The sequence below is a fragment of the Meriones unguiculatus genome, chromosome 8 (assembly GCF_030254825.1).
Source record: "Meriones unguiculatus strain TT.TT164.6M chromosome 8, Bangor_MerUng_6.1, whole genome shotgun sequence".
Taxonomy (NCBI): Eukaryota; Metazoa; Chordata; class Mammalia; order Rodentia; family Muridae; genus Meriones; species Meriones unguiculatus.
This window is the reverse complement of record NC_083356.1, coordinates 48,451,014-48,523,102: the sequence shown is the minus strand read 5'-3', so window position 1 is coordinate 48,523,102 and position 72,089 is coordinate 48,451,014. Positions and strand designations below refer to the sequence as shown.

General features: G+C 40.2%; 1 protein-coding gene and 2 pseudogenes across 1 annotated transcript; 2 read left to right on the top strand and 1 right to left on the bottom strand.

Annotated features, from left to right (window-relative positions):
* The first annotated feature begins 33,492 nt into the window (after window positions 1-33,492).
* On the top strand, window positions 33,493-39,360 carry Aard (alanine and arginine rich domain containing protein). The gene is made up of 2 exons (XM_021653903.2): window positions 33,493-34,052; window positions 38,451-39,360. Exons 1-2 carry the CDS (start codon window positions 33,711-33,713, stop codon window positions 38,604-38,606), a joined length of 498 nt encoding a protein of 165 aa, XP_021509578.1. The 5' UTR covers window positions 33,493-33,710; the 3' UTR covers window positions 38,607-39,360.
* Window positions 38,697-58,294, top strand: LOC110558791 (large ribosomal subunit protein eL34-like; annotated as a pseudogene).
* Window positions 58,295-69,094: 10,800 nt separating this feature from the next.
* Window positions 69,095-69,226, bottom strand: LOC132656118 (small nucleolar RNA SNORA48; annotated as a pseudogene).
* Between the last annotated feature and the right edge of the window lie 2,863 nt (window positions 69,227-72,089).

Here is a 72,089-nt window from a genome sequence, read left to right as displayed (position 1 = left end):
ACCACATGGAAAAAGAAAAGAGATCATCTTGGTGTCACTGAAGAAATAATCTTGGACTGAAGAGCTCCACCTGCTCTTGTATAGACAAGAGTTAGGAACATTGAGTCAAAGCCCCTCATTCATCTGTAACCATTTGTGAAAGCACAGATGAGGCCCCAGGTTTTGTGTAATAGTTAGAAGCCTTTCCTCCAACAGAATTTCTTATACAAAGCAGCATGATAGACGGAGCAGTGCTGGCACATGCCTTTTATCCCAGCACTCAGGAGGCTGAGGCAGAGGCAGGGGGACCTCTGAGTTCTGAGTTCGAGGCCAGCGTGGTCTACAGAGCGAGTTCCAGGAGAGCTAAGGCTACACAGAGAAAGTCTGTCTCAAAAAACCACCCCCCAAGAAGTATAAGGGTAACAGGTTAATTCTTATCAATTCGGCTATGTTGTAGAACAGTTTATTACATAGCACTATTTCCATAATGGAAATTGGACCCATTACATTACAAAAATTAGAAAAAATTTAAATATTATTTTTCACTATGACAACAGTAACAATAATGCTCTTAATAATGACAATGAGACCAAAGAACATATTGAGAATCTAGGAAGTCTATGGTTCTTTTACTACTAAATTCAATGTTTTTATATGTTTCAATCTCGCATGTTAATACACATAAATCCGTACATTTTCATATGGTTGTTGAACTCATCCAACCCAAATTCATTTTCTCCACCACCTTTTTCTAGTACTAACACGTTTGAAGGTCCTGCATAGACGGTCAAGAATAATGGACTTTTCTGATAAATTCAATAAGATGCCACTGAAGGAAGTCTGCTGCTGTGATCAGATCTGAGATGTGGTCATTTTGGCTTCTGTGGGAGAAATATAGTGGCCTGATGGCCTTTTTGTAATGGTCTTCACACTACATGAGGAGAAAATGGGGATGCACTAAAGGAAAAGGGCTGGCTGACTCAACAAAGGTGGACAAGTATTGCAAAGCTTTTCCTTAGTACAGTTTGGTAGATGGGATTTTTCTCTAATTTTTAATTTATATAGTTACAGAAAAGCATCATGGGTTGTTACGTATGATAAGGATGACCTGTTCCATTGTGTAAAATTTTATTTACCCCACTGTCATTAATTACAATTTTATTTGGATAAGGAAAAGAGATGACACTTGATGTTTTTGCGTTTATCCAACAGCATGGCTTTACTAGTTGTGGGGAAGGGAGGGAGACAAGGAGCCTGTTCCCAGGTTCTTGCTTTGTTGGATGCTTGGTGACAGATATGATTTTGTCTTACCTTTGTAAAAGTAAGGTTTTTTTTTTCCTATGTCCTCCCTAGCTCCTGAATAATAAGACAAAGACCGATTTATTAAAAGCTTTAGGCCTATATCTGGGCAAATACTAAGCTATTCTAACCCGACTATGCTGGCCTGGCCTACTTCCCAGCCATATGGCCAGTTACCTGCTATCTTGTTCACACCCTGGCTGCTCCTTCTCCACCTGTGTCCTCATGGTAACTTCCTTTCCCTCTCTGGTCCCCACCTGAGACCCTCCCTCCTCTCTCTGGGATCAGAAGTCCCACCTTATCCTCTCCTGCATAAATATTGGCTGTTTAGTTCTCTATTAACCTATCAGAATGTGATGGAGAACAATGTTTACAACATATGAAGACAGGCTATGTCTTCATAATGATTACAGTGCCAAAGTCTGGACTTCAATCAGATCTCTGGGTACAGAAAAATTAACAATTGTATACACAACATCTTCCAACACTTGTTGACACAGAAAAATTAAGGTGAGACTGTCTCCATCACCTATTGAAATCAGGAGGCTGGAGGGGGAAGCTGGTTGAGACTTTGGGTTGTTTTGAGGGAACTGTGACCATAAACTTGGCTTGAGGTGGCTGGAAGCTCTATTCCTCATATCACCATACCATTTTTATCTGTTGTACGACAAAAGGCCAGGATTAATAACCTTCATGAGATACTTTCAAGTTACGACCTCCCTAGAAAATAAAACTGTGAGAGTTTTTCTTGTCTGGCTCACAGGCATGCAAACTAATTTGTATTTGATCTTGAATTTTTCTAACTTGATATTATGGCTCACTACTTTTACATAGTGCTTTCTGTGTGCTGGACACTTATCTAAGTATGCTCTTCATACTAATTCATCTACTTAGGAAAACCATATGAGTTAAATTTCTGGATTCAACTATATGAATGCAGGCACTGATAATATATCTTGATGAAAATATAGGGAGCTACTGCTGGTGTCCTCCACCTCCAATTTAGAAATTGAAGGTTCCTCATGATGTCCTGTTTCTCCAGGACATTAATAACTTTGGAGGCAAATGACTTGGTCTTTGTGAACCAAGGTGTCATATTATATACAGAGAAGGAAATTGACAGCACAGAAGTTTTTGTACGTTATCCAAGATCATCATCAGGGAAACCCTGAGGGGCTGAGAATGTGCCATAGAATATGAAAAGCACTTGGATTCAAACACCAGCACATACACACATCACATACTCTGAATTCTAGCTTTTAATTAGTGAACTAAATATTGGTAATTTTGCCAAGAATAATTTAGATAATCACCTTTATATTTGAACATTTGCTTTATGAAAGATTTTGTTGGGTAGTTAGTGAAAGTAGACACAGACAATGTTTAGTTTCTATAAACAAGTTAAAGAAAATATTACATACAATATATATTATAATACATTGTTCATTCTGAAGTAGATGCTATCTTATCTCTGTTCAAAAGGGGAAAAAATTGAGAATTGGAAAGGCTTAGATATGTTAGTAACTGGGAAACTCAAACTCGACTTGAGTTCTGTCTGACATCATGGCTTAACTGTCAGCAAATTCTTAACCAAGCAATGGAGATTTAATTTTACTAATGGCCTTTGCTGCACCTTACAGGTCTTTCTAATTCTAGTAAATTCTTTTGGGAATTTTCTAGAACCTTTTTGCTCTAGACCCATAGATTAGCATTTCTCAACCTGTGAGTCTCTACCTCTTTGGGTTACATATCCTGCATATATGATTTTTATATTACAATTCATAAAAGTAGCAAAATTAAAGTTATAATGTAGCAACAAAAATACTTTTATGGTTGGGGTCACCACAACATGAAAAATTGTATAAAAGGGTCACAGCATTAGGAAGGTTGAGAATCACTGCCAAAGATGCATATATCTTTGAAGAGATATATATTAAAAAAATATATCTCTTCTCAATTGTGCAATCCCAGCCCTTTTAGAGTGGTTTTACAACTTATCCAAGATGACGTTTATAATTCTGATAACTTACTCAAGCACATGCTATTGAGGATAAGTAGTTCTCTTTCTGAAATACAATACAGCATGAAGAACTTTTGCTTCTTCATGTAGAAGTGAAAGATGTCAGCAATAACTCCCCACATTACCATCAAGATCGATTATTATTGTGTTCAATCATGTAGTTGAATCCATTACTTTGCAGGAAATTTTCTTCATCCCAGAAGTCAGAAGTTTCCAAGTGGGAAACCAAATTGACTTTCATGTATTTTCTCAGTTCATTTATGCCAAGGAAACTTGTACTATGAGAAGTTCTCTGAGTATAGCTCAAAAGGCAAATAAATCTTTCACTTTAAATAGCATGAGACATCCAGGAGTTAGTTCTTATCTGTTAATAGTTCATATAACTACATTTTATAGAGTATTCTGAAATTCAGGAAAAACCCTTTGTTGATAGTCTGAATTTGGTGAATATTGGAATTTGAACATTGCTTTGATTAGGTTAGATGATACTTATCTGTTGCAGGTTATTTGATCACAATGTGAACCCTGAGACTGTGACCTGGAAAAACCTGTATCTACTTGTATGGGTCAGCCTTACTTCACATCTTCAATCCAAGAACTTTCTGTTTATCATAAACAGATGGTTGTGGTGTGACTCAGCTCTAGTACACACCTTTAATCCAAGAGCTTTCTGTAAACAGGATTAAATAAAGTTAACTCTGGGTCAAGAACTGGAGCAAACAACCAGATTGACAAGAAGTAAACACGGGAACAAAACCATAGAGAGTGAGAGGAAGTCTGGAGGATGGGTAGAGAGACACGTGGGAAAGCAGAAAGGAGGAGCATTGAGTTGAAGGGTATTTAAGAGATTTTGGAGAAGGAGAAAGAGTTTTCCCCTCTGGGACATGAGTTTAGTAGGAAGGGCTTTTTCCTTCTGAGCAGCTGGTTGAGTAGGAACGTTAGCTGGGTGCTTCCTCTGTCTCTCTGAGCTAGCCGGCTTTCTCCCCAGCATCTGGCTCCTGAGTCTTCATTGGTAAAACTGAACAATCGGAATTTTCTTTCTTTATAACAACACTCATCCTGTTTTAGTTTAACTTGTCTTTATAAGATTCAGTTAGTGCATTTTAACAGGGAGATGATTCAGACAAAAATGACTGACTGACTCCCATCATTGACAGTTGGTCTAGTTATTTACCCATCATGCTGACAGAACCCCTCTTCTTTTCAAGGGCCCACTCTTCAGGTGGTAGAATCCATTTACCTTTCAGAAATGACTTCACCTTCACAGTGAATGGTATACATGAAGAGGATGGACACCAGAAGAAGAAAACAGGAAACAATTTAGGAGCCTCCTACATAGGGCCTCTGAAAGGCTCTGCCCTGCAGACTATCAAAGCAAATGTTGAGACTTATGGCCAAACTTTGGGCAGAATGCAGGAAATTTTATGAAAGAAGTGGGAAATAATAGTAAGAGCTGGAGAGGACAGGAGGTCCACAAGGAGAGCATCAGAACAAAAAAATTTGAGCACAGGGGTCTTTCCTGAGACTCATACTCCAACCAAGTACCATGCATAGAGATAACCTAGAACCCCTGCACAGATGTATCCCATGGCAGTTCAGTGTCCAAGTAGGTTCCATAGTAATGGAAACAGGGACTGCTTCTGACATGAACTGATTGGCCTGCTCTTTGATCACCTCCCCCTGAGGGGGGAGCAGCCTTACCAGGCCACAGAGGAAGACAATGCAGCCACTCCTGATGAGACCTAACAGACTAGGATCAGAAGGAAGAAAAAGAAATCCTCCCCTACCAGTGGACTTGGGGAGGGGAGTGTGTGGAGAAGGGGGAGGAAGGGAAGAATTGGGAGGGGAGGAGGGAGGGAACTAGAGGGGGGACACAAAGTAAATAAAGCATAATTAAAAATAAAAAACCAATATGGAGAATGCAGCCAGTTTGGATGAGACCAGATAAGCTAGGGTCAGTTGGAAAGGGAGGAGGACCTCCCTTATCTGTGGACTTGTAGAGGGGCATAGGAGGAGATGAGGGAGGGAGGGGGCTACAGTTGGAATACAAAGTGAGTAAACTGTAATTAATATAAAAATAAAATTTAATTAAAAATTAAAATAAATAAATATTCCCTATTCTAAAGATATCAAGAGGAAATAGGAGTTACACATAGATTATTCATTATATACTGAGTGTATGGAGTAAATCTCAACAATAACGTTGATTATAGCTTTCTATTTTGGAAGGAAATGTGAGGAGTTATGGAAAATAATAAAAATAAATAAATCAAGAAAAAAAGAACTTTCTATAATAAACGCTTTGTTAAACTTGTTTGTGGAGAATTTATTCACTGAAGGCTTGCAAGCCCAAATATGCAAGCCCAATGCACAGAGCTGGTCTCATTTATTTTAAATGGAGGAGTATTTTATAGATAGTAGTCTGACATGCCCACAACAGAATTCATCCACCCCTTTCTCATCCTACACTTTGCATGGTGTCAGTGCAGGTACAAGCACAGCAAGAAATAAGCATGTACTGAACACTAACTGCATTTAAAGACAGTGTTGAGTTCATATTTTTTATTAAAAGTATCCTATTTTTAATTTATACTAAGCATACTATTAAAACCTGTCTAACTAAAAGAAAATACTTTGTGCTAGTAAATCACATCTTTTTGTGTCTGTTTAGCTGTTTCTCCCGTTTCTCTTTAGATAACATAACGTTTATAGCTATTTGGTCTTTCTTGTGCCGTGCCTTCTTAGTGTTGATTTTGTCATTCATGTCATCTGGCTTTTTGGCTATATCCAAATAATTAGCCATACATACAGAAGCAAATGAATAATACCGAGTATTAAGAACAGAAACAATTTAATGAAATTGATTCTGCCTGTCTTGTGTGCACCTCCGCATATATATCCTCCCTCACACACACATTCATGCTTGACTCCATCATTAGCATAGCTTTCTAATTTAAAGAGGTCAGCTCAAGGCCAGTGGATTGATTAGTAACTGAAAATATGACTGCTATGACTAACACCAACATGTTTCTGCTTCCAAAATATCTGCCTGGAACTCCAGTTAGGCAACCAGAAGCTAGATTGCTGAGGACTATACTGTAGTACAAGACCAAGATGAAAATGCCTAAAAATCACTTTCTTTTATATTATCCCATAGAAGTCCCAGGAAATCTCAATTTATCTACAAAGTGTGTTTCAAATGCAGACCAGAATTGTTTCATTTATATTTTGTAATATTTTTCCTTAAGAACCATGTTATCATGGTGATTAAATTCCCCAGCAATTGCCACAAAAGCTTGTTTGAGCTGCAGTTTGGCTAATAAAAACGACTTTTAAGATAACAAGGAAGAAAATGATGGCTGTATCAAAACTAATAATTAAACTAAACAAAACCATTGCATGAAAAAGTAGTCTACAAAACAGTTGAAAAACTTCCATGAACTTCACTTTCTCTTATGGTAAGTTGGCCCTTGTCTGCCTCCAGCCTCATGGAATCCTGACATAGTTCTCAAGAGGCATTTATCACACTGTGCTGTCACTATTGACTTACTTTTGTTGTCTTGCCTAGGAGATTCCTTATGAGATATGACTTACCAAACCTGATGGAGGGTTTGAGATAGTAAAACAGAAATATATTCAAAGTGCAGAATCACGAACAGGATGCTAGAGAAAGACTTCTAGAATTCCAGTTCAAATATTCATTGTTGCTGAGGGCACTTCACCGAAGAAAGAAAAAGACCGACTAGCTCATTTTTGTCAGCATATAGAAAGTAATGGGGTTTGTTGTTGTTTTTCGAGACAGGGTTTCTCTATGTGCCATTGGTTATCCTAGACTCGCTTTGTAGACCAGGCTGGCTTTGAACTCACAGAGATGTGCCTGCCTCTGCCTCCCTGAGTGCTGGTATTACAGGGTTGCACCACTGTGCCCGACAAAAGTAGTGTTTCTTAACTAAAATTTTTATTGCATTTGCTTACATGTGTGTGCATGTGCTATGTATACTGTCAGTGTGGAGATCAAGGGCCATCTTGCAGAAGTTAGTTCTTTCCAACCATGTAGGTATCAGATTCCAGCTCAGGTCAGCCAGACTGATGGTAAATACCTGCAGGGCCATCTCATGAGTCTGAATATAATGCCTCTTAACAGATAGTAAGATTTAATTGGAATTGTGGATCCCGGGAACAAGTCCCAAACTCATTAAATCTCATCAGAAACTGCTTATGCATTTTATCAAGAAGTGCAATTTCTTACCAGGGTGAGATCTTGAGTAACAATAGAAAATAGGCATCACTTCTGCACTAGCTTTTAGAAAACTGTTCTGTCAGAGGTAATGAAGTCTTAGAGCTGTAAATAACCCAGATTTTAAAAATGGGTTCTAGTTAAAGACTTCAAATGTAAAATGTAGTTCCCTGGTCTTGCTCATCCTGTGTGTGTGTGTGTGTGTGTGTGTGTGTGTGTGTGTGTGTTTGTGTGTGTGTGTGTGTGTGTGTGTGTGTAGGTGTGTGCATGCACTCTGCTCTGTTAATCTGTGGCTACGCGATGTGAAAAACTGCACCCTCAAGCAATGTGATCATTCATAATAAAGTGGTGTTGCAAAAGCATGTTGAGACAAAACAAGACACAATGCAAGTGTTAACAAGGTTCTATTTCAGGCCAGTAAGAGCAAGTCCAAAATCCTAATGATGTAACAGATTTGCCAGTGGTGAAATCAGTACTGTCTTAACAGAAAGGTACCCTGAACAGAAAAAGCTCAATAAGGAGAGTTACATAATACAAGTTCATCCTGATTGTATGAATCTGGTTTGTTTTGGAAACTAGATCGCTTTTTAATTTTTTGGACTGTTTATTCTATTGAAATACATTTAATATACTTTAAATAATTTTAATACCTAAATTTATGTGAGACCTTGATTTGTGCCAAGACTTCTTTTCAGGAATGCAAACTGGGGAGGTTGGCAAGAGGTTATAGTCTAAACTGAAAGAATCTGTCGACAGTGTTTATTACTAGTATCACACCCAAGAGTAGAAGACATGAGTGTTCCTGACAGGCTTTCGGAAGTCTTCACACAGTAGGAGGGCCTTTGCTGTGTGTATCAGAGGTTGTTCGAGTAGTTTGATTTTCTGTATGGATTATTTTTTTCTTAGATGACATGTTAACAGATAAGAACATTCTGATTGGCTTGATAGTTATGCATTCCTATTACAAATTAACATGTGGCTCGTTTAGTTTATCAAAACAAGAAACAAAAGCTATGGCTCATTACATCACAGCATTCGATACTGGCTCAGAGCAACTTTCTCTATTACAACATCTCTGTGTGTGTTTGGTATAAAAGTTGGTTAATGGTCTTTCTTCAAATACCAGTACCATGGATAGGCTTTATCTTACAGTTTTAAAATCGCCACCAGATTTGAAACAGTTCTGCTTGAGTGGAAGAGCTATTAGCCAAGGATATTTTCACAAGTTATTTTAGTTATTAAGTACTCCTGAACAGATATTTATGATTCTTGGATATAAAATATGACTTTGTCTATGTAACACGTGCTTAAAATTATAAATCCAAGAACAATAATTTTTTAATTAAAGGACATTGTAGTGACATGCTTAATGGTAACAAGTTTCAGATGGTATTATTAAGAATCAGGTGAATATATAAAATAATGCTATCCATGATTAAAATTGATCTTGATTCAGTTCTTAAAAATTACTCTTGGTATATTTCATTTCTCTGGTCGTTTTATTATAATATTTTATGAATATAATTTAGCTAGGTAGTCTATTTCATTAATTAATAATAAATTCTACTAACTCAGGGCAGGAAATAATAAAGCGACGTATAAGTTTTGACATATCTGGGAATAATGGTAAAATTAATCTAAAAAAATGCCGATCATAAAATTAAATTATATGAGCCAAAGAAAAATGTGAATATCAAATTAAAAAGAATTCTATTCTAAATCTGAGACAACGTGGATAAGCAGAGTTGAGTCTCAAATGAAGAGAGATTTGAGGTCAAAACCATAACTAAAGTTTATGGAAGCCAACAAATTTTCACTTAGATTCTCCCTAGCTCTGAGCTGTGTCTCTATTTCATGATGACTACTCTCCAGAATGATAATAGATGGCATGGAGAATCACTATGAAACAATGGAATGCCACTCATTTGAAAAGAAGACAAGTTGGGTGGATAAGAGAGAACAAGTTGTTTGTAAACAGTATTTTATTAATAAAAGCCTGTTGATAAAATACGAGAGAAGCCATAAGAGGAGAGCTGTAATCAAGTGGCAAAGAGCAGTAGCAAGGAATTTGAGGGAAGAGAATCAAAGAAATGATGTGGAAGTAAGCAAGACTAAAGATCTTTACGGTTATGGTTCCTAGCTCAAGCCCCAACGTCAGTCTTTGCCAGTTACTTAACCATTTATAAAATTCATTTTTTCCTTACACCAAAATGAACATAATAGCTTTTCCAGGGTGCTGAAGGCAAATGACACACAAAGGATAGGAACACTTAGCACAAGACTTAGCATACAACAGCATGCTGTTCATGTTTTACATGGCAGCAATCTTGTTGAAGGGCTGTTTGAGGAAGACTGGTGAGGTGTGGGTGGGCTCTTGAATCATGATTTGGACATGATGGTACCTCTAGGATCCAGATGAGGGCTTAGCTGATTGAGAGGATGTGATAAAAACAGTTGATGATGACAATCTGATTCCAGAAATGGTAAAAATAAGGTTTTATGGTTACTTGTTGAATGTTCAACCCTGCCCTGCTATCCCCGGGGAAAAATGTGAAGTGTTGCGTTACTTTGGACAGCAGGGGGCTCCCAGTCACTGGAAAGCAGCAAGCAAGGGTCTGTTTTCTGTCTTGTGCCCAGTTAGCTGCTATTGCTTGTGAAAGTGAGCTAGTGCTCATCTGGTGTCATGGTTAAATAGAATGTATTCTTTTCCTCTCTCTCTCTCCAGGTCCGATCTCCACCCTCTTAACTCTCTGTGCCCCCTCTCCTACCTTGTTCCCTCTCTTCACCCACTACCTTTGTCTATTCTATCTCCCTATGCATCCTCCCTTGGATCCTCCTTAATATTTATCTTCTTTGGGTCTGTGTTTCATACTCAGCTTATCCTGTATTATATGGCTAAAAATCTCCTTATATGGGAATACATACCATGTGTGTCTTTCTGGGTTTGTGTTATCTCACTCTGGATGATCTTTTCTAGTTCCATCCACTTGCTTGCAAATTTCATGATTTCTTTGTTTTTAATAGCTAAGTGGTATTCCATTGTGTAAATGTGCCACAGTTTCTTTATCTATTCTTTGATTGAGGGGCATCTAGGTTGTTTCCAGATTCTGGCTTTATGAATAAAGCTGCTATGACCATGGTTGAGCAGTGTTCTTGTTGTAAGGACAGTAGAGAAAAGAGAAACTGAGTGTGGGGTTATATTTGTGACAAGTTGGAGACCTAACTCAGGGTAGGCCCCTGGGAGTATACAAGGGGAATTCAAGCAGAGACTCCTAGTAGCAGAGGCTATAGAGACTAAAGAGGACACCTCCTAATTAGACTAGTCTCCAAGTAGAAGGAGGCAAACATGAACTCACCCACAAAAACTTCGACCCAAGTTTATCCTGCCTAGAAGATGTACAGAGATGAAGATAGAGGAGATCGATTAGAGGTTGAGAGAATGCCCAAATAATGCCTGGCCCAACCAAAGACCACCTTATTGTAGAGCATCAACCCGACACTATGAAGGATACTCTGCTAAGCTTGCAGACAGGAGCCTGTAAGAGTTATCCACTGAGAGCCTCTACCCAGCCGCCTCAAAACAGATGCTGAGACTAATAGCCCCAAATTGGGTGATGAGTAGGGAGTCTTGTGGAAAAATGGGAGGAAAGAGAAAAGGACCTGGAGGTGGCAGGAGCTCCACAAGAAGAGCAACAGAGCCAACTAACCAAGGCCCAGAGGGGCTTGCTGAGATGGAAACATCAACCAAGGAGCATGCATGAACTGGACCTAAGCCCCTTACAAAGATGTAGCAGATGGGCAGCTTAGACTTCATGTGGGTTTGCTAGTAAGGAAGTGGGAACTACATCGAATAGGGTCTCACTTGCTAGCTTCTTGATCATTTTCCCCTGGCAGTTCTGCCAGGGGAAAGACATGCTCAGTCCTGATGCAACTTGATGAGCTGGGAGTGGATGGGAAAGGGAGCTCCTATTTTCTGAGGAATAGATGGGGGTGGGGTGGCAAGGGAAAAGGGAAAGGGAGAAAGGGTGGGCTGGGAGGGGAGGAGAGATGGGGCTACAACCAGGATGTAAAATGAATAAAAAAAATAAAAAATAAATAAATTAAAATAAAAAGTTGTGCATTTCCATAATCATGATTATATGATTTTGCCATTTGGTATGTGAAGTCTATTGCATCCTACAGAGCATACTCACTGTTCACATATTTCTTCCAGAAGCATATACAGGATGCTAGAGTAGACCCCATAGGAGAGGAAGGGTATCTGCATCAGAAACTCAGATTAAAAGGAATAGACTAATATAAAAAAAGGGGGGGGAAGTGAGGGAGCTGTGGATGTAAAGGAAAGAGCATGTAGTGGAGGATGCTCTACCCTACCTGGGGACTGAACAGTACTCATCAGACAAGGGCAAGGAATGGAGGGCATTCAACTTACAGAGTCAGCAGAAGCTATACGTGGAGAAGCAAAATGTCCAAGAAATGTTCTGGGTGAGACAAATGCCATCTGTAGAAAAGCAACAATAGAGGAAAAGAGGAACACAAGTTGGATGAGGTCGTGTGCAAAATCAAGGTCCACGCAATGAAAGATGTCTAGCGCTGCCTACTCCTTACTGCCCAAGGACACAGAAACCACAGGTCACTACATTACTGATTCTTCAGATGCAATGGTGTTTCTACCAGTATATTTTAAAGTTATTAATTATTTTCCTTTTCAAAGGATCACTTCTCAAACTTTTTTTTTCCTTCTGATTTTCAGTTTATTGCTGTCGGGGTTGTTTCTTTAGCTTTCTAGTAGAATTATTTGAAAGTATTTGCTTTTGTCATCTTAACGGTAAGTAGAATGCACACCAAGATCTCATTTTCATCATCTCTGGTCACATCTGCTGCTTACTTGCCCTCAGGCATGTGAACAAACTTGTAGCCAAAGAAAATTAATCATTGACCATGAAGCCAGGTCCTGGCAAGAACTTTAGAGCAGTGGTTCTCAACCTTGCCAAGGCTGCAGTCCTCTAACACAGTTCCTCAGGTGGTGGTGATCTGCCCCCCAACCATAAAATGATTTTGTTGCTATTTCATAACTGTAATTTTGATACTGTTATGAATTGTAACGTAAATATGCGATATGCAGTATATCTGATATATGACCGTATGAAAAGGTTGTTCAACCCTCAAAGTGGTTGTGACCCACATTGCCTTAGAGTAATCATTACCACTGCCTTAATCATTTAGATTCATTACAATTGAAAGTTGTCTTATTAATGGCATGGTTTCATATACTTGTGCTAATTTCTGGGATTAGTGTCTTTTAGGAATGAGAAATTCATTTGCTCTTCATTGAACATGGGTCTTAAAAGATTAAAGGAAATGAAAAAATCGTAAAGTGGGGAAAAATCACCTGAATGTAAAAATAAAGTGTAGTAACAAAACCTAGGTTTATATCAGCAGGAGACACTGCATATGATAGTCCACAGCGGTTCTGAAATGAACGCGTGTCGCTCTGCTCCTAACTTCCAGGTATGTGTAGGACACTGTGAATAGCAATGTGAGATGTTAAGAGGTCAAGCTATTTTTTATATTACTTAGAAACCTGCCCTCTTTTGGGGATCCCTGGCATTTTCTAAAACCCAAACAAAGTCAAAGTGCAGCCTGTTTCTTTTTAACCTCATGTCTTTTTACTCAGCTTTTTTTTTTCTGTGTAATTTGCATTGTCATTTCTTTTGTTTTTCTTTTCTCTCTCAGAGGTGGTCTGTATTCTTATCATTCTATAGAGAAAATTCTCACAATGCTGGCAGCTGACTATGGAGGCACATGCCCATAACCCCAGGTAGGCAGAGTGAATCCGAGGGCTGGACTACATAGAAAAATCTGTCTCCAAAACACGGCACAGCAAAATGAGGGTGTTGATAACTGAGACATAAGATGAGCAAAACAATTCTTCTAGAGATCCTAATGCTTTTTCTGACAAAGCTGATGCAGCTCAGCTAGAGTAGTGTCCACACACAAGAGAAAGCTCTTCAAATCTTTCCCAACAGAGACTGTGAGATAGCTCTGTGCATAGATGCAGGCAGTATAACAACCCAAGTTCAAATCCCTGGCACCCACATAAAAAGTGGAGTGTGGTTATAAATGGTGCCTTGAACCCCAGTGCTGTGGGAGGTTTCTGGGGCTTGCTTTGGTTACCATGCCAGCTACAGGTTCAGTGAGAGACCTTGTCTCAAAAGATTAAGGTGGAGGGTGATAGAACTGAAGTGGAAGGTTTCTGGTTTCTTTCAAGACTCAGTGGAGCCATGTGATGTTTTGCAGGAGGCTGGCTTGTGAGAAGGCACATGATGTTTTGCTGTGAGCTCTTTCATGCAAGAGGCATGACTTTGGCCAGCTGAGAACATCTGTGGGTGGACTCTGAGGAAAAGAGATATATAGAAGCCCAAGGTCAGTGAGACATCACTTTTTGGATCAACATGGCTGCACTGATCTTCATGCTTTGACACTTGACTTCGCAGAGAGAAATGTTCCAGAAAACTTCTCAGAGCAATCCAAAAGAGTCTTGCAGATTTCACTGACTTGTCCCAATCTTCTGAATCATGCTGATTCATGTTGCTGCTTGGTGTTGGCCTTTGGACTGAACTGCTGGTATCTAGACTCATCCCAAAGAACTACTTCTAAAAAGGTCTACAACCCCCTTTACCTGATAACCTTCTTTTCCCCGTACCTCTGGTCAGTGGGTGGAAGGGAAGTATAATTATTTAGGAAGCTTAAATAAAGTAGATTTGGTGAAAAATCTAAACCTACATAGAACATCAAACTTAACGTTGTCCTCTGGCATCTCATGCATTTGCATACACGTATATATTTACCACATATACATGTATGGCCTGATACCCCACAAGTAAAATAAAATAAAATAAATCTCAAACAAGCAAAGCCTATGTGTTTCTAATAAACATTTCTTAGCTCTGTTTGTTCCTGAGCATTGCTAGATTAGCTGTAGTTAAATGTAATAAGATTTTTTTTCCTTACTAGAAACTTAATACTGTATTTTAAATATATAATGTTCATTTTATTTTGCTAGGAGGAAATGACAACTTTTATAATCTTTTACTTGGATATGTATAACTTACATTCACTTCTCCACTAGAATAGGTTCTGTAAAGAGTACACAAAATGAGGTGTGCTCCCATTTCTATTCAGAATTTTAAGAAGACCTCAGCTCCTGGCTTTGCCCAGCCTGTGGTGAAGTAACCGGTTAGGAGTGTGCTGAAAACATTCCTGCATAGACTTAGTATAATTGGAATTTCAAAATTCGAAATCAACTCACAGAAACATGGTAGTGTTTGTGCCTTGTTCAAACAACAGAGCCATCCTACTCTTGCATTAATACAAACAAAGGCTCAAAGAGCTTTTGGTATTTACCAGTAATTTACAAGGGATTTCTGTAGGTATATTTCCTACCAAGCTCACAGCATTGTGACTGAGTTTCCCTAAACCAGGTGAACTTCTTTTGTTGTTAATTCTGTCCACGCTGGGAGGAATCAATGGAAAGCAGCCATGCAGCATACTCCCTGTTTCTGAATCAGAGCTATTTAAGAGATATAAGTTTGGGATCCAGTAAAGAGGTGGAGAAAAAAAGCAGGTTACCAGTTGAATAAACGTTTGTATATAATATTTAACTAAGCTACAAACAATCAAGGAAAAATTGAAACAGAATAACCTGAAGGTGTAGATTATGTTTTAACTGGGCATACTGATGTCTTTAGATCACCGCATACCATTCTTGGAAAATTGTCCTGTGTGCCACTGAAGCAAAACACTGTCCAAAGAAGTCCCAAGTAGTTTAAGTAAAAGGGTCTGGTTGACTTCACTCTTTTTATTTTTTGTTATTATTGTAATTATTATTGTATTTGTGGTCCTTGTGCTCAAATCCAGTACCACTTTCATGTAAGACCGGAATTTTACCCTGGAGCTGTGTAACACTAGTCCCTACTTCTAGCTTTATTTAAAATTTTTTAAATTAAGTAATTAAGTTGCATTGGGTTTATTTGTGTGTGTGTATGTGTGTGTGTAAATAAGCTTGTGTATATCGTAGCATGTATGTGAAGGTCAGAGGACAACTTTGGAGAGGTAGCTCTCTCCTTCCACAGTGTGGGTCCTAGAGATTGAACTAAAGTTGGGAGGTTTGGTAGCAATTTCCTATAATCAGGGAGCTGTTTTGCTGGTCTTATTTTCTTTATTTTAATAATGCAAGAAGCATAACACATATCTCACGTTACTAAGTGAAGTAATAAAGAGGTATACAGCTTATTGATAAAAGATTCCTGCCTAGTGGTGCAATAGCGGCCTAACCGTTATGGATGTAGCCAACCACTTCCTTATTGGGGTTGAGTCCTGCTCTACAGGAAGGATTTCATGTCTGACTCTGTAAACCTGGTCAAAAACTCATGACTTGGGGGATCCTAGGCACTAGGTGGTAGGGAATCTACGTTACTGTTTTGCTTAAGGGTCATTTTTGTCAGACTGCTTTTTAAAGTTATGTAGCCATGTATTTGTGTTGCTCTCCATCTTGGTGTGGCCTAGGGCTGAGGCTGCAATGGGTGGGAAGCTGGAAAAGTTTCCCCGATTAGTCGGGTGACCTGAAGTTGGACCCCAGTGTTTCCCCGTGAGCTCTCCTGTCACCTGGGAAACACAGATGTTGGGGTTTTGGGGGCCTGTCAGGTGCTCTGCTCTCACTGCTGAGTTGTTGTTCAGGTGCTGTGAGAGATAGGTGCTGCTATCTTGGATCACTGTTTTCAGTGTTTCTATGCTGAGTGTGACCCCTATCCTCAAGTGACATCACGGTCCCAAAGTGACTGTTGGGGATTTGTAAACGTTGTTTTTATTTCCTCAGAGAAGGGCATGAGTTGAGAGCCATTCTAAAGCCTTTCTAGCTTTTTCTGAACTCTTGCTGGCTGGTTCAACTCAGTTGTTCTGGCCGAAATTCCTCTTCAAGATGACTGATTCAAACTGTCTGAATTGCTCTGCCTACCCGAATTCCGGCAATCTGTTTTAATCTTCTGGCCTGTTCTTATTCTCTGGCTCATTCTGTCTTCACCTATGTCTAGCTTGTTCTCTCTGCAGCCTGTCTCTGTAAAACTATCCCAAGTCAACAACTCTCAGTAAAAGGCTTCTATTCTCTCTCCTTGGCCACTCTTAAGAAGCCTCTCTTTTCTGTCCTCTTCTCATGAGAGTGGGGTGTATCCTATCTCTGAGTCATTCTGTCAAACCTTTCTGTGGTTTGTCACTTTGTTTGACCCTAATTAGATGTTACTTTCAAACACGGCTGCTTTCTTCTATAAACTAACTTTACTCTCACTGTTTGGGATTAAAGGGCATATCTGCATGCTAGCCAGATCATACTGTAGTCGAGAGTGTGTCTGCATTCCAGCTGGATCACATAGACCTAGGAGGTCTTTGGATGTGATCCCTTGCCAGAGCAGCCATGCTGATGGAATATAATTCTTCTACAGGGGTCTAGTAGTTAAATCTTCATTCCATGTAGGAAGAAGTTGACAACATGGAATGAGAGTCATTGGTCAATGAAGCTCACCCCTCTCAAAAAGACTTTTTACACATTACAACTTTTTAAAAATTTTTAAGTTTTATTCATTTATTTTCTTATTTATTTATTCACTTTGTATCCCCACTGCAGCCCTCTCCCTTGTCTTCCCCCAGCCCCACCCACCCACTCTCTTCTCTCCCTATGCCCTTTTTCTAGTCCCCTGATAGGGAGGACCTCCTCCCCTTTTATCTGACCCTAGCTTATTAGGTCTCAAGAAGGCTGGCTGTATCATCTTCCTCTGTGGCCTGGCAAAGCTGCACCCTCCCAGGGGGAGGTGATCAAAGAGCCAGCCACTGAGTTCATGTCAGAGATAGCCTCTGTATCCCTTACTAGGGAATCCACTTGGAAACTGAGTAGCCAATGGGGGTCTTTGAATAGGAGGTCTAGGTCCTCTCCATGCATGGTCCTTAGTTGGAGTATTTTCTTTTTTTTTTTGGCTCTGTCTTTCTCCTTGTGGAGTTCTTGTCCCCTCCAAGTGTTTCTATCTCCTTCTTCTTCCATAAGGATTTTGGCATTCTGCCCAAAGGTTGGCTATGAGTCTCAGTATCAGTAATAAAAACTGCATGGTACTGGCATAGAAACAGACTGGTGGATCAATGGAATTGAATCGAAGACCCAGATATAAACCCACACATTTATGAAAACTTAATTTTTGACAAAGAAGCCAAAACCATACAAGGGAAAAAAGACAGCAACTTCAAAAAATGGTGCTGGTCTAACTGGATGTCTACATGTAGAAAAATGCAAATAGGCCTATATTTATCACCCTGCACAAAGTTAAAGTGCAAGTGGGTCAAAGACCTCAACATAGAACCCAACACACTAAATCTGTTAACACATTACAGCCTTTACATAATTATTTCTACTTATACCTCATTAATTGTACAATTAATACCTAGGTATCATTGTCTGTGAGAAATTAAAGGGAATGTATTATCTTAACAAATCATATGAACACCACTAATAATAAGATTTTGTGAACAGGAGATGAGAGAATGTATGTAGGGTGAGTGGGTATCAAGCAAAATGTCTACCAAATTTATGGGTAATATTGTATTTGTTTATAATTTTACTCTTACAAATAGTCTTGTAAGAATATACACAATCATTTTTGCTGTTTTTACTTCATTTTTTCCTGAAATTCCATTTTTTTTTTCTGGGAATTTCATGTCATGCACCCTGATCACACTCATTTCCCAGTTCTTCCCCCTATCCCTGTGACCTCTCTCTTAAAAAAAGTGAAAACAAAACCAAGAATAAAAAAATAGAAAAAAGTCCAGTTAGTGTTATTTGTATACTCACTGGAGCATACTCACTCAGTGGCCTGGCTCTCAAATAGAACTGAGTCTTTCCCTTCCTGCCATCCAGGAGCAGCCATCAATGGTGGAGAGGTCCACTACAGCACTCTCATCACACTTTTTAAGAGTTATCTTTGATGGCTTTCTGTCTAGGCTGTTAGATTGTGTGTTGGGAGGGTCTGTGAGGTAAAGGGGTTGTCACAGAAGCCTTCCATGTCCTTTTCTGTTAACTGTGCATTTTCGGCCATCCATATCACAGCAAAAGTAGCCTCCTCAGTCTTCACAGTCAGAGAAAATCCCTGTTTATTATTTGTTGCATTATGATGTTGCATCCTTTTATGACAGCTTCATCCATTTTCTTGTGTTCTTGGCTCAAGCAAGTAAACATACTTCTCTTTAATAAACCTGGTTGTACTTCACTCCTTTGAGTTTGGTGGCAAAAATATGATAATAGTGCTGAATTCTACACATAAAGATAAATTGAGGATAAGCCCACCCAGATTATTGCATTAAGAGGCCAGATTGCTCATGTGAACAGGGCTGGAGTATAACTGCTCAGTGTATGAATTTGAGAAGTTATATAACCCCTCTGTTCCTTAATTGTCTCTTAGAAAAACGATAATTGTGTTTTTCACCTTCCAGGACTGGTGTGTGGATTTAAAGGAAAACACTTGGGACACATGGGTTGGCAGTTGTTAGCTAGTATGTCAGCGAAATTAAAAATAACTAGTCCCTGTTGATGAGAATGAGTATGAAGAGAGAGAAGGTGCTGGTCAAGATCGATTTACATGAAGATTACAAGGAGCCAGTGAATAATGATTAGAAGATGGCTGAGATTAAGAAAACATGCTTAGGAGGAACCGTGGACCCAGGGCAGTGCCAACACAGCTCAGCGATGAGGCTGAAGACAATGGGTGTATGAGCTTTTTGTCACTGTGAGCAAAATCCTGGACATGAACGACGGACGTGAAGAAGAAAGAATTAATTGGTCTTAGATGGTTCATCCCTCAGTCACTTGGCTCCGTTCTTTAGGGCTGAATGCTGTGGTGCCAGGAACATGTGACTGGAGAGCTTCCTTCCTTATCTCTTGGGCAACAGAAAGAGGGCAGAACAGGATGGGAACGAGGACAAAGATAATCTCAAGGACTGACTCCTACTGATCTGCTTCTTTCAGTGAGCCCCCGCCTCTCCAAATTCTTAAAAAATTCTCACAACACTGGCTGGGTATTGCCATTTGGCACCTGAAGCATTTGGAGACATTTTATATTCGAACGATAACAATGAGCGAGCAGGTAATCTTAAACAGGTGGGGTGCTGAAAAGAACTAAACCGAAAACATCATGAAGCTATAACAGAGGAAAGGAGAGAGAGAGAGAGGAGGGAGAATATGTGAAAACAGACTTCTTAGTTTCCTCCTGAATTGAAGGATTGAGGTGGATTATGGATAGAAAGAAAGAAGGGGCTTGAGAGGAGATTTTTTTTTTCATAATTCAGCCCTTTAAATACATCATCCTGGGTAAAAAAGAAATTCTCAGATGTAGCTCATGTGAGTAGAGCTGAAGTGAAGTAAATGGTGGAGATGAAGGTGAAGGAAATAGAGGGAAATAAAGATTTCATTCAGTTTAATTAAATAAACAATTGATGGTCACCTAGTATATGCTGCCAAAAAATATGTTTGGGTTGTTGTATACAGGTGTTAGCATTTATTAGCTTTAAGCTGCTAGTCGCTCAGTGGACTAGGAGGAGACAGTCTTCAATGAATGGGTAAAGGTACTTGCTGCCAAGCCAAATGGCTTGAGTCTCCAAAATCCAGATGGTGGAAGGAGAGAATTAACTCCTGCAAATTCTGTGAACTTCACACACATGCTGAGGCACACATACTGCATTTATAAACACACATATACATGGAATAAAAAGATTAAAAACATTTCAGCAAGCTAATGTTTTAAAAGGTCATATTGCTCTGAAAAATAAATTTTAATCTGTGTCATCAGTTTCAAATTGCATTTGTTGATGTCCTTCTCTGCTTGGGTGTCTTTGAATGTACATCCCGCTATATTCAGTTCTGTAAATATATGCTAATTGTTGGCAGATAGAGGGCAATAATTTTTTCCTAGCCAGAATACGTAGAAATTTCAGAATGGAAGTCTCCAAAGAAAATAGTCAATTGAGTGTGTAAAAATATAAATATATTCATTAGAAGGAATATTAAAATTGTTGTTTAGATAAATTTCACATTTATTCTATTTTTCCAAAACCCTGGACGATCACAGTGCATTGAGGGCCTTGTAGAAAAGCACTGTAAGTCTTTTAATCTCCACACTTCTAGGGCATCAGGTTTAGATGAATCTCAGAGGGCTGAAATTGAAATGTCTTCAGGATGAAGAGCAGAGAGATGCAATAAAGAATCAAAGCTGCATTGAAAGGAAATCTTTTCACATTTAGTGCAGAGGTGATGCTGTGGTGATCCATGCTGTAAACCGGCAATGTAACATTATACAGCGTCACACACATGAGATTTTATATATTCTCACTGTTTATGTTATCTGTATTTTATTACAACCAGTAGTTCAGTCTGATAAAGAGCAAATGTGCATGTGTTTGGACAGTTGAGTCCAATTGGGTTACATAGTAATGTGAAGAGGGACTGCCTCTGACATAATCTGATTGGCCTGCCCTTTGATCACCTCCCTCTGGGGGGGGGGGGGAACAGCCTTACCAGGCCACAGTAGAGGACAATACAGCCACTTTTGATGTGAACTGACAGACTAAGATCAGAAAGGAGAGGAGAACCTCCCCTATTAGTGGACTTGGGGAGTGGCATGCAAGCAGAGGGAGGAGGGAGGGTGGGATTGGGAGGAGAGGAGGGAGGGGCTTATGGGGGGACGCAGAATGAATAAAGTGTAATTGATGAAAAAAAAGAACTTTACTGTTTTTTTTGTTGTTGTTGTTGTTTTTTTTTTTTATCTTTCAGAACTATATTTCCATTGTCTGAGGCAAATTACTTCTGCATGTGTCTTCATAGTAACTTTTACTTTGCTTCACAGGCCTTTTAGTCTTCTGAATACTGATTTCTAGACCTTACTATTAGGGAGAAGGGATAGACTTAGAAGAAGAAAAGAAGATTTAAAAATGAAAATTTACTACTTATTACTTTTCATTCAAACTACATACCCATGAAAAGCTAGCTTCTTCTCTGTTCTATGATCTTTTTATCCTAGGACTCAAGATATTGACGTTATCTAGCCTGGAGAAGAGAGATGTAGGCTGTTTGGTGGCATTCTACTTTCTTTTCTTTTTTTAATTATTATTTTTGCTGGCAAATAAGATATCACTCTTTTGCTCATAGTATCCTCCTGTGGCAAACTCTACCTCCTACCTTGAAATCAACCAACTGAAAACACACAATCTATGACAAAACAAATTTAAACAATATCTATCCATAAATTCAGCCCTACAGAAGATACTAGAAGGAAAACTCCAACCCAAGGAGTCTAACTACAACCAGGAAAACACAGGGAAATAAATAACCCTACATCAGCAAAACCAAAAGAAGGGAAGTACACACACCACACACATATACTCTTACTTAATTTATGGGTCTTGGAGCTTGGAGTTTTCTCCTTCTTCTATCTCTCTTATTCTTAGCTTTGGTATTTTCATAGTGCCCCTGATTTCTTGGATATTTTGTGTCAGGAACCTTTTAGATTTAATATTTCCTTTGACTGATGTATCGATTTCTTCAACACCTGAGACTTTCTCTTCCATCTCTTTTATTCTGTCGATGATGCCTGCATATATAGTTCCTGTTCTCTTCCCTGGGTTTTCCATTTCCAGGATTGCCTCAGTTTGTGTCGTCAGGTTTTGTGTTTTTAATTTCTATTTTCAGGTTTTGACCAGTTTTATTAATTTCCTTCACTTGTTTAATTTGTATTTTCCTGTATTTCATTAAGTGATTTGTTCATTTCCATTACCTGTTTAATTGAATTTTCTTGTAGTTCTTTAAGGGATTTAGTCATATCCTCTTTTAAGGCCTCTATCATCTTTATAAGGTTGGATTGAGGTCATCTTCTTTTGCTTCAGCTGTGTCAGGGTATCCAGGGATTGCTATAAGAACACAATCAACAAGAGCCAGGGAAATATGGCATCACTAGAACACAGTTATCTTATTATGGCAAGAATATGAATATTTTCAACAAAATCATACAATAAAACTTCCCCAACCTAAAGAAAAAGATGCCTATACACATTCAAGAAGCTTACAGAACACCAAATAGGTTGGACTAGAAAAGAAAATCCCCCTGCAACATAATAATAAAAAAACTAAATGTATAGAACAAAGGAAGACTATTAAACGCTACGAAAATGCCAAGTCATATACAAAGGCAAACCTATTAGAATTATATCTGACTTCTCAACAGAGACTCTAAGAGCCAGAAGGGCAGATATCTTATAGAAACTAAGAGACACTAACAGATGTCAGCCCCAATTACTATACCCAGCTAAACTTTTAATCACCATAGATGGAGAAAACAAGATATCCCACAACAAAAGCAAATTTAAATAGTACCTATCCACAAATACATCCATACAGAATATACTAGAAGAAAAACTAACTTAACTCTACTTATTATTTTTCATTAAAACTACATATCCATGATAAGCCAGTTTCTTCTCTGTTCCATGATCTTTTCTCCAATAAAAAGACACAGGCTAACAGAGTGGATGCGAAAACAGAATCCCTAATTCTGCTGCACACAAGAAACACAATTCAGCTACAAAGACAGACAGTACCTGAGAATAAGGGGCTTGAAAAAAGTTTCCAAGCAAACATACCCAAGAAACAAGCACATTCTAATATCTAATAAAATGGACTTTCAAGCAAAAATAATAAAAAAAAAATGGGGAATGATATTTTATACTCACTAAAGAAAAAAAAATCCACCAAGATGATGTCTCAGTTCTGGGTATCTATGCACCAAATGCAAGAGAGTCCACATTTGTAAAACAAACATTATTAAAGTTTAAATCATACACTGAATCCTACATATTAAAAATGGGAGACTTCAGCATCCCACTATTACCAATGGACAGGTCATTGAAAAAGAAACTAAATAGAGAAATAATGAAAGTAACTGATGCTCTGAATCAAAAGAACCTAAAGATATCTACAGAACATTTTGGCCCCACACAAAGAATATATCTTCTCAGTACAACACAGACCCTTCCCCAAAATTGACTATATATTCAGCTACAAAGCAAGCCTCAACAGATACAAGAATATTGAAATAACTGTTGTGCTCATTTTATTTCTCTATTTTACTTGAGGTTCCTTAAAGCCTCTCCCTTCCATCAAACCTTTAACCCCTGAAAAGAGAGAGAAGATTAGTGGGGAAGGGGACAGAGACCCAGCTTTCTCCCAGCTGTTTAGGGTTCACGGGTTCTTTTAGGGCTATACCAATTCTCTGTCAACAGCAAAAGCAGCAAGCAGTGTCCTCCATCTCTCTCCTCCAAGCTGCTGTGCCATGAAGAGTCTCTCTTTGTCTCCAAGCTGCCACAGCATACCGTCAGTCTCTCCAAACTGCTGTTCAGCTATCTCCCTCAGAGTCTAACACACCCCTCTCTGTGCTGCACAAGGCAGGCCATTACTATCTGGCAAAGACCATGTCCTGTGTCAGGCAATTATCAGCTGTAAACTAACATAACATAACTGAGTTTTTTTTTTAAATAAAAACTTCCATTATAAATAACCTCTTGTATTTTATCAGACTACCATGGGCTAAAGCTGGGCCTCAACAACAACAGAAACAACAAAAAGCCTATACACATGGAAACTGAACAACTCTCTACTCAGTGACCTGGGTAAAGGAAAAAAATACAGAAAAAAATTAAAGACTTTCTAGAATTCAGTGAAAATGAAGACACAACATACTCAAACTTATGGGACACAATGAAAAACATGCTAAAAGGAAAGTTGATAGCACTAAGAGCCTTCATAAAGAAACTGGAGAGATCTTCTACTAACAGCTTAAGAACACATCTGAAAGCTCTAGAACAAAAAGAAGCAAACACACCAAAATAGAGTAGATGGCAGGAAATAATCAAACTCAGGGCTGAAATCAATAAATTAGAAACAAAGAGAACAATACAAAGAACCAATGAAACTAAAAGCTGATTCTTGGGGAAAATCAGCATGATAGACAAACCCTTCGCCAAACTAACTAAAAGGCAGAAGGATCATACCCAAATTAACAAAATCAGAAATAAAAAGAGGGGGCATAGCAACAGACAATAAGAAAATCTAAAGAATAATTAGGTCTTACTTCAAAATCTTGTACTACACAAAAGTGGAAACTTTAAATGAAATGGTCGATTTTCTTGATAGATTCAATTTATCAAAGTCAAATCAAGATCAGGTTAACAATCTAAATAGTCCTATAACCCCTAAGGAAATAGAAACAGTCATTAAAAGTCTCCCAACTGAAAAAAAAAAAAAAAAGTCCTGGGCCAGATGGTTTTAGCACGGAATTCTACCAGACTTTCAAAGAAGAGTTGATACCAATATCCCCAAACTATTCTGCAAAATAGAAACAGAATGAACATTGCCAACCTCATTCTATAAAGCCATAGTCACCCTGATATGTAAACCACACAAAGATTCAACCAAGAGAGAGAATCAAAGACCAGTTTCCCTCATGACCATTGAGGCAAAAATATTCAATAAAATACATGCAAGCAGAATCCAAGAACACACCAAAAGTGTCATTCACCATAATTAAGTAGGCTTCATCCCTGGAATGCAGGGATGGTTCAATGCAAGAAAATCTATCAATGTATTCCACCACATAAACAAACTGAAAAAATAAACAAACACATCTCATAGATGCAGAAAAAGTTTTTGATAAAATCCAACATCTTTTCATGATAAAAGTCTTGGAGAGATCAGGGATACAAGGGACATAACTAAATACAATAAAGACTATATACAGCAAGCAAATAGCCAACATCAAATTAAATGGAGAGAAATTTAGAGCAATTCCACTAACATCAGGGACAAGACAAGGCTGTCCACTCTCTCCATATCTATTCAATATAGTACTTAAAGTTCTAGCTAGTGCAATAAGACAATTTAAGGAGATCAAGGGGATAAAAATTGGAAAGGAAGAAGTCAAAATGTCACTATTTGCAGATGATTTGATGGTATACGTGAATGACCCCAAAAATTTAACCAGAGAACTCCTTCAGCTGATAAATACCTCCAGCAAAGTGGCTGGATAAAAAACTAACTGAAAAATATCATTATCCCTCCTTTATACAGGTGATAAATGGGCTGAGAGAGAAATTAGGGAAATAACAATATCTTCACAATAAGATAAAAAACTCAAGTTACAATACATGCTGGTGAGGATGTAAAGCAAGGGGAACATTCCTCCATTGCTGGTGAGAGTGAAAACATGTACAACCACTTTGGAAATCAATCTTGTGGTTTCTCAGAAAATCGGGAATAACTCTACCTCACAACCCAGCTATACCCAAAAATGCTCCATCATTCCACAAGGACACTTGCTCAACTATGTTCATAGCAGCTTTAATTCATAATATCCAGAAACTGGAAACAACCTGGAGGTCTCTCAACTGAAGAATGGATCAAGAAAATGTGGTATATTTACACAATGGAATACTGCTCAGCTATTAAAAACAAAGAAATCATGAAATTTGCAAGCAAATGGATGAAACTAGAAATAATCATCCTGAGTGAGGTATCCCAGACCCAGAAAGATACACATAGTCATTTATAAGTGGATATTAGACATATAGTACAGCATAACCATACTACAATTCACAGATCCAAAGTAGCTAAGTAACAAGGAGGGCCCAAGGGTGTGCGGGGGAAATGCTTGACTCTCACTCAGTAGGGGAAATAAAGTAGACATTTGAAGTAGATGAAGAGAGAGAACTGAGTTGGAGGAGGTGTGGGGACAGCGGAGTTGGGAGGTGAGAGGGTTGGGAGAGAGAAGGAAAACTGATAGAGGGCATCTCTGGGACAAGCTCAAGACCATTTACAGGGTAGGCTCCTGAGAAGATATGAGGGTGACTCTAGCTGAGAGTTCTAGCATTGGGGGATACAGAGACCGAAGTGACCACCTCATCTATCCAGGTGGGACTTTCAGTGGAGGGAGCAGACACCAACCCATCCACAAAACCTTTGACCCAAAATTTACTCTGCTTACAAGATGTGCAGGGATAAAAAATGGAGCAGAGATTGAGGGAATGGCCAACCAATGACTGACCCAACTTGAGACTCACCCCATGGGAGTGAGCCAACCCCTGACACTATTAATGATTCTCTGCTATGCTCGCAGACAAGAGCCTAGCATAACTGCCCTCTGAGAGGCTCCACCCTGCAGAGGGTTGAAACAGATGCTGAGACCCATAGCCAAACACTAGGTGGAGCTCCGGAGTCTTACAGAAGAGTGGGAGGAAGAATAGAGGGAACCAGGGGGACAAGAACCTCACAAGAAGACCAACAGAGTCAATTAACCTCGGCCCACGGGGCCTTAGAGACTGAACTGCCAACCAAAGGGCATGCATGAACTGGACCTAGGCCCCCTACGGAGACATACTCTGACATGGACTCTGTTGCTTGCTCTTGAATCACTTTCTCCTATCTGGGCTGCCTTGTCTGACCTCAGTGGAAGAGGATTCACTTAGTCCTGATGAGACTTGATGTGTTGGGCTCGGTTGATACCAGGTGGGGGTGGGATTCAGCTTTTCTGAGGAGAAGGTGGAGGGTATTAAAGGTAGAAGAGGGTGGGAGGGTAGGGCTGGAAGAAGAGGGAGGGGGCTGCGATGGAGATGTAAAGTGAATAAATAAATAAATAAATGAAATAAAAAAGAACACATTAAAACAACAACAACAACAACTCAACAACCTAAAACACCGAAAACCGAAAATTGACAGAACTTCTGAACATGCACGGGAAACAAACAACAGTGCTCAGAATCGCAGTACAGAACGGGGTAGCATATTTCACCTTATCCCTTGACGAGAAAGAACATAAAGTTTCTTAAAATCTTTATTTGAAATTCTGATGCTTCTGGGTGTGTACATAAGGATGACTAGATACTGGGTTTTTTCAGTCTGGACAACTCTCTAGCCACTCTTGGAGTGCTGACTAGATTCTGCTGAAAAGGGCTTCAGAAAGCTATTTGAGGCTATAGAAGTTAACACCTAAAACACAGGAAACAAGGATACAATAGAGAACTGCCCCTGGGGAAGAATGTTCAGGCAGGTGAGAGATTCTCACTCCTTTTCATCATCAGACTGGGCAGGGACTACAGAGGGGAGTAGTCACCTATGGTGGTAAGGCAGCTCTTCCTCACCCTTTGGCACAATCTATCCATGTAATGAAGGTATTGGTTGCACTAGGAATGACAGAGGAAAATAGTTATTTTTTTTTCTATTGATTAGCACCTCATAGCTCTGAATTGCTTATCTCTGGTTCCCTCAGTCACAGGGTGGGGGTGGGTGTAGGGGCATGACACAGCTCGCTGATGGGCATATGATGGTCTGTTCTGATCACTGTGACCACCAGGCATGCATGTGGTACATCTACACACACGCAGGCCAAACAGTCATACACAGAAATAAATCTTAAAAAGAAAAAAACTTCTTATATTTGACAATGGGTGTCATAGACTAGCAACTCACTGAATATTGCAGCTTGTGGGCCTCTAGGATGCCTATATTGGCAGTGGAGAGTCTTCTTTTTAAATGGTCACTATGTGGAACTCTCATGCTTTGATTACCTGTCTGTTCTTCCAGAGGGTGGACTTGGTGAGGCCACACTTCTCCGAATGATCTCTGCTAGCGATTATACTCTGAAGTTGTTTTACTCATTTTATTTATTTATTTAATTTATTTATGCATTTATTTATTCATTTATCTGTCTACTATCTATCTATCTATCTATCTATCTATCATCTACCATTTATTTATTTAAGACAGGATCTCATTATGTAGCTCTGGCTATCCTGGAACTCACCCTGTAGACCAGGCTGGCCTCAAACTCACAGAGATCCACTTGCCTCTGCCCACCAAGTGCTGAAATTAAATGCATGTGACTTATTTTAGACACAACATGTGTTATCTCTGTGGTGGGTATTAAGTTACCAGGGTTTTGAGAATGTACAGAAATGAGGAATAAACTCTTACATTGATGTCTGCCATAGCTTCTGATTAGTAGGAGTTTTAAGTGTGTTGTGAAAAGTCATTAATGACAGCATCAGGGGGTAGAGCAGGAGAATTCAAGTTTTAGATGAGTCTGGGCTACAAAATGAACCCAAGACCAGCCTGGGCTACACAGGAAGGCTCTGTCTATAAAAAACAAGGACAGAGAATATAGCTCAGTGATAGACCATCTCAGTGGAATGTGTGCTGAAAACTATAAATAGAATATCATCAAACAAAAACAACTGTAATGGACAGCTACCAGAGAGAGGTTTGTGAGCGCATTAGCTCATTGGTATAGGTTTTGTCATTTATTTTGATGAACTTAAAGGAACAAGTTTGGTAGAGTTGAATTGGCAGTGCTGGGCCCAACGTTCCTGCTCTGTATGTGGTGATGTCAATATGCATTCCTTTAGCAAGCCTTCGTTTTTATTTTCTGTAAACCTTTTACCATGTAGACGTCAGTCCCCTCTGTGTCATGGTTTTGACAGAGCTGGAGGACAGTCCTCGAGGTAACTGGCTTGCCTATTTTCATCTTTATTTTCCCAGGATTATATCTATTGCATGTCTTTATTTTCAAGTAAAACCTCTAAAAACAGAGGTTTTGTGGTTTATTTAGAAACACCCTGAAAATATTTTCTTTGGTGAAATAAATCAGTTTTGGGTGCTTTGCTTCAATCTAAAGACACTCTGAATTTTGGTTTAAAGCCTACCCATGAATTGTTCTGAGCACTGTCCAGTGCCTGGTAGTGGCTTCAATTACTCTACCTGGCAACTTTTTAAGAAGGAGACCCTTAGTTCCTTGTCCCTTATCTTCCTTGTAAACAAATTAACTCAGTGTGTTTGTACAAAGTCACACGACCAGCAAGTGGTAGAGAAGGAAAGTTTTTGCTCCCAGAATCCTAGTAAAATAAGTGAAGAAGATACTGAGTGGCTTTTGGACATTCCACAAGAAAAGAGGAATGTTTGCTAGCTACTAGTTAACCAGAAAATGAGCAGACCATGCTCTCCACAGAGTCTCAAATAGGCCAAACTCAAGCTGTTAGTGAAAATATTACAAATATTTACTTGAAGATTTATGAGGAAAATTCTCTTGTCTCAGAAGTCCAGAGGAGCATTTGTTTCTGTTTGCAAGGAGTGCTCTATTTGCAGAGGGAACATTCAGAGCCTATTGCTTGAAAGACTAATCGTCACAGAGGACAGCTGAAGAAGTGACCTCAGACCAGATGCTCCTGAGGCACAGATAGCACAAAAAGAACCAGCGTGAAGATTTCTCAGTGAAAGGTGACCAGGCAGAAATGTCCTGTTGTAGGTGTGCCATTTGAAGAGGGTATAGACATGAGCTTCACTCATCATTTTATTCACTGTTTAGAAATGGTGTCAGGCCTCAGAGTAAAGAACTCTTTGCTTCGATTGGCTCCTGAAACTGTATAAGTTGGATGCCTGATGTGTGGTGCAAACTGGTGTCTGAAGGGTCCTAGTGTCCAAAAGGACACAGAAAAGCAGCCTTAAAATGTAAGGGTATATACATGATGACAACAAAAGATCTGCTTAGGTGACAGCGATGCAGAATGGACACTGTTCTAGCAAGTGTGTGTAGCTTGGTGGCACAGAGGGGAGATACAATGACCCATGGAGCCATACAGATGTGAAATCAAACCCTACCTCTACCATATCCTTGCCTGCTGACCATGCTACTCCAGGTATAACACAGTTCAAGAAAGTCAACTGTCAGCTTGTTGCACTTGGGCCTGACAGAGTGACATGATCTAGCAAGGGACTGCGTGACCAACCTTGTACCAGTGCATTGAAGACATGCTCTACAGGGATGAGAGTTGCTTCTTTGTTTGAGAGATGATTCAAGAAGACCCAACTGATCATTTTGGATACTTCATTAATAGTCCATGTTTGTTTCCGTGCCAGGCTGGTCTAATCAGCCATTTTCTCCTTGCCTGCCTGCCTATTTTCCTTAAATACTGAGGCCCCTTCTCATGGGACAGCGGGACTGGCTGCTGGTTTACTACAGTGACATGAAAGCTATGGACTGCCCCCCAAACCATCTCCAAACTCACACCCATAGAAACTGAGGAACATTAATAAAGATTGCCCGCCACCCTGTTTGTGTGTGTGCCTATGTGTGTGGTGTTTGCAGGCATGAGAGAGTGTTCCTGTAAGCTGAGGCCTGAGTTTGATGTTAGGAGTCTTGTTCTGCTAGCTCTTCCACCTTATACTTTGAGGCAGAGGTTTTTGTTTGTTTGTTTCTTTACAGTTCACGTCACTAGCCAGCTTTCTCTGGAAATGATCATAGGTGGGCTGCCTTGCCCACTTGGCATTTGTATGGATTCTGGTGATCCAAACTCTGATCCTCTTTTGTATTTGGCAAATGCTTTAACTGAGGAACCATCTTTCAGCCATGTTATGGTGTTTTTGTTCTTTTCTTTTTTTTTTTCTTTTTGGAGCGAGGTCTCATTACGTAGCCCTGACTATGCTGGAGTTCTCTCTGTAGCCTAACTTCAAGCTCATAGAGATCCACCAGCCCCTGTCTTCTGGGTGCTGAGATTAAAGACATGTGCCACCACACTTGGCCAGTTGGGGTTTTTCTTTTCAAGCCACTAAATTTGGGATTAATTTATTATACCTCATCAGATAACCAATATTTTTCTATTTCCAATGTCTGTATAAGTTATACTCCTCACTTGCTAACTTTCAAATCACCTGTTCTGTGTTAAAAAAAAATCTTAAAAGTCAAAGCACACGTAAGCTGAAAAAAACATATGAAATAATTAATTTGTGATAATACATACTTATTTTAAAAAATTGTCTTGTATCTCTGGTTTACCCTTGTGGCCTGAACACCATATATAATACTTGATGCTTGTTAAAACATTAACTAAACATAATTGAACGAATGAGTTTGCTTTCCCACGCTCTCTGATTCGATTCTGGAGCCCAAACCATATTTTATTCATCTTTGTATTTCTCTCACACAGTACACAGCTTAACACTGAACATGTACCATTCGCTCTGTTAAATTAAATTGAACTTAACTGAAATTCTTGTTGAAGTAAATGTTCTGGAAGTCCGAGTTAAAAGTCATGGTGGAACACTCATTTTAAACATTCATATTGTTCATTGAGTAGGGCTGGTTTTCAGGTTACATCAACACATCACACACACGCACAAAACCCAACAAAACCTAACACAACAAATTAAAAAACCCAATAAAAACCAAAACAAAGAACCCTGTCCCCACCGGACACATTAACCTTATCTACTGCCAGCAAGTGGCACACTCTGTGGATCTCCCCTCTCTCTCTCTCTCTCTCTCTCTCTCTCTCTCTCTCTCTCTCTCTCTCTCTCTCAGTTTTATGGGCACACGTGCATGAGGAAGCCAGAGCTCTGTGTCCAGCGTCTTTCTCAGTTGTGCTCTATCTTAATTTTTGAGGCATGGTCTCACTTGAGCCTGGAGCTCACTGATTCATGTAATCTGGCTGGCCGCCAAGCTCTGCCAGTCTTTCTGCCTCTGCCACCACCGTGCCACCTGGAATTCTTCCACAGGTTCTCGGGAAGAATACGTCCTCATTCTTTTTGGCAAGCCCTTTCCTCACTGAGCCATGTTCCCAGCCCCTAGGTTTTCCACTTTCTGCTAATAGACTACGCCTTAAAATGTTTCTAAAGACTCTTTACACAACCATAGCAGTGACTGTACTTACATTGTGGACTATCAGGCATTGACCTTGGTGGTTATCTGCAGCGGCTGGGTAGCCTGTTTTCCTTAGCCAGGGAAGTCTTAGGCCCTTTCAATAGAGCTGAATTTAATGAGCTCAGAGAGTCTGAGAGCTTGCTCATGAGTGCAATTCTCTCTACATATCTCGGTGATTTGAATGCACAAGTCAGGCTTCCTAGGTATGACCACTTGGGTTTGAATGACTCTTTGGTGACTATGCATGTGGACTTTTTGCCTCACTTTCCTCATTTGGAAAATATTAATATCTATTTCAAAGGGCTGTGTAAAGATTATATGGGTTAATCCGTGAAATGCCTGGCATATAATAAGCACTATAATAATATATAATAATATACCATAAGGTACATAATATACTATAAGTGAGCTCTCGTTATCTTTTATACCTACCATTGACATTTCAAGAAATGTACAAATCTTTCAGCAAGGAACCATTGACTCCCTGGGGACAGTGCTAAGTGACTGTCTCTGCCAGGGCTGTTTCTTCTTATTGTAATTGTCTATGATCATGGACGTTTTGACTGTTCATTCCTGTAAAGAAACTTTCAATTAGCTCCAAAAGAGGCAGTAAAATATGGTTTGCATGCTGCAGACAGTTATTTTCAACTCATTACACTGGACGGAGGACTATACAATAGTACACTTTGGAGTAAGGTTTTTTTTTTTTTTCTTTTCTTTTCGTTTTAATCTTTTAATACATATGCATGCATATGACAGGAAGTTATCAAGGACAGAGAGAAGTGCCAAGTTTCTGAACTCCGGGCTGCTGGGATCCTAGAAAGATAATTAGACTATTCTAACTTGCAAACTGGGCCGAACTTCTCCCCATGGACTATGGGTAATTCCTGAGTATGGGGTCAGAAGGGCGTCTGGATTATATCACACCTGGCACAATGCTCAAAGCATAAAACGCCAGAAACTATTTCAAAAGTGCACAGAACTAAGAAATAGGTAAACTGGAAAAGTTTGCATCCAACATTCTTTGCGTTGCAAACCCTCAGCTTGTTCCTCGGCTTTCGCCTTCATGTGTCCCGTTCTCCACGCATTCTCAAAGCCCAGCTCTAAAGGGCTGGAAACAAATGATCCAGTCGAACCTTTAGTCACAGGCCTCCTTCTCTTGTTGCTATGAGGTAGAGAAGACTTAGGAGATGGACTAGTTGCAGAGCGGCGCTCTGAGTGGCCGGGCAGTAACAGCGTCCACTGCCAGGGTCCTGCCTGTTCCGTTAATTGCCCCCGCCCCCGCCCAGACCAGCCTTAAAAAGCTCCAACTTGTAACCAAATCCCCAGTCAGAGCGCCGCAGAAAGGACCACGATGGGCTTGGGTGACTACAGCCACTGCCGGCAGCGGATGTCCCGGGGACTCTACGGAGTCTCGGGCAGGGCTGCGCTGTGGTCCCCAGCCTTCCACGCGGTGCACCGCATCCCTTGCGGCACCTGGCGCATCGAGGCACAAGAGCAGGCCCGGGCGCCTAGCCCGGTGCTGGAGCACCTCCGGAGGCAGCTGGAGCGCGCCTTCCAGCGGGCGGCGGCACGCGGGCGCGCGCGGCGAGCGCGGGAGGCGGTGGCGGCGGTGGCGGCGGCCGCGGCGGCGGCGCGGGAGGAGCGGAGCCGGGCGCGCATGGAGTGCGCCCTGGCTCGGCTGCGCGCGGAGCTGGTGAGCGCGGGCTGTGCGGCGGCGGGCCTGGCGCTCCGGAGTTCTGAGCTCCGAAGCTGGAGCCCAGCCCCTAAGAGGTCCCTGAGAGGCCCCACGGGCTTGCTGCCGGGGAGGGAGCTAGTTCTCTCCTGGGCACCCATTTCCCCTGGATTCAGTGTTGAGGCCTCCATGAGTCACAGCTCCATGGATTAGGGCTGGGCCCACAGTCCACTGACTGGCCTAGACGCCAGGAGCCCCTCCCCACTCTGTTTCTGTAGTTTTCTACTCTCTAGAAGCTTCCCCATTGCAAACTCTTAGTGTATTTATGTTTAGCGTGCATAAACAAAAAGTTCAGTGAAACCGACGACCAGTATGGATGGAATAATTCCATCAGAAACTCTTAAGTTTTGTCAATTATTTTTAGTTTTATCCCTTGCTGAGAATTCAGGAAAACGACTGTGCGTTTAACAGGAGGGAGTGTATGTAGATACTTTAGATGACTTTTTTTTTTTATCGGTGAAAAAAGTTAAATTAGGCAAATTGAAAAGGACAATATAAAGAACCCAGACTTTAAAATGGCGACGCGTAGGGATGCTGCATAAAGGAGACTTGGAGAGTTCTCTGCAACGAATGTGACAACTAAGTACTCATTCGGAACAGTTAAGAAACCTTGGCTGGTGCGCGATTTCTTTTCTGGCCTTCAGAAGGGCATCACGATAAATAGTAAATCCAATTTAACCATATTAACAATCTGAATTTGATAACAATCTGAGTTTGATCTAGCTATGGTGTGGAACCCCTGGTTTTCATCCAGTGTCTAAATGGTGAGCCCAAGAAGCTGGAGGGTGAAGCTGCCATGTTGCCTGGTGAAACCACCTCACTACACACCGGGAGGCTCGTGCTGTGGGCCTGGATGCCACACTGGAATGCGTAGGCCTGGCCTAGCGGAACCCCTCTGCGTCTGAGCTGGGATATGCAGCCCCTCCCCTCACCTCTTGCTGGCTCATATCGAGGTCAAGCTGGACAAGCTCTGAGGCACCTTTAACCTTAGCATTCCAGCAAGTTGCTTCATCAATAGGGGGTTTAGAAAAGTAATGCATTATGGGTGAGAGAAGGTAGGGAATTATGGGGTCTGCTAATACTTAATGGACCAACAGCTTTGCGACTATTATTTGGTAGACTTTGGTTTATTCCTCTGTAAAGTAGAGTTAGTGTCATGAGATTACCATAATAATTATATATGAGATAATATTATATGATGTGCTACAGCCATATTTACTCTTTATTGACTGTTGCTATTATAATTATTATACATCGTGGAAGCTGATGTTGTGCCTAAAAGGACAAATATGAACATATCGATAATTGAGCCAGCAAGAGGTGCTTTAGAGGCGCTCATGGACAGGTCTGAAGACGGGAATTCAATCCCCAGCTCCCACAAGATGTCAGGTTCTAGGTTATCTCCATGCATGGTCCTTTCCAGGAGAAAAGCCACTCCTTGCCCTCCACAGAGGAACACTATGACACAGCATACCTGCACTCACACATGTAAACACAGATATGAACAAGTAAAGAATTTTGTTCTGGAAGGGAAGCAGTGAATTTTATCTATAACTGGATGCTGTTTCCTTGGGGGATAGGTGGTGATCAGCATCTTCAGAAATTCCCTTGTCCATGTGGCTGATCATAAGAAAGAAGCACAGGAGTGGATGCTTACCTCAGAATCATCATCTCTAGAAGCAGTTTTTGATCTGGTCATTAGCGGAATCTCTATGGAAATTAGTGTTCCCATGAGTGATATACACAAGCATCATGTATTACAATGGTGTTTATCTTAGGGACAATAATGAACATATCAGTCATGCTGATATGTACATATGTTCTGTTTGGCTTACTCTTCCCAGTGGGTGGCATTGACTAAGTTCTTAGGACTTCTGGAGTTAAATCTAAAACTTTCTATGTATATAAAGTCCTTATTTTATTTATTTATTTATTTTATTAATTATGCTTTATTCACTTTATATCCTCTGTAAACACCTCCCTCCTCCCCTTCCAGTCCCACCCTCCTTCCCCCTTCTTCACGCATATCTCTCCCAAGTCCACTGAGAGGCAAGGTCTTCTCCTTCCTTCTGATCCTAGTCTCATCAGGAGTGGCTGCATTGTCTTCCTCTGTGGCCTGGTAAGGCTGCTCCCCTCTTAGGGGAAGGTGATCAAAGATTAGGCCAATGAGTTCATGTCAGAGACAGTCCCTGTTCCTATTACTGTGGAACCCACTTGGACACTGAACTGTAATGGGCTACGTCTGTGCAGGGGTTCTAGGTTATCTCCATGCATGGTCCTTGGTCGGAGTAGTATCAGTCTCAAAAAAGACCCCTGTGCCCAGACTTTTTGGTTCTGTTAGCTTTTTGTGGAGCTCCTGTCCCCTCCAGGTCTTTCTATTTCCCCCTTCTTTCATAAGATTCCCTCTACTGCTCAGAGGTTGGCCATAAGTCTCAGCATCTACCTTGATACCCTGCAGGGTAGAGACTTTCAGAGGCCCTCTGTGGCAGGCTCCTGTCCTGTTCCCTGTTTTCTCCTTCTTCTGATGTCCATCCTCTTTGCCTTTCTGAATGGGGGTTGAGCATTTTAGCTGACATCCTCCTTCTTGATTAGTTTCTTTAGGTGTAATAAAGTTCTCTCTCTCTCTTTTTTTTTTTTTTCACCTTTCAGGGAAATTTTGGAGCTTTCATCAGGCCCTCAAAGGGATCCATGATGAAAAAAGTTTAGAAACCACAAGTGTTTGAGTTTCCTAAGTAAGTGTGAATTACACATACTTTACTTAGATGGGTGAATCATTATCAGTAATTTTACCTCTTGATACTTGGCATGAAGGTAGAGGACAGACATCTATCACCTCGTTGATTCATCTCTCCATTCGCTCAGTCTTTTAGCACGGACACAGGGAACCTACTACGAGTGCCTAGGCAATGCACTCGTAAGTGAGAATGCACTCCTTAAGAAGTAGCAGAGTCCACCCTCAGCAGCATCAGTCTTGTGTAATCTGTGTGTTATCAGAGGAAGGTAAATGGAATGCTATGGAAGCTTGAGTAAGAGGCAGTGATGGCTGACCGTGATTACAGGAGGCTTTTCAGAAAGTATTGATACCTATTTGCATGCCAAGGAAAGAGAGGTGGCAAAGTGCATCTTTGAACACAGGGGCTGGATGGAGGTGTGTTTCAGGACAGCATTTCCTTGGAGATTGGCAAGGTGTCTGGCCACCTGTGATAGGAGCTATCCTGGACACAGTGTCACAGAGCTAGAAGAGGAGGGTGGGATTCTAGAGCCCGAGGCATGCATCAGAGGACAGTCTTGTAAATTCTGGGGTCTTTTTATGGTGATTGCACTGTGGTTTGCTTCTGTTTGTTTTCTCGGTGCCTTGGATTGTCTCCTTTATCATTTCTAATTCTTGCTTCCAGAGAAGTGGTTCCAAGTGCGGAAGAATAAAACAATAACTGTCAGAGGAAAATAAAAAGATACCTCTGCTCAATATTTCATTTTCCAAATTGAGAAGGGATCACCCGTGCAGGATTTGCAGTTTACTATTAGAGTGGCTTATCCTGAGGGTGACTGTTGATGGGCTGATAGGGGATGGCGCACAGAAAATGTTGTTTTACAGACTGCACGGAGCATGACCGAACTGAAAAATACACAAATAGCTGATCGTTAGCTTTAGGCTGTAATACAGCCGGAGCAAACTTTGTTAGTGGACTGCCTCCTCAGTAACCTGTCCTTAGAGATGTAATTTTTAAAATTTTATTTGAACACACGAGGGCCTCATCAACTCCCATTGGAGGAGGTTATGAATCAACCTTGCTATATAACAGGCTTTGTTCTAGAGCGAAAAGTGTTAGATTATATAAGGACATATAACTATACATGTGCCTCTGAGGTGTCGTTATATGTTTTTACTCAGCAGGGAGACCATTTAAAATCCTGAAAACTTGAAATGACAAGTAATCAAGTAAATGGGCCTAGATTCTGAGCACTCTGGTGGCCCCAGGCAGTTATCCCGTGGCTCAGAAAGCTCATAAAGATAAATGATTTCATTGTGATCACACGCCATTGCTTGAAAACAGCCTTCCCTGCATAGGTATTTTTCACAAGGACAGCTTTGTGCATCAGCTATTTTTGTTTTCGTTTCAAGGCCATTTCAAAAACGATTTATTTATCTGGATTTTACCTTGTTGTAGAAAAAACTACTTTGATAGCCAGACCCAGTAGTCAGAATGGGAGAATAAGATGAGGAATACATCTTTCTTTCTACCTTATTTTCCTCTCCTACTACTCCTTATTTCTCATGTGCAGCTAGAGAGCAGTTTCATTTGATCTATATCTCAAACTAATAAAATCCCTTATTACTATTATTTTTTTTTCTTTTAGCTGGAATTGCGTTTCCAGAACCATCAGCTGGCCCGAACTTTACTGGATTTAAACATGAAAATGCAGCAGCTGAAGAAGCAGCAGGACATGGAGCATTCATCCAAATCCCAGAGCCCGCAAGAGGAGCCGATGAATACCGAGTACGGAAACGTGTAACCGAAAGTCTAAGCTCGCAACTCCTGAGCAGTTCCGAACACTCCCTGCAACATAGGCGACCCTGAAACCGTGCTAGCATTAACACTAGCCATGCTGCAAGTGCGCTCTGAGGGACGACTCGTCCAGCGAAAACAGGTGTAAGGAGGAAGTGGGGGAAAAAGGAAGAGAAACGTTTTTCTTTTGAAGTCTTAGAAATTCTTTGGCTTGACTGGTTATTGTCTTAGTGGGAGGAAGGGAAGAAGGGTGAGGAGGAAAGAGGAGGAAGAAGAAAACCCAAAGCATTGAAAGACTGCCTTACTGCCAGCTTAAACCGTTGCATATTCCCTTCCTTTTTGTAGTATCATGTGAATTTGCAGAATCTGTGCTTGTTTTGACTGTATTTATTTTTGGTTGATCCAGTAGCCTATCCAGTACTTGTGAAATTGAGAATTGCTTGTGTCTGGATTCCAGCCAAGCTCTTGATGGGGCCTGCACTCAGGGTGTCTCACCTTCTTGCTGGATGTGGTCATGGAGTCCAGGCCTTGCTGTCATTGAAACGTGAAGTGCTACTTATTCTTCTCACAAATTTTTTTGCTTCAGTTGATTAAAGTTTGAATTTCATGATTTACACTCCTAAATTCCTAAATAATACAGTTCTTTTGCTCAATTAACTTAGGAGTTAAAATGATTCTTGTCATTGAATTAAAAGATCTAATTGTACCCTACAAGTGCTTTTCAATGCAAAAATAAAATTAATAAAAATAGTTGCAGATCTAATTGGTGTTCCTAATGCTTATTATCTTTGAAATTATGACAATGTGTATAATTTTAATTAAAATTAAAATTAGTTCTTAAGACAGAAGTTAACAGAAAGGAGGTAGTCTTTTTCTTAAAAATAAATGCTAGGATTTGCAGCATTGTTTAGCCTGTGTGAATCCCTGGGTTCAAGCTCCAGCATCCAAAAATAATTTAAAAAGAAGAAGAAAGAAGAGCAACTTGGGTGTAAGGATTAAAGAACTGTCTGGATCAAGTCTAGTTTGATTTTTAACTCTTTTTCCCAATAAGTAAATTATTCCAGCATCTTGGTAAGTAATCTCTTTTCTCTATGACACGGGGAATTAAGTAATCATTGTAGACATTGTTGATTTAGTAGTAGGCAGTGCCCTGACATCTGGACACTGGATTTCTTTAAAATCTAAAATGAGCTCTTGGCTTTGTGTGCTGTGATGCAGGATATGTGGCTGCTTGTTTATTGTTCCTCTGTGTGAGTACCTAGGGTGGAGGAATTTTAATCTACCAACATGGCTTCCCTGGCAAGGGTTCTTCTAGGTCTATGTGATCCAGTTGTAATGCAGACAAACGCTGGATTAAAATGTTACCTGGCTGGAATACAGACATACCCGTAGTACATACCTTTAATCCCAAGCAATGGAGGTAAGGTTAATTTATAGAAGGAAGCAGCCATGTTTGAAACTGAGGGCCAAAGTGGCAAAAAATCAGATAAAGATTTGACAGAATGAGTCAGAGATAGGATATGCTCAGGAAGAGAGAAAGGAAGGAGAGAAGGGAAAGAGAAGGGAGGTTTTTTTTTTACTGAGCGTTTTACTGGGACAGTTTTACACAGACAGGTTGCAGGAAGAACAAGCTAGATACAGGTGATGACAGAACAAGCAAGAGGATGAGAAGGAACCATAAGATTAAAACATATTCCCAGGATTAGTTTGAGGCCAGGCAGAGCAATTCAGTCAGAATGCAAGAGAAGCCGGTTTGAATCAGTCAGCTGGGAAAGGAGTTTGGGCCAGGATAGCTGAGTTGAATAAGCTAGCAAGAATTCAAAAAGGGCTAGAAAGGTTTGGGAATGGCCCTCAACTCATGCCCTCATTTGAGGAAATAAAAACAATATTTACAGCAGAGGATAGCCTTCAGATATTAGTCCTTCCCTTTTCACCTTGTTTGAGACAGGGCTGTCCTGTTTCTGGTTCCCATATCCCCCAAAGAGTCACACTGAGATGGTAGATGCAAATGCGACTCCATCCAGCTTTGCATGAGTGTCTGAGTATGTACGCACACAGGTCGTCAAGCTTGGGTTGCAAATGTGCCCTTACCCACCGTGCTATCTTCTAAGCCCAGTTGTACACAAAATTTGAGGAAAGAGTTGGTGATATTACTTGTAAACTCTATTCTTTTTAAAGCTTCAACTTAAGTGCAGGAACAGACATTCTCAAGTACATTAAGGCTAATGTTTATAAATCACTTGATCTTGTGTTCAGAAGATTAGTCATTCTCTAAGCTTGACTCTTTAAGAGTGCAGGTTACTGACACTGGTAGTACTCAGTTACATGCTTTGGTTCTATTGGTAATGTATGTTGACATGAAAAGGAAGAAAACCTGACAGAATTTTTCAAAGTCAATGAGTTGGTACTTACATTGTCAGACAAAAGGGGAAAATATTCAGTATTTTATCGTAAAGTTTTGCCACAATTTTTTTTTCTGTTTTTAGTGGTAAACAACAGGCCACTGTGTCTTTTTAGGGGCTCTAGGTGCAGAAACAGAATAAACTCTTTGTCTCAAGGGTGTCTTATGAAAGTCCTAAGCAGTGAAGTTAGCCTTTGATTTTGGCAGTGCAAGATCAAAATACAATAGGTACCTGACTCCTGGAACACTCTCACAACACACCTCTGCTCTAGTTATCAGCCACCTTGTTTGATAACAGTAACAGAAGGCACAAGATTGCTTTCCTGCCTTTTCTTCTCAACGACGCGCAGCTGTGCACTGTTGGCTTGCTGTACCGTCCTTCCACAGTGGAGACTCACGGGAAGTCATCAGGAAAACTTTCCTGAGAGATGTGAGGATGGGCCATCTTTCTGGCGCTTAAAAATAAGCTAGGGCAACAGTGTGATGTTTTAGAGATATATGTGACAGAAGCAAGCAAGACTAGTGCCAGCTGGAGGGGAAAATGAGAAAATAATTATAACCCAAATTATGCAGTAGGGAAGGAGTAACCGAAAAGCCGAAGGAAGGAAGATGTTTATAACTAGGGTGGAGAGAGAGGGCCAACAGAAGAGATACTAAAAACGAGTTCATGGGTGAAAATACGGTGCTTCGGGTTTTCAAATGGCCCAGTTTCTCACAGTGTTAAATTATGGGGTAGGGGATAAAACTGCATTAGCAGGAAATGGTCTTTCACTCAATGCTGCTTGTTTAGCACCCACCGGGTAAAGAGGTGCCAAGTGATTTAAGACAATTAGGAGCTTTGCACAGGTTGTTAGGCATCATATTCCTTTACAGGTGGCCTGCATGAATCACGCTTTGTTTGGCTTGCCAAACTGCTTCTGCTAGAACAGGTGCTGCTGTAGGACCCAGCGTGGGGACCGACGAGTCTGCTGTGGAGAACCTCATGAGAGCTGAGCCTGCACTAGTGTAATTACAAGAATCCTCTTTGCCCTGTCCCTTTCTGGCAGGGTCCAGTGCCCAGCATAGTCATCAAGTCTGTTTATTTACCACTGTAATCACGGCAGACTCCCTCTGGGCCTGGGGCTTGGCACAGTGTTCTCCAGTGCCAGATGCTTTCTTGCTTTCGTGGTTGCTGCTGCTGCCAATGCCTCTTTGCCCATGCTTTTAATGAAGGTTGGGGTACAAGGAGAAAGGTGGTTAGGTTTAGGGTTGAAGCTGGGTTACCTTGCATACCTCTGGGTCCTGATTGACCTCAACCAAGTTGGGGTGGGGGCAATAGAACTCCAAGATGGATGAACCCTCAGAGCAGACTGTCCATGTTCTCTGGATGCTGATGAATGTTGTGGGTTAGGGGCGCAACTTCTTTAGGAACTGTAGTGCCACCATCTGTCTCCACTGAGCTCCATTTAAAAGGGATATGTGCAATGTACAGGCAATAATGAAACTAGCAGTGGTTTCAGCCACCACTCCTGGACTAGCCTTTGTGCCAAGGACCGCATTTGGATTATCTTTTTTAATCCTCACAGTGATTTATAGGACCTGTTTGAAGAACCACCTGACCTTGGCGCTTAGTTTTAGCTCTGCTATTACCAACCATATGCTTCATACCTTTGTTAGGTGCCTAAAAAATTTATCTTTATCTAAATTCTCTAATGATGCTGCTTGCTTTGTTTGCATCTTGTGGAGCCCACGTTGAAGGGCCTGTATCATAGTTTTCCATCTGTTGGTGTGATAAAATACCCTGACAAGAAGTAATTTAGAGGAGAGCAGGTTTACTTTAGCTTACAATTCCAGGTTGTGCCCCACTGCAAGGAAGTCAAAGCAGCAAGAATTTCAGACAGCCTGTCACATCATGTGCACACTGACGAGCAAAGGGACATGATGCAATCATGCTCACCAACTCTGTTCTTATACAGTCTGGTACTCAAATCCAGGGAGTGATGCTGCCCACATTGTGTCTGGTCAGTGGTTCTCATCCTTCCTAATCCTTTAATACAGCTCCTCATGTTCTGGTGACCCCAACCATAGGATTATTTCATTGCTACTTTCACAACTGTAATTTTGCTACTGTTACGAATTGTAAAGTAAATATCTGATATGCAGGAGATCTTATTGATATGCTACTCCTGTGGGGATTGCAATCCACAGGTCGAGAATCACTGCCTGGGTCTTTTCACATCAATTAATATAATCATGACAATCCCTAGTGGCATCTGCACAGCCCATCCCGATCTCTACAGTCCCTCGTTGAACTCTTTTTCTAGGTCATTCTAGATTGGGCCAAACTGACACTTAAAACTAATCAGCACAGCCCAGAACCTGGTTTTGTACAGGTGTGTGTGCATGTCTGTGTGTGTGTGTGTGCATGTTCCTGTGGTTTCAGAAGGTCAAAGTTGGGCATCTTCCTCTGTTGTTTTCTGCCTTAGTTTTAAAGACAGGATCTCTCCCTAACCCTGAGTTTATTTGGCTTGGCTGACTGACCAGCAAAGTTCCAGATATCCATCTGTCTCTGAACATGCCCTGTCCCTGCTTGGGTAACAGATATGCAATGTGTTCTGTGATGCCCTGTTTTTATATGGGCGTTAGGGACCAGAGCTCTGGTTCTCATGAATGTGCTCCAAGTGCATTAATGACTGGGCCAACTCCCCAGGTCCTGGTTTTGAAGAGTTTCTGTTGAAGGGTCTTTCTTCTCTCTCTCTCTCTCTCTCTCTCTCTCTCTCTCTCTCTCTCTCTCTCTCTCTGTGTGTGTGTGTGTGTGTGTGTGTGTATTTTCTCCTATACTTTCAGTTCTACAGAATCTTACTACTGTTTTGGACTGGTACCTTCTGTGTGCCCTTTTTCACCTTGAATCTTTACATCTTAAATACTCTGTTGACAGTCTTCTCTAAGCCAGTTCCCCAAACATGAGAATAAAGAGTGTGTGGGGGGGCATAAAATGAATAAAATCTGCCACTCTCCAGCCCCTGGATGGACCTGGCACACAGTGCTCAGTGCAGTTCAACTGAATTGTCCTAATAGCTCCATGCAGTGGAAACAATTGCTTTTCTCATTTTAGAAAATATCTGGGAAGGGATAAAACTTGTCACCGACCATGAAGCCAGCTATTGGGAACTGTTCAGAAGTACATCCAGGACTTGGATGAATAGACTTACATATGAATAAATAAATTCAATATTATCACAAAAATTACAACAGAAGTGTGTTTGGAGTGCTAAGTTTGACTTCACTGAAGGCATTCCTTCAAGGAATTAAGTCCACCTGAATGAAAGTCTTACTTTGTTGTGCCTTATAACCTACATAATCTAGTTGGGAGATTTTGGACAGTATATATCTGTTTAATATATGTGAGGGAAGGTAAAAATGACCCCTAAAGCATTTCTTTGAACTAGAAACATCTAATTCTCCCTGCTGTGGCTGGACTCAACTGAGACCCGTGTTAGCTACTATCTCTTTATCACAACATCTGGCCAGGAAGTGGATCTTGCCAGGTTCAGCTCTTGTTTTGGTCACTGTCCCAGCTGTTGCAGGCTATTATGTCAGGAATAATTCTGGTCAGTCTTTGACATCCCTCAGCTCTTCTCCCAATCTGTAGCTGCATCTGAGGGGAAGTAATGTCTCATTTGAACTTCAGAGAGAGATAAGTACTAAGAACACTTGCGTGTCTTAGGGGCAGCTTCTTAAGTAGATAATACTAGTTGACTGTAGTACATCATGATGTAGAGCCCTATTGTCAGATGGTGGGGATGGAATCCTGCCCCTTCACCTTGTCACTGTCTCTGGTACCTCTGGGATTCATTTTGTTTATCTGCCAAATGGTAATAGCCACAGCTATCTATGGGTTGTTGTGCAGAGCTCATGGGTTAATGTCTGCGAAGTGGCTAGAATACTCTCAGAAATCATTATTATAACCTAGAGTCGCTGCACAAATGTAGCCCATGGCAGTTCAGTCTCCAAGTAGATCCATAGTAATGGGAAGAGGGACTGTCTCTGATGAACTAATTGCCCTGCTCTTTGATCATCTCCCCCTGAGGGGAGAGCAGCCTTACAAGGCCACAGAGGAAGACAATGCAGCCACTCCTGATGAGACCTAACAGAGTAGGGTCAGAAGGAAGGAAAAGAAGACCTCCCCTATCAGTGGACTTGGGGAGGGGCATGCGTGGAGTAAAGGGAGGAAGGGAGGGGTTGGGAGGGGAGGAGGGAGGGAACTACAGGGGGATACAAAGTAAATAAAGTGTAATTAATAAAAAAATAAATAAAAGTAAATAAATCTCAAGTTAATTAAAAAAATAATTACTATAACTACAGGCATTTTACTCATCATTCTTGGCTAACAGAAGTGACTGCATCTACCACAGAGGCTGAGAATGATATTGTTGGTTTTTCTATCCCCTCTTTCAGTGCATAAGGGATGAGGAATCCAGTCCTGTTCAATAAAATATAAATTTACTGGGAATGATGGTTGGGGAAGGTTCTGAAAATATTCTTTCCTTATAAAGTAGAGATAGGAAGTAAATACTCCTCCTCTTACTCTGTATTTCTTGCCTTACAAACATTGTTACAGGACAGCAAAAAGCTTTTACCTCCTGCTGCCATTCTGTGACCAAAGAGGGAGCCATGCAGACCTGTTGAGGATGAGAAGACAGAAGGACACACACACACAAATGCAGTGACTTTATGCTATCAGTCATTGAGATGTAGACTCAATCCTGCCTACTTCTGGCTAGTTTTGCTCTGAGAGACTCATAAGAACAATAAAACATATTTGTTTAGACCACATCTATTTTAAGTGTTCAGTTTCTTGTAGCTTACAGCACCTTGATTGACACACTAATAACTTTGTGGCACAATGACTCATGATGGAGCACTATATGGTGGTATCTGTAAATATCACCAGACACCATGGCTATTGTGCCTTTAGTGAAATTGTATCCTGTGCAATAGAAATCAGGTAGAATGTGTTGGAGGGGAACTTCTCTGGAATTCTGCAGTAAATGTTGACTGTTGGAAGTATTTCTTAGTACATATTGCTGATTAAGGATCTCTACATGTCTCCAGAATACTAGAGAAGCCATTTTACTGTAAAGCAATTGAAGGAAGCAGGTTGAATTATTTTTCTAAAATGCGTTAGGACTCAATGGCAGCAAAACCAGCAAAGGGTTTATCAGCTCTTAAATTTTCCATGAGAGGTTAGTAAACCATCATAAAACAGTCAGAATTGAGTCTCTATAAAAAGACCTTCTAAACTGGTAGTGAGAATTGTTGTCACTCTAAACCTCTGTGGGGTCCAGCTACCCTAGCTGTCACACAAAGAAATATTTCAAGGTTACAGGGTAAGTTGAACAGGCCTAGTGCTTGTCTGTACTGCATGTGTGGTTCATATGAGTTCTTAATACCACAGAGTTTGCCAAATTCTTTATGGTACAAAATTTAGCAGGTGCTGTAATAACGGATAGCTTATTAAACTTACACCAGCTCTCCGAAGGAGAATGACTTGAAGACGCTAATTTAACGACATTCATTTTAATTTTTAAAATGAATACACAGTATTAGGTTTCATTCATCATTTTCAAACAAAATTTGTTTTTGTAGATTTTTCCTGCTCTCTTCTCCCATCCTGACTCCCCTCTTGTAGCCTTCCACTAGTCTCTCATAGCCTCATTTCTTTTTTTCATGTCTCATATGTTCTTTTGTCCTCTCCCATTTTCTTAACATTCCTTTCTCTCCTTTTGTGGTCTCCTTTCTAAGTTTCACAGTCCATACCCACATTTGTTCCCACTCGTATCCACATAACAAGCATTAAAAGCTAACATACACATGCAAGAGAACTTGAATTAAGGGATATTAGTAAAGCTTGCCTGTGTGTTTAGAAATGACACTCTCATCCTGCTTTTTCTAGTTGTCATTTTCTCCCAGTAGGTGAATTTACCTCCTATGGAGAGTATCCTGTTAGGGGTGAAGGAGGCAGTGCAGGAATGAGCTGAACCAGCTGTGATGTCTAGTGAGTTACTGATGTCTCTGGGCTTTAACTGCCTGAACTGTTAGGGAATTAACTTAAAATGATCTCTACATTTTTTTTAGTTAATCACCCTCAATTCCTTGTAGTGCTCTCTTTATCCTTGAATTTTCTCTCTCTCTCTCTCTCTGAAAATTGAAAATAGAGTCTTCTTTCATACAATGCATCCCAACCACACTCCTCTCAGCCTCTCCCTCTCTCTTCCCCAGGTTCACTCTCCCTCAGTTTCCCCTCAGAAAACAGCAGGTTTCATCAGGACTGGTTGCATTGTCTTCCTCTTTGGGCTGGCAAGGCTGCATCCCCCAGGAGGAGGTGATCAGAGAGCCAGTCACTGAGTTCATGCCAGAGAAAGCCCCTCTTCCCCTTACTAGGGACCCCCTTGGATACTGAGTCTATGGGCTACATTTAACCGTGGGTTTTAGGTCCTCTCCACACATTGTCCTTGATTGGGGAATCAGTCTCTGCAGGACTTCCAGGGCTCAGGTTTTTTGGTTTTTTGTTTGTTTGTTTTTTGGCTCTGTTGGTCTGGAGTTCCTGTCACCTCCAGGTCTTTCTATCTCCCCCTTCTTTCATAAGATTCCCTGCACTCTTCCCAGAGTTTGGCTATAAGTCTCAGCCTCTGTGGACTAGTGGAGGGGTTTGGGGGAGAAGAGGGAGGGAAGATGGAATTGGGAGGAGATGAGGGAGTGACCCACAGCCAGGATACAAATTGAATAAATTGTAATAAATGATTAAAAAAACCCCTGAAATGCAAGAGAATGGATAAAAACCAAAACAACAAACAAACAAACAAACAAACAAACAAAAACCAGCAGGCTTCCAAGGACCCCCCCCCACCAAAAAAAAAAAAAAAGATTCAATAAGACAAAGCAAAAGGTCTCATATTAAGGCTGGACAAGGCAACCCAATTGGAGGAAAAGAGTACTAAGAGCAGGCAAGAGAGTCAGAGACACTCATGATCCCACTATTAGGAGTCCCACAAAACCTCAAAGCTAACAGCCATCACATATATACAAAGGACCTGGTGCAGATCCTTGTATGCTCCATGTTTTCTACTTCAGTCTCTATGAACCCATATGAGCCCTGCTTACTCCACTCAGTGGGCCATGTTCTCCTGATGTCTTCCATTCCCTCTGAGTCCTACAATCTTTCCTCCCCATCTTCTTCAGGATTCTGGGAGCTCTGAGGGGAGGGACTTGGTGCAGACATCCAATTTAGACTCTCTCTGACTGTTGGTCTCTGAACCCATTCCCATCTGCTGCCAGAGGAAGACTCTCTGATAATGACTGGGTAAGACACCAATCTATGAGTATAGAAGAATATCATTACAAATCCTGTCATAGATTTTTTTTTCTTTGCCAGTAGTGTTTGGTTCTACCCTAAGTCTCTGGGCTATCAAGTCTCTGGTTCCTGGGTATCCAGGTAGTACATGCATGGGCTCCCTCTCTGGCATGGACCTCAAGTTAATCCAGACGGTTTTTGACGACTCCTACAAGTTCTGTCTCATCATTGCCCGAGCATGTCTTGTAGACAGGACAGATTGTAGGTCCAGAGTTTTGTGGCTATATTGATACCCAGATTTGTCTTTCTGTAGCTTGCAGTGTATCTTCTTGTATCAAAGACACAGTATGTAGGTATGAAGTTTCTGTGCAGGCACCAGATTGACTATATTTAATAAGCTGTGCAGATGTACTTGGCAACGGAGCCCTGCTGTCAGTTTTCAGAGAGAGAGAGAGAGAGAGAGAGAGAGAGAGAGAGAGAGATTCTCTGTCCTAGCATCAGCCAGGTTTATTTAGGGATCTCCATGGTACTTCTCACAGGCAACAACTCAACTGAATGTGACCTAGACCCACCACTGGAAGCCTTACCTGGTTAAAAAATTGGCAGTTCAGACTCCATATCCTTCATTACTAGGAGTCCTCACTAGAGCCACACTCACTGATTCCAGGAAGTTTTTCCTGGGCTAGGTTTCCATCCTGCCCCCATCCCCGATTTCCCTCAGTTCTCCCCCTGCAGTCTCTTCATCTATCCTTCTCCCCATGTCACTGATCTAACCCCTGCCATCCCTCCTGTTCCCATCCCACATGCTCAGAAAATTAAGAATTGATTTACCTCAAGACCTAGCTACACCAGTCTTGGGCATATACCCAAAGGGTACTCTTACCCTACCACAAGGACACCTGCTCAACTATATTCATTGCAGCTTTATTACTGATTGTCAGAAACTAAAGACAGCCTAGATGTCCCTCAACTGAGGAATGGATAAATGACACATTTACACAGTGGAGTATTAGTTAGCTGTTAACCAACCAACCAAACAAACAAAAAATGGCATCATGAAATTTGCAGGCAAATAAATGCAGCTAAAAAAAAATTGTCCTGAGTGAGGTGACCCAGACCCAGAAAGACAAATATGGTATGAGTTTACTTTTAAGCTGTTAAGAAAATAATAATTAAGCTACAATTCACAGACCCAGAAAGGTTAGGTAAAGAGGGGAGCTCTGGAGGGACTCATGAATCTCCCTAGAAAAGGAAAATAGAATAGCTTTTCCCCTGGTAGTTTTTTTGAATCATCCTTTGAAACACTGTTGTCAAGAATTCTTTTCATGGGAATTATTTTAGTTGATAATCTGAAAACAATGAACACTAGGATTGCCAATGGGGGTTACAATCACTGATTAAAGAAGGGGAGAGAAGAGAGAAAAAAAGGAAATGTTTTACATTTAAGTTCTTTGTGTTTTATAATTTTGCCTTGGATTAACTCCACCTAGAAGCATGAATTTATCAGTCTAAATACACAACATTCTCCCCTCCCTTCCCCTTCCATTTTTCTCTCTCTCTATCCCTTCCTTCCCACCCTTTCGCTCCCTTCTCTTTCATTTTTTCTGCTTTGTTTTTGTTGTCTACTGGATGCCAGATGCCATTTTAGTTATGTGTTTGGTGTTGACGCTGAAATAAACACCTTGGTAGATGCTGTTTGAGACACCAATAGTTAATATGGGGCTGTAGCTATCATGGATCTTGTATCTTAGCAGTTACTAGGAGGAGAAGAACAGATCAAGAAGAAATGATGATATAATATGATAAATGCTATGGCAGAGGAAAGGCCTTAGCATTGAGGGAGTTGGTGTGTAAAAGGGAATACGACCAGGTCGGTCAACTATAATAAGCCTTGCAAGCCATGATTTCTGACTCAGATTACCTCTGAACAGCTAGTGCATATATTTCAAAACTACCTTAAAATTGAACTTTTCTTATAGCGAAACTTTCATACAATAAAAAGTTGTATTAATAAAATAATTCTAAAACACAACTTCTTTTGATCCTCTGAACAAAGGAAACAAAGAAACAAAGAAAGCACTTTCTGTTTCTTGACCTTGTAAATTGCTTCTTTCTTCTGCTGACTTTAGAGCTTATGTATTTTGGCAATGACACAGGAGAGTGGTGTGTGTGAGCTTCCCTATGCTTGCTCTTTTGGACACCTTCAGTCTTCTTAATGTGGTAACTTCCCCCCTTACATTTACTTTTACGGTTTTTGTTGTTACCTGCTGAGTCAAGTAGTAGAGCATTATTACATATTGCTTCATTGAGTAGGGTTTTTATCTGTCTAATTATTTGATTTTGCTTTGTGTTCTTAGAAACGTCTTCATCCCATTCCTCCTGAACTTTGAACCAACACCAGCTACCAATTGCCTTTATGCCTCCCTCACCTGGCCTTGAAGGTTGCAGAGACATGCCATCCCCCACACCTGTTCAAGATGGGGAACAGATACTCAAAACAAAAGGCTATGGAGGGCACTTCAGATGTAAATTATAATAAATACTTCTAGGAAGCTTGTTTTTAAGTGCTTACCTGTTAATTCTAAAATCTTTGTTCTGGGTTGGGTTCAACTGATTAATATTTCTTTTCATAGTGAATCATTTTTCTACATATTCTGGTAAAGTATTCTGGTAAAGTCTTCTCGTAAGGTACCAAGAAGGACCCTTTGAAAATACAAAAAAAAAGAATATTTCTGTATATTACTCACCTTTCTGGTACCCTTTCCTTTGATCTCCAACCCAGGCCTCATCATGTTGTCAATTGTATAAACTTTATCAGGATCCCCACATGTATTAAAAGCCTGGGCATTGCTCAAGGTGTTAGCTGAGTCAATTGTAAGGATTACCATAATTATTTTCCACATTTCAGATATCATAGACCTTTGTGACTTAGTGTCTAATTTCATATAGTTTGAATGGTTTTTGATTTATGTTTTGATTTTTAAATCTGGGAGTATAAATATAGTCATAGCTGAAATTATCTCTCTTATCATCCTTCAGGGACACTGAATGGATCAATGAATTCATGGACCACAAAACGCAGTCATACTGGATAGAATGGAACAGCAAACTGGATCCTTTTTTGAGAGGGTCCCTTTCTTGTCATTAACAGAGGGGAAAGTCCAACACATCTGTTTAAAAAATTGAGGTCAACCATTGATTTTTTTCTCAGAGTAATCAAAAGATGACATAATTGCCAAGATGCTACATTCCCAGTTTACAATGGCAGGAGAAACTGGGGATTCCTTTGTATGAAAATCCCTAGACTGATATCTATGCAGAGCAGAGAAGAAGTAAATAGAGAATAGTTCAAGCAGACAGACATTCAGTTAGAACAACTTTATAAATTCTTTCAAATAGTGAGCTAAACATATTTGAGAAGAGTATATGCACATGTGGTATTCATAATTTCTGTGTATTTATTTAGGGTATGCTTAGTACAGTCTAGAATAATTGCATTATTATAGTACAGTCTAGAATAATATTGAAGCAGCTACTTTTGAGAAACAGAGGGATATATAGGTATTAATGGGGAGTTAGTGCTGGAAAGAACTCCTTTTTATCTTTTTTCTATCAATTTTATCTCGTTTTCTATCTAAAAAAGTCTGATCTTTATCATAAAGTCTAAATATTAATGGTTGCATGCTTTTATTTTACACTTTTACCCGAGGTGGAGCAGTTCCTAAAAATCGCCTCCATAGGCTAAAGCGAGGTACAAGAAGCACAGTTAGGGAGATGAGTCTGCCGAGGGAGCAAGCGAGAAAAGTTAGAAAACATAGACACAGTGTGCCTCCACAGCACTGGGAGAGCCACAAGCAGCCGAGCCAGCCTGGGGCAAGGAGAGCTTAGTGTAGGCTTGGCCTGAGAGCTCAGGAGACCGTCAGCCTGGAGGGAAATCAGAAAAAGAGTTTAGATGAACTTTACTTATTCATCTGGAGCCTCAGGTCAAAAAGAGAAGCAAGAGGGGCCTTACAATTTATCCCTTAGATTTTAGGGGGCTTTGTAGATAGGGGGCTTTGTAGAGAGTATCAGACTTAACCCTAACACATGCATTACCACTAGTATTTCGTATCATTGTACAGACATCACTATTATTTCAGAACATTATCACAGCCTTCAGATGAAGCCTGACACACAACTGATCGTCCCTCAGATCTTGACAACCACCAATCAATTTTCTGTCTTCCTTCAGTGTCAATTCTGGATATTTCATATGAGTGGAAGCATAAGTTTTGTTCTAGGCTTTTGTCTATTAGCATATGATTTCTAAGTTTCATTTAGAGGCGGGATAATATTGCTTTGCATGGATGTATCACATTTTATTTATCCACTCATCATGGAAGGTGGGTTGTTTTCACTTTTTGGCTATTGTAAGTAGTGTTGTTATAAGCTATAGGTTCTTACTTAAACACCTGCTTCCAATTTTTGGAGTATATCCAACAGCATAATTACTGACTCGTGGCAATTTTATTTTTAGTTTATAAGGGGACTGTCAAACTGCTTTCTACCACAGCTATACTACTGTACTGAACTTACATTTGATGAGAAAGTATTTACTTCAACGATACTGTGTGCCTCATTTTTTTTTTAACAACTTCCAAGGATTGCTATGAGGATTAATAACCTTTGTGAAACTATTTAGGGTTTTCTCCAAGCAGCCTTCACACAAATTAAAGATACTATGTGCTCAAGCAATTCTAGTATAATTTGCAAGGAGTTTGATAGTTCAATAAATTTGCACAAAATTTGATTTGGAAAGGTATGGACTTTTTCAACTTATAAAACCTGGAACTAAAAAGAGCTCATCTTTTTATGTTTTGAGGTATGAACACATTCATTCTAGTTGTTAGAATAATCAATTAATTTTTCTTTATTCAGAACTTTCTAGTGAACTAAACCCAAGATGCCAGTAAGTTAAAACAGAAGCAAAAGTGTCCTGAAACAATGACATTTGCTGTATTTTAACAGGTTTCCATAATAGTTTCTGAGAGACAGCAAAATGAGCATCAAATTTGACTTGTTTTGTGGCTCTATACTATCTAAAAATTCCTTGGTGAAGGACAGACAGCTTTCATTACCTATGAAGCACATACAGTGTTTCCAAGGTAACTTGGTAGGGACAGAGAACCCTTAGGTTCTGAATGCAAGGCTGCCTCACAACAATCCATCAGGACTTGAATCAACCCCTTTTTAAATTAAATTTTTAAAATTTTTATATTAATTACAGTTTGTTCACTTTGTATCCCAGCTGTATCCCTCTCCTTCATTCCCTCCCTATCCCATTCTCCCTCCCTCTTCTTCTCCCATGCCCCTCCCCCCAGTCCACTCATAGGGGAGTTCCCTCTCCCCTTCCATCTGACCCTAGTCTATCTGGTTTCATCAGGACTGGCTGCATTGTCTTTCTCTGTGGCCTGGCAAGGCTGCTCTCCCATCGGGGGTTGGACGGGGTCAAAGAGCCAGCCACTGAGTTCACGTCAGAGACAGTCCCTGTTCCCCTTACAAAACCCTTTGTTTTTAAAATAAATCCATGAGCAGCCACAGGAGCTAGAATAAGATGTCAAGAACAGCTCTATGTTTCTCTGTAACTTGGTGACAGACTGTAACACACTCAGGTCTAACTTTACTGAGCTGGCATCTTGCATACCTTGACTAAAAAGGAGAACAAAACAAAAGGTATATGCCTTTTGTTTATGTGATTAAAGGCATGTACACTCAGGAGGCAGAGGCAGGTGAGTTCGAGACCGGCCTCGTCTACAAAGCGAGTCCAGGAAAACAAGGCTACACAGTGAAACCCTGTCTCGAAAAGCAACAGAACAACAACAAACCATCCACGTACAAATGACGTTTTACATAATCGTGCCTTTTAGCACCTACTATTTGCTAGACACATTTTACGTGTTTTAATTTAGGTCTTTCTAGCAACAGTGTGAAGTTGGTTTATATTCACTTTGGAAGCAAAGAACTTGGGTGTCTGAAGGACAAGGATCGACAAAGCTGAACTTCAAACAGCAGAACAGATGATTCTCAAGCTCCATCCAGGGTGTGGTGGCACGCATTTGTGTTCCCGGCACTCAGGAGACTGACACGGGAGGGCTGACATTAGTTGAGGACCACCCTGAGTTACACAGAGAATACCAGGAATCGAGAGTTATCTAGTGAGACAATGACTCAAAAAATTAAAAATCATGAAACTAAAAAAGTTTGAGGGCATAATAATATGCCAATTATCTTCCCAAATGGAGTAAGAAAATATATAAAAATAATATCCAGCATTAATTTTTAAAAATATTCTTCAAAGCCTGAATATATTATACATCAGAGTGACTGAAGTTCATATAATTTTATTTGTCCACCACTTAGATGTCATCTGAAATCATTTTGTTAAGATTCAAATAAAATTCACTGTAACCCCCAACCTCCCTGTGATAGAAGTGTTCCATATTTCATTAACTCTGGTTCAAAGCTTTATCTTCCCCTTGATTAATTCAGAGTTATAAGCATTTCTTTTTCTCTTCCCTAGAAGCGGAATAAAGAACAATCTTATTTTGGGGGTAGAGTGGTTTCCAACTATACACTAAGCCCTGGGTTTGATTCCCAGCACCACACAGATTAGGTGTGGTGGCTTATGCCTATAATTCCAACAGTTTGGAGGTGGAGGAACATGCGTTCAAGATCAACATAAACAAGGCTGTTTAAAAACATCAAAACACACAAGCAAAACAAGATAACAACAAAACAAAACAAAAAAAACCCCAAGCAAACGAGGGTCCAAGGGACAGCTCAGCTGATAAATCAAGTTCTTGCTGTGAAAGTTTGTCTTCCAGAACCCACGTAAATACCTGTGAGTTGTGGCACATACCTGTGATCACACAGCTGGGGAGGCAGAGACAGACAGCTCTTTGAGGAGAGTTCTAGACAAGTGAGAGATCCTGTGTCAAGGACAAAAATGGATCACCTGAGGAATGATATTTCCACATGCACACACATACGCATAAACATGTACACATGCAGCTCCCCCCAAATGCTCATGTTGGCTGACTCAAGTCAATTAGTTCCTTTGTTCCCCTTGTAGTTCTTGTTTTTCTTTTTGTCATTTTATTTTATTTTTATTTATTATTTATTACAATTTGTTTACTTTGTATCCCTGCTGCAACCCCCTCCCTCATCTCCTCCCAGTCTCACCCACCTGCCTTCTTCTCACCCTATGCCCTTCCCCTAGCTTCCTGATAGAGGAGGACCTTCTCCCCTTTTATCTGACCCTAGCTTATCAGGTCTCATCAGGACTTGCTATATCCCCTTCCTCTGTGGTCTGGCAAGGTTGCACCCCTCAGGGGGAGGTGAGCAAAGAGCCAGCCACTGAGTTCATGTCAGAGACAGACCCTGATCCCCTTACTAGGGAACCCATTTGGAAACTGAGCAGCCTATGTGCTTCATATGAGCAGGGATTTTAAGTCTCTCCGTGGAGTATCAGTCTCTGCAGGGGCCCTTGGGCCCCAGTTATTTTGCTCTATTGGTCTCCTTGTGGAGTTCCTGTCCCCTCCAGGTCTTTCTATCTCCCCCTTCTTCCATAAGATTCCCTGCACTCTGCCCAAAGTTTGGAAATCAGTCTCAGCCTCTGCTTTGATACCCTGATGGGTAGAGTCTTTCAGAGGTCCTCTGTGTTTCCTATTTCTGATGTTGTTCTTAGGATTGACAAACACTGGACAAATACTCTTCCACTGAGTTATATCTTCAGCTCTTATTCTTTCTTTATGTCAATCTTGTGGAGAAAAGTTCTCAAATACTTCTTCCCATTGACCAGGCTCTTTAATATTATGAAATTTCCTTACTAGATTTGTTCCCTGAGATTAATTTTATTTGTTGTGGGATAAAGCTAATCAATGGCACAGCTGCTACTCCTTCCCTCTTTCACCCACTTCTCATGCTCCTCATAGGAGCTGATGTCATTCTGTACGCACAGGAGATTAGGGTTACAGGGATATTTATTTTAATGGCCATAAACAGGACAAACTTGGATCCTATGAAGAGAGAGAATTCAAGATACGGAGAAGATGTGAGGGTTTTTTTTTTCTTTAATGTCTTTCAAAAAGTATTTTTATTTGGCAATTGACTGCATATCTTGCATGTTTATAGGGTAGAGTGGACTATTTTGGTGTTGATATTATAGAATTATTAAATCATGTTAGTGAACAATCACTGTTTTACTTATCTTTTTGTATGTAAAAGACCTAACATCTACTACTTCAGCAAATTTGAAACATGTATTATTAGTATTTTTATAGTTACCATGTTTTTGTGATAGATCATTAAAGATTAGTTTTCCTAACCAAAATTTTATACTCTGTAATCAGCATCTTCACTTTCTTCATATCCTCTCCTCATTAACATTCTACCTGACATTTTTAATATTATATATATAAATAAGAGTATGCACTCTTTTTCTTTCTGTGCCTGGATCATTTCACATAGCACAGTGTCCTCCAGTTTTGTCCATGAAGTTATGAGGTTATAATTATGCTTCAGTGTTCATCATTATTCATGATGCCCAAGATAAAGAAGCAACGTGGTAACCCCCTCCCCCCCAAATGTTATTCAGCTTTTGCCATGACAGTGGATCAGAATGAACTCTGGTTTGCCAAGTTCAATGGCTAGCATGTTTGGTTGTGACTCTTGATCTTTTCTTTCTGGTTTCTTGCCTTCCTTAGTGTAGGTGAGAAGCCAAGAATTTGGTGTCTACAGTAGAAATAGGCAGAAGTAGAGAATAAAGCCACAATCTCAAAAACGTGTTGTACTTTAAGGGAAATGTGTTGTACTTTAAGGGAAATCTGAAAACTCTGTAATATCTGTAATAGCTTTAGAGACTGTCTCCCCTTCTCCTTTATGTCTCATTTTCATGATCACAAGTGGATTCCAAACTGTCACATTAGATTGTGTGGGATGGAGAAATTATAAAAAAAAGATGGACTTTATAGTGAATTTGGCCACAGAGAACCCATGCTAGAAAGTAGGAATGAGAAGCCCAATATTCTTAGGGTGACATCTGGTTCTTGTAAAATATTTACTTAATTATAGAAGAAAATTACCAGTGAAGTAAGGGAAAAGGGTGCTGTTACTCAGGTACAAAGCAACAGCAATAAAAAGGCCGCCAATGGCACAATGGCAATGAGCAGAGTCCCAGATAACAGTTTCTTGCTAAATTGCCTGCCTGCAAATATGCATTTAAATACAAGGACCATAGATTGAATAAAATGAGTCTCTGATTCACTCAGCAAAGGGAGAGTCAGGAAAATTTCCAGTAATCTGTTCTCATTCCCTAAAGGTTGTTGTTTTTATTTTTATTTTTTGACTGTACAACTTAACCACTTCTTTTAAACTTTGAAAAGTGATAAACAACTCTATCTTATTGTCAGAAAAGTAAAGGGGGGCATTCTATACACAAACATGCCACTATCATGACTCAAATGGCAGCCCTGCAGCTGAAGAAATGGGCTTTAGAGATGCAGAGCCAAATGCAGTTTTATGACTTGCCCATCTTGTCTTCCGGGCACAGTGCTTAAAGACACTCAGAAAGGTCCAGCGTTTGACATACTGTCACTGGCTCTTCTACAATGCAGCCTCTAACAAAAATAGGCTGTCTCTAACTTCTGACAACAGGATTGTTTACCTGTATACCAAGGAAGTTGGGAAAGCACCTAAATCTGCTTGTGGTATGTGCCCCGGCAGACTTCCAGGGGTACATACTGTGAGGCCTAAAGTCCTTATGATTTCATCTAAGCCAAAGAAGCATGGCAACAGGGCCTATGGTGGTTCCATGTGTGCCAAGTGTGTTTGTGACAGGATCAAGTGGTCTTTGCTCATCAAGAAGCAGAAAATCGTTGTGAAAGCGTTGAAGGCACAAGCACAGAACCAGAAAGCAAAATAAATATGCAGCTCTTTAAAGCAAAAAGTCAAGGCTTGGTTAAGAAAAAAATAAAATGAAAAGAGTTGCCCATCTTAAATACTGACTTAAAATAGAGATACAAACAAAATTCATGAAGCCCTGATGTGAAAAAGTGCATAGAGAAGGGGAGATAATGGAAGCACAAAGCAGCGAAGAACCAAACCAAATATCTTTTCCGTATGCATTTTAAATTGCCCGAGGAGTTAATTTCATCCAAGTTAGTATGTGTCTACTCATTGATGCAAGTTGCCCATACATACATTTCATTCCATGCTACCACAGAGACTGTCCACTCTGGAAAACGATAGCTAGCGAGAATGTGATGCTTTCTCATTTCTGGGCTGGGCAGTCTGAATTTCACCCTCTGTAATGTACCCTTCAGCCTGAACTGTTTTCAAATCCATAATGTCATACTTTTTTAGAGTTTAGGGAGGCTACAAGCCTAGACCTGAATAAATGAAGTCCTCAAATGAAAATGGAAGTGAAGAGCTGCTGGTGGCACAGGCACAAACATCTCCTTAAAGTGGTCTAGGTCTGTAAAGCATAGGCAAAGACGCTGCAGTTAGAAGAGCTGGCTGTCTCTAATTGACACAATTGCTAGATGAGTAAACGCAATACCACTGGGAAGTATCAGGCCTTGAGGGTCACCACTGGCTGTATCAGACCTTGAGGGCCCTGCTAACTGCTGATGGCTGGAAGCTGGAGATACTGGATTTCAAGTCGGTTGTCTAGTATTCTTTATAGGTCATTCATACCTTCTGGGGTTTTATCTCTTGGTGAAGACAAAATGCCTGAGAAAGACTGTGCTTTGGAACCAAAGCACAGAGAGAAGGTTAACACTGGCCTTGCAGCACTCATTCTGTGACCTTGAAAAGGCCACTCAATCTGTTTTCTCCCTTCCAAAGTAAAAAGGGAACCATATTTTCCTGGCAATGAATATGAGGATTTGTGCTTTACACACGCAATGCAATGCAGGCAAGCATTGTTTCTCTCAACCCCCTTCCCCCCCACCAACACCTTTTTTATTGTAAAGACGAAAAGCAAGTAACAGACTGTCAGGTTTCAAAATTTGTTTTGGTTCACGTTGCCATGAAGGCACTCTGAAGATGATGATTATAAAAATCAGCAACAAATATTACCCAGGTTTTAGTAGATTAAGACTGGGAACGTTCAATATAATGTTGCCCCTGTTACATCCAGACAAATTTGGACCAAATATGTTGCATCTATGTGGGAACTGCTTTATTTGTGGAAGAGGGGGGTGGAAGAAGAGGGAGGGAGGGGGTAGGAAGAAGAGGGGATGGGGAAGGGAGTGAGAAACTGTAGGAAGCAAGAAGGCCTCTAAATATCTTCAGGACCTTGGTATGTAATATTTCATTGTAATTCACATGGCCAACCATGCCATTAACAGAGAAGTGTTGGAGAAGGCAATGGAAGTCTCGTATGTAAAGGATCCAATGGTTATTGGGTTCTGGGAATAAACATTCTTCTTCCCTTTACATTGCACTTATTTCTTTACACGTGAGCATTCTATTTTTCTACCATTTTAATACTCAGTTTTGGGAGATAGTATGTCAAGCAGTTTTACAAATAACGATCCAGTTGTGATACTGCAGATGGTCATAGGGCGGCCATAATGGAGATTTCTTGTAAAGTGACATATTTTGTTTTCCTCTGAATCACAGATTCCACTTCAAAGTTTAGTGTTAACTTCCTTTGAACTCCACCTTGCAACTTACTAGGTAAGAAAATGTAACTATCAACCAAGACAAATAGCCAAATAAGTTTTTTAAGGGAACTGTAAGTTTTCCTATGATAAGGAAGCAACCTAGTGAAAAAAGAAATCAAGCCAGTTTCTGCAACTGCTCATTTCAAATACTACAGAAGCATGGTGAGTGATCAAAGAGCTTGTTACAGAATACCTGTGTTCAAATTTGCTTACTTTCCCCACAAATCATGTCCAGCTATATGCTTACATCTCATTTCTGCTCATTAGATAGCATTTCACAACATTATTCTGGTCACATAGTCCCAGGCTATAGAATTTATAAAGTTTTAGGGAGGTTGTTCTTGTATCACGGTTGAACCAGGTATCTGCTACTTGATTTCTGTGAACATCTGTGCTAAAATAAATGAGGTAACTGTGTTTTCTAGTTACATTTAAGGGGTGGTAGTTGGTCAATGGACATACAACACAACTGTAGAGGAATAAGTGACTTTTGTTGAACAGCTGTGTGAAGATGAATGAGGCAGGAAGAGAAATGGAAGAAACTCAAACTCTTTGTTCATTTCTCAACCTGGTTTCTGGTTAGCAGACCTGATATCACAAGGGGGAAACTTTAACAGTCCACACACCATAGTTGAATTTTAGTTATTTTTTCTTGTGTGGAAATGAAGTTTTAGTGAACTGAGACTATTTTGAGGAACTAAAATAAGTAACAGACTTTTTACTATTTGAGACACCAAAAACCCCTAAGTGCTGTATTAGATTTCACCCTGTGGTCAGATAAAGAGCTGGTTTACAGGTCCATGCTTTGATTTTTTTTTTTTTTTTTTGCTTATGGAAACTCTGCCAGTTATTCTCAATTCTCATTGCACTTGTTTTCCTTATTAGTAATATTCTCTGTAACGTTTACCAGGGCATGTGAGTTTCCACTACTGAGCACATCACAGGTGGGGCTGATCTGAAGCTACTATGTATGCAAATGTTAATTGCTTGACCTTCAAGATTCTTACTGTCCTCCAAGCAAATTCTCACATATCCAAAATAACTTTGTGCATACCTTGCCTCCCAAATTATCCCTGATTGGCTAATAAATTTGTCTACAGCCTGGGCTGGGCAGAAGAGGGGTAGGTGGAGCGAAGGTTCCTGGGGTTTGGGGGTGGCAGAAGAACCACGAGGAGAGAGAGGAAGAAGGAAGAGAGGAGCAGGTCACCATAGAGTAATAACCAGGAGCACATGGCCAAGAGAGGCTTGTTTTGAGGACTAGCCTCATGAGGCAGAAGCAGCCCAAATGGAACATATGCAAGTATTTGTGGGGATTTTGGCTAGGAAGCAGACAAGATAGTCTTCAAGAAGCAGACAAGAGAACTATCTGCCCACCTCCCATGCTTTAAGGCTTATCGTAAATCTAACAGGTCTCTGCGTCTTTTATATGGAAAATAGCTGGTTAAGGAATAACTGCCACGGTTATAATTTCTAGTATTAGTTAATACATACAGAATAATCAGTTCCTTTTACACATCATGCTCCTTAGCCACCCATATTCTAAATGTTTCTGTATTCTCCAGATCCACATATTGAAACCTGATTGTCACTGTGACATTGCAAAGTAGAGCTTTGGGAAGGCGACTATATCATGACAGTGAGCCCTTATGCATGCAATGTGTCCTTACAAAAGAAGCTCTGGAGAGCTATCTTGTCTCCTGACTAAAGACATGGGGAGAAGGCACCAGCCATGAACCAAAACATTTACCATCAGTAGACACCAAATTTTCTGACACTTTGGTTTTGGAATTCCCAGATTCAATAACTATGAGAAATCAATTTGTTTTGCTTCTAGCCACTTGGTTTATGGGGCTCTATTACGGTGGCTCAAATAGACTGGTGGAATGTTTCCCTTGAGTGATGTTAAGTATAGCTGTAAGAGATGAAGGCGTTTCAATATGCAATTTCTAGGTGTATTAAAAAAAATAAGCTGCTTAATGGAGCAGTGAGGGCTACAAGTTTAGAATATCAAGCATACACCACTAGTTTTAACTGAAATAGTCTGCAAAGAATAAATCATATTCATATAGAACATTGTATATTTTAGCATCTTTATTATAATGTCTAATTAATATAGAAATCACTATGTGGAACTATGTCGCAACTGTCACAAAAATCTAAAATATGTGGCTTGCCTTAGCCATCAATTTGAAACCAACCAAGAAACATATTAAGGGTAGAAGGCTGCAAAACTCATGACCATTTTCTAAGGTCTTGCTAACGTAATTGGTAAAATTGTCACCTATGACTAGGAGTGAAGAACACTTAGATTTAAAGAAGTTAGAAAAACGGCTGACAGTTATGTGTTGGCTACATCTTGCTTCATTTAGCAAGCTTTCAGAAGAAAGAAATGAAATCAAATGAGAATTGGTCAATTTTAAGCAGAGATGGAAGAAAATAGAACTGAAAAGATAGAGCGTTCCTCTGCTTTTGATCTGTTACCTAGACTGAAGGACTACAGATTCAATCCTGGAAAATTCAACATTTTCTGTTTCCTAAACAGCAGGAGTTAAGAAAAGTCTCATTCATAGTGTCCCTCAAAAGTGTCTCATTAAGACTGTTTATGTAGTGGGAGGTAGCCCTTAGACAGCAATCACATGAAAGTTAATAGCCTTTTTACTCAAGCTCAGATAGCTCTTGTCAAAGTGACAGAGGAGAATAGGCCATGATACCTGCTGTAAAGAAAACGAGAGCCATCAGGCTGGGGAGAATGTCTAAAGAGATCTTGGGTGTGCTAGCTTTTGGGTAGAACCAGCAGTGCTGGTGAATAGTTAATGACCCATGTTTGTCGGTTGTTCAGGGAAATGTCTTGATTTTTGTGTCTTCTGACTTCCACATTATAAATATACCTCCTTGGTCTGTTTCTGGTTACTGTCATGGTGCCATTAGTTACATGGCCTTGAAAACAGATGGGCTCACACAAACCACATCAAGAATACCACTGCAAGGAATTAACTGCAAGAAAATAGGCAGTCCATGAAATTTTGGAATCACATTTCCCCCAAAATGGTAAGCCTACATAAACAAGGCTTGTGCGTTTTCTCTTCCCTAAAGTATTCTTCAGACACTTATGAAAGAGCAGGAAATGAATTGTTTAGCACTGCACCTCTCTGTTATCAGGTGACACCACAAGGTAATTGGTAAGGAAGATGCTGTTAGAGAGCAAATTTATGGTCCAAGAGTGAAATGTGCAGGAGAATTGTCCAAAGAGACCACTTATCCTGGTTTGTACTCCCCATAAAGCAGGGTGTCCTCACAGATTCCATTGAGCAGGAATGTTACTGTTGGCATTTACCAGCAAATATTGATTATTTCTATTCTTTGCTAAATGAACAAAATTTATTGTAGTAATGTTTATCCTACTCTACCATTTTCTACTGTATTTGAGGCGGGAGGTGGGGCTTTGTGTGGCTAAAAAGGAGGAAGGTTCAAATCGCATGTCGATCAGCAGCCAGCCTGCAAGAACCTCATGAAATATGGTGAATATCATGAAGAGGTCATGGAAGTAGTTAGATATGGTAACTGGATGGATTTTGTGGTTATTGTCTCAAAGTAACAGGTAAAAAAACCAGCAAAATATCATGTAATAGGAATCAACAGTTATTTCCCAGTATCTCATCTCTTTGTCTTATTTTAGGTACAGGGCCATCTTGTTTTATTAATAGTTGAGTATATGAACTCTCAAATCAAAGACAATCTTTCTCATTTTCTCTTGGGCCTAATGTGACTTCAAATCTGTACCGTACTCTGGTGAGTATGGGTATGGCAGTAAGTCATTATGAGTCATTTTTATACTATGTCCATTTGGCAAAATAAATGAATTAAGGCCTCCTATAGGTTCTTGGGTCTGTTAACAGTCCTAGGTATAGAGTCTGTCTCTTGGAATGGACTTTCGGTCCCATAAAAAATGGTTGACCACCAACAATAGCCATCATAAGTCCCCAACCTTCCCTGATGAATTAAAGCAATGGTCAGCCATTTTCTTCAGTTGTATACCCACCAGTATGTGCACACTGTTCTCCAAAGCATACTCCAAACCCATCATCACAAAGATGGCCTTCATTAAAATCAGTAGGTCACAAAACAAGACAAAAACCATGAATGTGGGAAAAGGATTTGCAAGAATGAAGGAGAAAAGATAGGGGTGAGAATTAGGTGGGAGAGGGTCGTGGGTGGAAAATAATTAGAATTATATGTTATAATCATATACACATGATATTGTCAAAGAACAAATTTAATTAATGAAAGTGTCATCCGCATTTTGGTGAGGATCAATTATATTGCATCTGTAGATTAATTGGTAATGTGGCTACTTTTGTTATATCAGTTTCATGAATTCATAAATATGGGATGCTTTTCTATCTTTTAGTGTCTTCTTCAATTTCTTTATACACCATATTAAAATTCATGTTACAGATATAACTTTTTCTCATTAATTACATTTTGAGGTCATGTTGAATACAGTTATTTTGCTTATTTTTTCATATGTTTTGTAAAGAAGTTCCTCAGTTTTTTGAATGCTAACTTTGTGTCTTACCACTTTGCTAAAATGTTTATTAGGTTTACGAGTTTTCTGGTGAAGATTTTAGGATCTTTATAGTATATGATAATATAATCTGGAAAGAGATAATTTGCCTTCTTCTTGTCATTTATTTATTATAAAATTATTTTAATTTCTCTCTATTGCCTTTTTTTCTGGCTAGATATTCAAACAATATATTAGATAGGTATGAGCAAACTAGATTTTTTTTCTCATTCCTAATTTAGAAAAATGTTTTCAGTTTTTTCCAGTTCAGTAAAACTCTGACTTTAGGTTTGTGGGTGCGGCCTTTTTTGTGATAAAGTATTACCTTTCACAGGAAGAGGTGCTGAACTTTGTCCAGGGATTTTTTTTTTTTTTTTGATCTTGGGATTTTTTTTCTTCTGGTTTTATTTATGCATTGTATGTGTATGTATTTGTATATGTTGAAACTTCCTTGTTACTCTGCCTGCAATGGTTATGATGTATGATCTTTGAAATGTTTGTTGAGTTGAGGACTTTGAGTCTGTATTATCATTGGAGTTGTTTGGATCAGAACCTGGTCTCTGACAGCTGTGAAAATACAGGTTTGGCTATCGATTGTCAGCAGGCAAATGAAACAATCAAGAAATAGTGAAAAATAGGGGGAAAGGAGATATTTATTTAATGTGGACACATTTGGAAGAGAAACAGAGTCTTCACAGTCCTGACATTACAGTTAGATTTAAATAGAGGGTCAGAGGTAGGCATAAGCAATCTAGATCAGTGTGTGGTCCTGATTATCACTGCTATCTCAGCTTTAGTCAATCCTGTAAGGTGTAAAAACTTTTCTGGAGGCAAGTTTTTCTGGATGGCACCATTCTCCAGTCTTTTCTTTCTCCCATTACAAGAATCCTGAAGAAATGATGGCCAAAGGGAAGGGGGCACAAATGTCTTTTTAGAATGTCTTCATTCCTGTCAGAAAAGATAGATGTCCATCAAGGACAATCATGTACAGTTTTATTTTCTTCAATATCTTTTATTATTCATTCAAATATTTCTTGTGTCCCTACTCAGTTTTCAGCAGCAGATTAATTTTGGCTTTATAGAATGAATTTAGAATCATTCTTGGAGTTCTGATTTAAAGGTGTGGAACATTCAATGGTGAATCTGTCCAGGTCTCAGGTTTCCTTTGTTGAGAAATTTTTATTTTTGCTTTAACTTCATGGCTTGATGACAATTTATTTAAGTTGTATATACAATTTTTGTTCACACTTGGCAAATTATGTGTGTCTAGAAAAAATTCTATTTTGTGTATAGTGCAGGTGCTACTTTTTAACTCTATTTGGGGTTTCTTAAGCCTCTATCTTCCTTCTACCAACCTCCCAACACCTTATAAGTAGGAGAGAAATGAGGTTAGAAGGGAAAGGGGACGGAGGTCTCTTTAGATTTAAGTCTGGCTGGTTAGGGCCATCAGGTCCTTTGGGGGCAATACCAACCTCAGTCGGCAGGATATCCAGGAGGTGCCTTCTTCCCCCTCCCCCTAAGAGTGTCCTCTCTGGAACCACTCTTGGCTCTGGTATCTATACCCTCTCAGAGTTCTCACAGGTTCCACTAACTGCAACTGGCAAAGGTCACACCCCTCTCCGAGCTGCATGAGGCAATGGACAAAGCGAAAGCAGCCTCTCACTCTTGGGATTAAAACAAAAACAAAAACACATTTACATAACATAACTGAGTTTTTAAAAGAACCTAAAACTTCTACTACAAATCAGATACCATGTTATTGAAATACTTTTTCAAAATATTCCTTAAGGATCCTTTGGGTTTCAGTAGTGTATATTACAACAACCCTCTATGGCCTCCAACTTCACTAATTTGGGTGCTATCTCACATTGCTTTGTTAGTCTGGCCAAGGACACACAAATATTGCTTATCCTTTTCTAAGAACCATCTCTTTGTTTCATTAATTTACAACAAAATCTTATTATTTCCTTTTTATATTTCATGCTTTCTGCTAAATTTGGGCTTTATTTCCCCTCCCCCCCCCCGAGGCCTTGGGTTATGTGATTAGGTTATTTATTTGAGATATTTCTAAGTTTTTACATGGCTAATAAAAGCTATAAATTTTGCTTTTGGAACTGTCTTTTCTGCGTTCTAAAAGTTCTAATAAAAGTTGTAATAAAAGTTATGTTTTCATTATTCATTTGATTCTAGGAATTTAATTTGCTCCTTTATTTCTTAAATGACACCCTGATTTTTTAAAAGTCTATTGTTTAATTTTCATACATTTGTATAACTTCTGCACATTTTGTCATGTTGATTTCTAGTTTCATCCCATTATGATAGAACACAAGAAAATATTTTAAATATTTTTTATCTGTTAAGACTTTCTTGAGGGCTTAAAATATGTATGCATTGGTAATATTTCCACAAACTGCTAGGAAGAATGTGTATTCAACAAATATTGAATAGAATAGTCTATAAATACCTGTTAATTGTAAAATAAAATTTAATTCTGAAGTTTCTTTGCTCATTTGTATGTGTGTGTCTGTGTGTGAAACATCTGGATAATCTATCTCCTCAAGACCATGAAGTATTGAAGTTATACATTATTATTCTACTTTAAAATATTTGTCCCTTTCTGTCAATTTTTGTTTATTTTTTGAAACATTATCCACCAATATTAACTATATATATTTAAATAGTAATCATATCTTCTTAATGAATTGTATTCTTTATTAGTAGTGACTTTCTTTATCTCTTCTAATTTTGGCTTGAAATCTTGTTTGGACTAGTTGTTCTTTCTCTGCTTGTGGGATTTATTTACTTTGAATTTCATTTTTGTCCTTTCACTCCATTGTTGTTTTACTCTTTCATTGATTCTTTGTGAGTTTCACTTCATGTGCCCCTGTCCGGCTCATTTTCCTGTCCTGTCATATCTTCTCTTTTCCCTTGCAACACCTTGCTCCCGCACATAAAGCACACACACCACCACCACCAAAACTTACCAAAGAGTAGAAAGCGTCTTATTGTGGAAGCTGTAGATGTCACAGTGTATCCACAGGGTATCCCTCTGCCCTCACATCTTCACTTGCAAGTGTTTATTGCAACGAGTCAGTGGTCTGGTTTGAGATCTCTGGCTTCTGGGTCACCATCAATATTGAATCTTCACTGAGAATCCTTCTGGTCATCCTGTTGTTGCCCTGTGTTGTGGAGCTCCTGCAGCTTTGTAACAGCAGGACTGCCCCTTTCACACATCCCAACCACTCACAGATGATTTAAATTTTGGGGCGGGTCAACTCAGAGCCCTGGATCTGGGCCTGGGGTCTAGCTGAAGTGGACAGAGCACATGAGCGCTCCCCTCTTCACACTACCAGCTCTCCAGCACTGCTCCTGCTAGGCCACCCAAATGCCAGCACTGGGAGGAGGCAGGGCCAGCTCTCTCACTTCCATTCCCTTGGGATGGCTGACCCACACCCATGCCTCACCTCCACTCTCCCAAGTGCTGCATCCTGTGAGGGGCTGGGCCAGCTCTTCTGCTCTCACACCTTTGGGGCTGGCTCACTTGTGCCTTTGCCATTAGGGCCACCTTTCCTGTGCAGCCCAGATGAGCTTCAGAGCCTGCTCACCTGCTCTCATGACCTGAGGGCCAGCTCTCCGAACTGCTGTAGGTGCTGAGAGGTGAGGCAGGGGAGAGCATCAGCCCCACACCCACAACACCTCATGGCAGATGAGCAATGGGGCCAGCTCTTCCATGATCTTGTCCTTGGGGCTGGCTCACTCACGCTAAGAGGTGGAGGTGTGTGTGTGTATGGCATCATCTCTGTGCCTGTACTAACCCATGGCAGAGGAGTAGAGGGACAAGGTCAGCTCTTCCACCCTCTCCACCCCTGCCACCAGGGTCTCTGTGGGGCTTAGGACCTGCTCTCCTGAATGCTGCCACTGGTGAGATGATGGGGCCAGCTCTCCAGAGTGCCTCATTCAGTGAGGGGCAGGGCCAGTTATGCACAGCCTCTGGGTATCCTTGTGGATCACAGTGGCTGCCCTGACCCAGGATAACCCCATATTTTCTAGTGATAATATAAGCCATGGGATATCAACACCAACCCTGTCACTGCATAGCCACATACTCAGACTTGGCCCTCAGTGGCAGCTTGGGCTGGGACCTCACCATGGCTCCAGGCGGCAGGCTAGCTACTCACAACAGGCTACTCTTCTTCACCCTTCAGTCTCCAGTTCGATCTCTCTTCATTAGTTGCTCCACTTCTCTCCCTCTCCCTTCTAACCACCACATACTTGCACATTGTGGTGGTTTCTGCGGCAGGCTGGCCACGTGGCTGGTGAGTCCCTGCATGACATCTTCCATCCATGTAATATGGTAGGGCAGCAAGCAAGTGTCTATGGTGCTCCTGTGTCGTGGGCTTGGGGGCAGGTCTGTGGGTGGCATGGCAGTCCACAGGTTTTTGTCTGTTTTCCTCCTTGGCCCCTGTGCTGCCTGGCTTTGATTTGATTTTTATGAGTCCTAGGCATAAGACAGCTTTGGGCACCAAGCCAAGCATCAACAAAGGACTTCCATCTGCTTTGTCCCTGACTGATATGAAAACACCACCACCAACATGGTGTGTCTTTGCCCATTGCTGGGAGTGTGTGTCTCCCATTAGGGTTGGTTTCCTGCAGAAAGCAAAGGGTTGGTTCTTGTATTTGAATTTATTCAAGCCAGTCTGAATCTGTTTTTTTTTTTTTTCTTAATTTTTCAAGACAGAGTTTATCTATGTAGCCCTGACTGTCCTAGAACTCATGTCTTTAGACCAGGCTGGCCTCCAACATCACCTGCCTCTGCCTCCCAAGAGCTGGGATTAAAGGTGTATGTCAACATCACTATGACTGTCTGCATCTTTTAATTTATGCACCAAATCCATTTACATTTGTATTCATTATTAAAATTTTTTTCTACTTGTTTCTTTCTTATTCATCTTAGAAGTCTGCTGTTTAATGAGTTAATGGCATTTCATTTTTCCTAATTCTCATTAGTTTATCTAATTCTCTAGTGAAATCTATCATTCCAGAGGTCTGATGCACATGTGTATCTTCCTTCCTCTTCTGCCTATTTTGTACTGTTGGCTTAGTGGTCATTAACTGCTTTAGTTTATGCTTAGAAAAAAGTTTTTATTTCTCCAATGATTTTAAAAGATAATTTTGGTGTATAGTAATTTGGTTGGCATTTAGTCCGTCACTTCTCCCCACACTACCCATTTCTGTTCTCAACTTTCAGCAGTTTTTACGTGCCTAAATGACATTAGGCCATGTTCTCCTGGATTTCAGAATTTCTGATGAGAAGTCTGCTGTAAATTGGTAGGTTTGCCTTTCATCCTTTAGAATTCTTTCTTTTATAATAGTCATATTTTAATTACAATATTGGGTAGGGAGGTTCTTTTATGGACATATTTATTTGGGGCTTTGCATGCCTCTTGTTCTTGGGAATATAAATTTTGCCCAGATTTGGGAAAATTTCTACTTTGATCTCGTTCAATAAAATTAAGCCGTGCATTATTTTAAACACATGTCTTTTTACTCAGTAGATTTTATAGAAGAAAATTACAATTGCCAGTTAAAAAAGATGTAAGAATGTAAAGTTTGAAGAAAAGTTGCCTAAATTTCTTATTTCCTGAGGTATCCACTATTATTAACTTTTTATATAACACTCTGGAATTTATGCATTAATAAATGTAAACATGTATATTAACACACATTTTTTAAATCCAACGAAATCTATCTCTTTATAATGATACATAAAGATCATTACCATTATTTTTTAATAGCTGCATGAATAGTTTATATACATTTTATCTTAATTATAACCAAGAGGTTAGAGAGATGGCTCAGGGGCTATGGACACTTGCTGTTCTTATAGAGGACTGGAGTTTGGTTCCCAGTCCCCACCTTGAGTACTCATAACTATATCACCAGCTCCAGGAGATACAGTGTTCTCTTAAGGCACACCCACACCTACACACATACACACATGCAGAGAGAGAGAGCCAGAGCCAGAGACAGAGATTCAGAGAGATATGGAGAGACACAGAAACACAGAGACACAAACACACAGAGACACAGAGATACAGAGAGATACACACAGTAAAGATAAATCCTTAAGAAAATATAACTAAGCTGATTTAGGAGTCTTATTTGCTATGATGTATAATACTAAAATAAATGTTCTTGTATATGTTATACCAGAATTTATGAAGAATAAATTCTTGCACACAAGTTATTAAATTATGGTATTAGCTTTTACAACTTTTACAATATTGTCTTTAAAATGGAACATCAAAATATCCTCTCACTAATATGATATGCAAATTTTCTGATATCCTCACCTACACTGATTGATACTCTTTTTTATTTTCTCTTTACTATCTGAGAAATGGAACCTGTATTATTACTTTTTTTAATCACTGTGACCACATACAGAAGAAACAACTTAAAGGAAAGATATTTGTTTCAGTTATCAGTATAAGAGAGTTTAGTCCTTGTTCCCTGTACCCAGGTACCAGGATTGTTTAGAAGCAGAACATCATCATCACAGGAACATGGCATGTATGAGGAGCTTCTGCAAAGTGGACAAAAGGCAGAGAAGGCAGGCATTCAGGAAGAAAGGGCAAGTAACCTGTTCCCTCCAAATAATTCCAACCTGTCTTCTACGTTTCACTGTTACCCAATATCATCATACTTATGACCTCCAAGGGATTAACCTATTCTTTATGGCAGAGACCTCATGATCTAATTGTCTCTGGAGATACCCTCACAGGCATCTCAGATGTGTGAGTCACTTATCTTCTAGGTAGTTCTTAGTATAATCAGCTCACAGTGAAGATCAACCACTATAAAAATCTCTCTCTCTCTTTTTGTTAAGTTTTATGTGTTTGAAAACGTGTATGTTAAGACAACATTGCTAAGACATGTAGCTCTGTATTACATTTTATAAAATTTAAGTTCTTTCTGTTACAGGTCCAGTAAGGAATTATAGGATCAGTAAGGAAGATGCTCCAGAAGCCAACTGAGATAAATTTTAACGCTATGGGGAGCCAGATATTTTCTACTTCTGGTTGGGGACAGAGAATCATTGGAAGGAGGAGGTGTGAGAAGAATATACCATCTACAACATAGCTCTATTAGTCTGATACAGTATTTAGCAGTGGTTAACTGAAGTTTCTGCAAACTAAGAGATGCATGAAAACCTTTTTCTTTTTCTATAGTTTGTCATCTATTCCTATGTTTGCGTGAAAACTGTTTCTAGTCATAGCAGCAGTGATCTGGCCACTAATGAGAAGGGGTGGTATTCTTTGATTCAGGCTGGCGTGGGAGTGGGAGGAGAACAGAGCTAGCATGCCCTCACTGTGACACATTATAGGCTTCATTGGATTCCTGGTCAGGGGGTCAGATGGAGTCAGAGGTGCAGAGGCCTAAGTCCCAGGCTGAATTTCAGGCAAGAGGACAAAAGGGGAGTA

Excerpts from the sequence above, each read along its gene's own strand:
- Aard (XM_021653903.2), top strand. The coding sequence starts at position 33,711 with ATGGGCTTGGGTGACTACAGCCACTGCCGGCAGCGGATGTCCCGGGGA. Across the intron at positions 34,053-38,450 it reads CTCGGCTGCGCGCGGAGCTG|CTGGAATTGCGTTTCCAGAA; the intron begins GTGAGCGCGGGC and ends TTTTTCTTTTAG.